The following is a 71,247-nucleotide window of genomic DNA, read 5'->3' on the forward strand; positions in this document are numbered from 1 at the left end:
TTAAATTTATAGATTGGTTTCTTGGGTTTCCCTTAAGGATTTTCTATTACTTACTTTTGCATGCCGTATACTTCGTGTAGTTTACTGGTTAAACTAATGTTTTGCTTGCACTGGTTGCACTTTTTATACCCTTAGTAACGAATTTATTCGATTATTTATTTTGTGGCCACCGCTACTCGTACAGTGTTCAGTTATAGACGGTCTGGTAGGTCAAAATATGCATTATTTTAATTCAGAAGTGAAATGGTATTGAATAGTTGTTGAAAAAATAGATGAAATTAAAACAAGAACTGGAATGAAAAAGTAATAACAATAAAAATGTTGAATACTAATTCTGTACATACCCATTAGGGTGTCCCAGGCTACAAGGGGGAATTTTTTTTTTTCGGAATTTCAATACGCATACCCTTTATTTTTTCCATTTGACTCTAAAAACTTAAATATAAAATATTATTGAGATCGGATGTCATTAACCCGTGCCGACTTGATGTCAAACTTTAAGTTTAAAAGTTAGTATGAAAGCTATAGGCTCACAATAGAGAAAAGTTTAATTGAATTTTTAGATAAATTAAATAAATAAAAATAAATAAAATATTTCGTATTTATTTTCTTTTTATTATAAAAGGGACATCAATCATCAAATTTTCTTTTCAAAGTTTGCTTTTTACAGACGGGATACCTGTCTGTGTTCTTGTACGGAACGTAATAAAAATTGTTTTTGCTCCTCTTGAACAGTGATCAAACCATGGAAGTCTTGCATTAAGGGGTTATATACCTTGTGGTCCGGTGAAATTAGCGAAAGTTGGGTTTTTTTTAAAGATATGTAGCAATAATTTTATTGTATAAACGTTTTTATTATTGGATATTACAATGTTTAAAGAAAAAAAAAGGCTTTGTTTGTGTAAAAATATTTAAAAATGGCGGAGTTATGGCGTTTTCCCCCAAGACCCTTTTTTTGGAAGAGGCTTGCGGTGGACGCGATTCAAGTCCACCAAGTCAACTGAAATCAAAAAATCGAAAAGATTTCATTAGTATAGGGTTATATCTTCTTAGTGAACGATCAATATATTAAATATTTTGATTTTTGTGAAAATAGGAACATGTTTTTAAAAAACTCCACTTCTACAGTCCTAAAATTGGCATTAAAAAATTCATATCTGCAAAATAAAAATTTATACATAAAAAGTTGATCGTTCACTAAGAGGCGACATCAATTACGAACAATTTAAAAAAAAAATTATAAAAATCGGTTGAATACTTTTTTTGCAATCGCGTCCACCGCAAAAGCATTTTTGGAAAAACACGTTTTTGAGATAATCGCGTTTAAAGTTTCAAGCGCCGCATGAGGCCGTACGCTCAGGACGTGACGACGCACAATTTAAAACGCTGTAACTTTCGATCTATTGCTCAGATCTCTATGAAATTTTTGGAAAATGTTCTCAAGGGATTGTACTTTACGATAAAGAAATAAAATTTATTTTGATTTTTTTGAAAAACACAAGGTATATAACCCCTTAACTTAACCACTCTTTCTGCCGTATCATTTAACTGATTTCAGTCCTAGAAGCTTATTTTTAGCTTGTAGAAACGAATCATTATTTGACAACGAAGAGGGGCACTTGTTCAGAAAACTGTCGTCAATCTGGAGTCGATTAAACAGGAACTTGCTTTTGACAAAGACGAAGTCATCAATGTTTTTCTCTGAAATTAAAACAGATAGATCAGTTATCAATTATACCTATTAGCAAACTTAGTAAAAGAACAAAATCAAGGCTTAATTAACGTACCAAAAAGTGGGCCCCAGAGTTCTTCTTTGGATGCAATGTAACGTTTATTGTGAGCTGTTGGGTTTTCTCTAGTTAAGTTAGCAATCATTTTTACTTTAGTTTCTAGATTGACATCATCATCAAATAAAGCCAGAATAGATACTTCATCTGTCAAATACCAAAAATGCTGGCAAAACTTCTGCAAAGCTGCTTTTGAAATACTTTTGCCTATTGTTTCGTAATTTTTCATGGCCTTCAAAAAACACAAATCCTGATACGGCGCCTTTACTGCTAAAATACATTGGAGCCAGGGTTATACGTAGGATGTCACGATGAACAGACATACGTCCAACAGAGCTGCCTTATCCTTGTTTGAAATCTGAATTGAGAGCTAAGTAACGATATTTTTAACGAATAAATGGCTCTCGCCATGCATCGAGCCTGGTGCATAGCACCTGGTGCCGAATCTTAAATTTCTTCTCTGAATCTCCGCCAAGAAATATAATTGAAAGCTCAATTAATTCGCGATAGTCATAGATAGATTTTCTCGGGATCGATATTTTTCCAGTTTTCTCGGAATTTCTTCAATAATGGGATAACTGGGCTTGTAGTTACTTGACTGATTTTCGCTTCAAACACGCCTTTAAGTACTAATTCGTAAACGTGATGACGGCAAGCAAAAATAAGCACTTCTCTACCCAGTTTTTGTTCGAGAAGCACACATGCTCCATTTATGCGGCCTGTGTTAGAAGCAGTAGTATCACAACAGAGAATCTGCACTTTGTCTTCAAGGTTCCAATTCGTAATAGCATCCCTAACTGCGTCTGCCTGTTCCCTTCCTGTCGAGCTATCCAATTTAGGAACAGCAATAATTTGTTCTTTATTATCGTATGTAATAATTACCGGTAGGTGTTCTTCTTTACTTTTACGTGAATCTAGAGCTGGCAACAGTTTTCCGTCCCAGTGGACAGTTATCGTGTCCGGGACCTTGTTTTGAAAATAAATTTTTATAGCTTCATTTCCGTACGAACTCTATGGATGGAGGACCTGCTTATAGGGAATTCATCCGTATTGTGCCCCAGAGCCTCAATAGTAGCTTCAATTATAAAGACAGAATCCCTCACACTTAACTGACACCTGTGTAATGCGGCAAATAACTTGGGAGTTATGATATTTTTCCGCATAGAAGTTTTATCGAGCTGAGAGGAGGCTTCTCTTGCGCTGGGCCTATTTTCTTCTAATTCTATTATTTCACAATCAGAAGAGGACTTTTCTAGTGGTGGTTCGCAAGATGATGTTGATGGGGCTAAGGATGAAAAATTTTTAGCACGTCGCTTTTCCTCCTCGATGATTCTAAGGCACGTCCTTTCCTCTTTGTTTGTCAGTTTTTTGTCCACTCCGGCTAAGTGACCGGGCCGACCTGGTTTTCTTTGGCGCTGCAAGATGATCTTATCTTCATTTATTGTAATCGATTGAAGAGCATCGGCATGTGCAATGTCAAACAAATTCTTTAAGTTTGAAACAAACTCCTTTCGACGCTTCAAACACTTCTTGAGTTTTTTTCGCATTTTTTTGCAATTCACTCCAAACTTGGTATAGTTAACTAGTTTCTTAACACATTTAGATATTGATCTGGTCGGTATACGTGCCTTTTCCCAATAAATAATACACTCACAAATTGTGAGATTTGCACTTTCATTGACACTTAAGTTCACTTCACGAATATTAAAGAACAAAACTGCCAGTACTTTCCCGTTAGAGGGAAGTTTAGAACCGGTGATTTGATGTTTTACGTCCCCTATTACAAATATCTCCTTTTAGGAACTTCGTAACTCCACTGACATGTTGACTACACGAAAAAAAACGCGATTACTAATAAAATAAACAAGTAATTACATGCAATCAATCCGACAGTTCGCGCGCGCCGTACTATACAAGTACCGACAGGTTTCCACGCAACTCGGCACGGGTTGCCGTGATTCTAAATAGACGAAACTTTATTTTTGGATGTTTTGAGACCATTCAAACAAAATAAGAGGGTATGCGTTAAAAAAAAAAACACTTTAATTTTTTTGGGACACTCTAATACCCATATATCTATTTTATTTTTTAGTCTTATTCCACTGTTGTTCTTCCTCCCTTTCTAATTTTGGTGCGATACACATAATGTACTTATTATTATTTGCATAATAATTTATTAAATAATTTTCTAAAATATATTTAAAGTATTAGCCGGATAACTATCATTTTATTAATATAATAAAAACTTTAATATAATTAAGTTTCCGCAAGTGTTACACTGTGCAATGCTACCTAATCTATTTTATTCTTTACGAGTGCACGAAGTCATTTGTAAGGTCACGATTTGTCGTGGTTTAATTTTGTTCGCCTAATTGTGAGATTTTTTGCACATCGTGTGTTGTAACGAAATAAAATTCAGGATAGTGCAGAAATTTGTAAATTGAAAAAGTTCTTTATTTGGTGAACAAATTTATAAGTCTCAAATCTGGAGGTTTCCTAATTGGGATTTGCACTTTTGCTATTTGCTATACTGTTCTCACTGTTATTTTTCAGGAATAATTTTTAGTTTTTCGGATCCTCTTTTATCAAACCGGATATACTCCCATTTAGGATGGTAGATATCTTTACACTAAAATCAACAATCAATAGGCTGTGCTCTGCCGAAGTTGGTCGGCCTTCTTCTATCAAAAAGACATCGTAGACTTCATGACCTAAAGGCCTAAGAGCTTGGTTTACTCGGTGGAAGGTTAAAGAGAAGTATACATTGTTATACTTCTATAGAGCAGTAAAAATATGTATGAGAAAGGAAATTGTTAAATCTTTGAGCTAAGTGACATTTTGACATGACATGAATGGGCGGAACTCAAATTGTTTTGCGTATAGATAAGTCTAGTATGGATTTTAAGGTGGAGCGATAGTATTATGTGGACACTTTTCTATATTTTTTGTAAATACTGGACCATAAATTTATATAAATGTTCTTTGTAAAATACTTCTGAAATGTAGTCGATTGCTAATATTGAGTAATTTCGATAAAATCTTATCCACTGCTAAAATATGCGTCATCGCCGAATTGTAGAATCTGACTAACAGCATTGACTCAATTGTTCAACGAGAATATCATAGATCTGATCTGTAGTCCACTTCTATCTGTCATTACCAATTTTGAGAAGAGACTATAAACAATTCATCGAGGTAAGTCCTTATATTATTTGCCGATGCTGCAGAGTCCTGACCGTGACGGAGTATTGAAGATGGGGGGAAGTATTTTTCTAGAAACATCTCTTAGTTGAACAAAGTGTCACCAGGAACCTACTGGTGATACCACAGAGACATGTATAAAAAAAGTTAAAAGCTCAATCGCACTTTATACATTGCACTACATGAGTGACGGAATCGTCAATATTGTGCTCAAAGTAGACTCTATGTATCAAGGCCTTTCTGTCTCTACCTCGTACATCGAACTGCCCGTCAAAAAGTTATATTACATAGATCTCAAGAGAGCCACTTTTGAAAATATTTTGGTATATCAGAATTTTTGTATATCAGTAAATATGATAAGTTAGTGGCATTTGCCCGTTACACTCATAAAATAAGAAGATGCAATGTTGTTATTGGCTAAAGAATAAAAATTCACCCTATAAATTTCCACACAGTCGAGGTGTTTTTATAAATTCAGAATATTGCAAAATTGCGTCAACTGCCGCGCGCTCAAAATAAAGAAAACTGCCGTAAAAACTTGAACATTTTGGTTCAGAAGAGATTATTTATTTGATCCTATATTTAACAAGAAGTTATATTTACCAATTCCAGTTGCTCATAATGTCATGCTCATGTGTCGAAAATTGAAAATATTAATTTCCAATTAGATATACATTCCAGCAAAAACAATTTAGACATACATATGTATGTGTAACGCGCGCTTTTTAAACGAACAATTCCCGATCTTTTTTTTGGCAGAATGCAACAGTGCATTTTTACTTACTTTAGTTATTTGGAAATTACTCTGAACTGGCGGATTTGGGCAGGCACCATTAAATTTCATTTCTGCGTTGGCTATACCAAACAGAGCCAAAGGCAAGAATTGTCATATATTGGTGCAAGTTAATAGTTTAAATGTATAGATTAGCATTTTAGGTTTTCCTTAAGGATTTTCTATTACTTACTTTTGCATGTTCTCTCTAGTTGAAACTAATGTTTTGCTTGCAGTGCTTACTATTTTTTTAATCGTGGTAAGGAATTTATTTGAGTTTCGTACTCATGGCTACTCGTACAGTGGTCAGTCAAGGCGATCTGATAAGACAAAATATACATACATTAGTTTCATTGAGAATTGAAAAAAATTAATTTTAATAAAAATTTAATATTAATACTTCTTTGCATACACATGTATTTATTCAATTTGTTAATCTTATGTATTACGGGGATTTCCTTCTATTTTTTAATTTTGTCTGTTTCACATAATGTAGTCTATTATTTCTACCTTTTGTGGAATTTATTAAGTAATTTTCTAAAAAATATTTAAAATATTAGCAGGATGTCTATAATTTTAATACAAACTTTAATATACATAATTCATTTTCCTCAAGTGTTACACTGTGCAATTCTATCTTATCTTATTTTACTGCTTGAAAATACTCGAAACCATTTGTAACATCACGATTTGTTGTAGTTTAGTTTCGTTCGCCTAATTGTGCGAGTTTTTTAACATCGTTTGTTATAAAGGAATAAAATTCTGGAAAATATATAACTTAGGATTGTACAAAAGTTTATCAACATTGTAAATTAAAGAAGTCCTTTATTAGGTGACCTATTTTATAAATCTCAAATCGGGATGCTTTCCAATTGGTTTTAGTACTTCTATTATCCTTTCCTCGCTGTTAATTTTTTATATCTTTTTTCTATTGATTTATTTATTTAAGTCTATGAATTACAATCGTTACAGGCTACTGATATATTATATATATTTAAAAAATAACATAAAATTCAAGAGATTAAAAACAAAATAACTTTTGAAAGCGAGAAATAGGGAACAACATCATTATTAATGGAATTTATGTCACATAAAACACGAGTAATGGGAGTATTACTGGCAAAATTAGTTTTAAAGTTTTCCCAATAAAAAGAGTAGGGGTAAAGGTAAATCGAATCCTTTCTAACAAGTTGGGACAATCAATGATTCTGTAATAATATTATGAGTCAAGGCCAGACACAGTGTAGACCTATGAATTTCTAAGGACTTGAGACTTATAAGCATCAGACGAACAGAATATGAAGACATGGGATCAATAAAATTCAGAGACCGAAGGGCATATTTGGGAAAGATTTTTTTGCACACGCTCGATTCTACTAATAGCTTGCTGACTACATGGTATCGAAATAAAAACAGCATGTTCTAAATGGGGCCTAATAAATGATGTATAGAAAAACTTGATGGTATAGGTTTCAGACAACTTCCATTTGGCATTCCATCTGACAAAACCCAACATGGAGAAATGTTTTGAAGTGATATAATTTATACGGTTATTAAAGGAAAATTTGTTATCAAAGTCAACGACAAGGCCTTAAACGCACTAACAGACTGCAGGACACAAGTCGAGATACTGCGGTTAGTATACACAATGTTAGACGTTCTCGAGTAAGACACTTGAAAGCACTTGGACAAGTTCAGCGAAGACGATGGCACCACAAGTAAAGCCTATCCATATCGGATTGAACAGTAAAAGTACGTTCACATATACATTAATTACCAATAAATCCTCAAAATTAATCAACCCGTTCACATATGGCAGATTACCTGCAAAGTTGACAATCAGCTGTCTATACTGTTGTGAAAGGTGTTTCTTCATAGAAATTATTTTGGTGGAATAGTTTGGTGTTTTTAATTTTTTAATTATTATTAACGTTATGAAGAAAAGACAAGGAGAAGCAATAGCTAATTTAATTGCACAATTGGCTGCTAATAATAAACTGTTGGAGGAAATCCGTAAACGGCGTTTACTGCGATTTCAAAAAATTATGGCAGCAATACGCATTCGATATTCGATATTAAATTTTATAATAAGTAATAAGAGGACACACGCATTTATTCTGTTATATGAATGCATAGTTAATAATACCTAACAAACATTTTATTAGAATTATGTCTACAAACCTGTTTTCTTTACCGGCATCCATTTTATTTAGTTTTTACTTTAACGTTTTTCTTTACCCGCGTAAAAATAATGATCTATTGCACAGAAAACACAGAGTTGTATGTCAAAACGTATGGTTATTATCTAGGATTATTTTATAATCTCAGATTTCGGGAGAGAAATTTTGTATGGGAAATCACGCTTTTTAATTGCGGATTGGGAGTTAAGCACGAAAAAGTAGGTCATCTACTTATATGTGAACGTATTATAATGACATCCTCTGGAGCCTTGATCGCTGAGGAGATCTTAAGGTCATCAGCATAAAGAAGACATTTAGCAAATGAGAAACAATTTTTGATATCATTAATGAAAAACACAAATAAGAGCGGTCTCAAGATACTTCCTGACGGAACACCAGAGATGGCAGCAAAGGGAGTAAATGTGTTTAACACAAGTAAGAGTTTATCCATCGCAGAAAAGCAGAATAACAAGCTAATTTTTTAACAAAAATTCTATAAGAAACTTTGTCAAATGATTTCGAAAAATCAGTGTTATTTATTTATTCGACCAGGAAACGAGCCGAGAAAGAATCAATGCAGTACTCTCTAAAAACAGCCATGTTAGATACTGCAGATCTGCTGGCCAAAAGCCCATGCTGATTTGTACAAATTAAAGATTTAACGGCAAAACTGAGTTTTGCATTGACATCCTTCTTCTTCTTAATTGGCGCGATAACCGCTTACGCGATTGTGGCTGAGTTTAACAAAGCGCGCCAGTCGTTTCTTTCTCGTGCTAACCGGCACCAGTTGGACACACCAAGTGAAACCAAGTCCTTCTCCACTTGATATTTCCAACGTAGAGGAGGCCTTCCTCTTCCTTTTCCTCTACTACCACCAGCTGGTACCGCATCGAATACTTTCAGAGCCGGAGCGTTTGTATCCATTTGACGAACGTTTGTATCCACATGACCCAGCCAATGTAGCCGCTAGATCTTTATTCGCTGCGCTATGTCTTTGTGGTCGCAAAGCTCATACAGCTCATCGTTCCATCGCCTGCGATATTCGCCGTTGCCAACGTGCAAAGGTCCAAAAATCTTACGCAGAATCTTTCTCTCAAACACTCCAAGCGTCGCTTCATCGGATGTTGTCATCGTCCACGCTTCTGCGCCATACGTTAGGACGGGTATGACGAGAGCCTGGTAGAGCGTTAGTTTTGTTCGCTGAGAGAGGACTTTAGTACTCAATTGCCTCCTTAGTCCAAAGTAGCCCTTGAGAGGAAGATTTGAGTTTAAATAAGTCATTACTAATATTCTCAGGGAAAAAACCAAAAGCTCCAAAGTTTAAGGCATAATCTATGTCAGAAGAGAAGTAGCGCGAAAGAATAAGTTCTTCATCAACTAAATTATTAATCACTGTCAACTGTCATTTAAGCGGATGCCTGTCTCCACTCATGAATGGTGACTCTCTGTTAGACCAGATCTGTGTCTGTATAAGTTGTTCCACTTCCACAAGTTGTACAAGGCGTCGGTTGACAACATAGTACATCTAGTTTGAAATACTTTAAATGACAATCATTTATGTGTCTTAGCTGATCCAACATGCCTCTAACTAGTATCTCTAACTCTACTCTCACAACAAATAATTTTTCTGAAAATGCCGAATTTTATTTAATAGATTATGTTCTTGGTTGGTTGGTTGGTTGGTTTAAGGGTGACCCCGCATCGGAGTGCCACATAGGTCACAAGTTGGGTCCGTTGTGTTGCCCTAGAGCTCATTATTTTAAATGATTTCCCCACCTAACCGAGATTTTTATTGTAGATCTTTGTCAAAGATATTAATTCGTTTCGAGAATTTGATGAGAGATTCGATTCTCAGGTCCGAGAGTACTGAAAGATTGTCAATTGTTGGAGAGCCTAGAAGAGCGAGTCGACTTCTGGCTAGACCGGGACAACTGCACAGCAAATGTCTGCGCGATACTTCTTCATCTTCGTCCTCGCAGTATCTGCACAGGTCGTTTTGAGGAACCCCGAGCCGACGTGCGTGAGTGCCCAAAAGGCAGTGGCCGGTGATAAGAGATATTATATGTCTTAGTTCGTGTTTCGAAAGACTTATAAGGGTTTTTGTCTGTTTCAGATTGTAGGATGGCCAGATTTGTCTGGTCGTAACGCAAATAGTTTCTACTCGCCACCTCCGATCAGCAATGCTGTGAAATTCTCGATCAATGAGCAATTTACATGTTGAGAGCGGAATGTGGATTGTGGGTAAGTTACTAACATTTGATTGCGCAGCTCCAGCTCTTGCGAGCTCATCAGCTTTGCAGTTACCTTCGAATCCACTGTGACCCGGTATCCAGATAACTTGGACAGAATTCTGAACACTTATCTCGTTAAGAGATAAGAGAAAGGATCGAACCACATCTGAGTGGGTATAAGAGGAGCTAAGTGCTCGAACGGCCGCTTGACTGTCGGTGAAAAAGCGGATATCCTCTAGTGATATTCTATTTTCTAAGAGAGTTTTCGCAGCATACCAGATAGCGCATACTTCCGCTTGGAATACGCTACAGTAGTCGGGTAATCTAAATGATAGATTGATGTGAGGAGAATTGGAAAAGATTCCAAATCCCACTTTGCCGTCTTGTTTTGAACCATCTGTATATATAATCAGTGGGCCATCGATTTCGGTTAGATTTGTCTTCCATTCTTCCCTAGTTGGGAGTGAACAGGAGAATAGCAAGGGTGGTGATGGAAGACTTACATGATAGTCTACGTCGGAAGAGATAACAGTGTTCCTGTGCAGTATGGCAGAACGGCCAAGATACTTTTTCCATTTTGATATGGCATTCATGCGTGTCGCTGCTTTCACTGCAATCGCCTTGCCAGCCAGATCGATAGGGAACAAGTGAAGCAACGTATTTAGAGCCTTAGTAGGTGTTGTACTTAAGCATCCTGTTATCAGGAGGCAGGCTGTTCTTTGAACTCGATCAATTGTGGCTACTCTACACCGTTTTTCGAGTGCTGTCCACCATACAACCACACCGTAGAAGAGTATCGGTTTGATGATCGAGGTATATATCCAATAAATGATCCGAGGTGAATAACCCCAGGTTTTGCTTATAGCTTTCTTACAAGTATAAAGAGCTATGAAAGCTTTTTTACATCTGTTTTCGATGTTCAATTTCCAACTCAACTTCCTATCTAGAATAACTCCTAGATATTTAGCTGAATCAGATAGGAGTAATGATTCCCCTTTTAAGGTTATTGTTTGCAGTGGAGGAGATTGTTGTTTCCTATTGAAGAGAACAAGATCTGTCTTTGCTGGATTCGCTTTTAGTCCGCATTCGGTGCACCATTTTGACAGAATATTGATTGAGCGTTGCATGAGCTCAGTGAGGGTATTCAGGTGTTTGCCTGACACGCAGAGAGCAATATCATCTGCATAGGCTACAACCTTGCAGCCTGCTTTTTCGAGATTTCGAAGCAAACTGTTTACAGCGAGATTCCAGAGAAGGGGTGAAAGTACTCCGCCTTGAGGAGTGCCTTTGACGGCGTACATTCTCATGCGGTTTAACCCAAGCTCTGAAGTGATTATTCTATTTTGGAGCATTTGTTCGATCATCGATTATGTTCTTAGTCTGAATTTATTTCAAATTAACAATTTTGTTAATTCTCTGAATAGAATTATGGGCCCTATATTTGTAAGTGATAACTTAAGCTAAGATATCAATGAATGTTTGAATCACATAAACCCTAAAGATATGCATCATTTACTCTTAGTTGTCAAACTCGATTTCTACTGTTTTGCTACTTTGTTTTGCTGTTCCTTCGGATGCCAGGTTATCGCTTAATTATCCATTATGCAATTTTGCCAACTCCAGTTTTTATTGTTATTCTGCTTGGATAACATTCCACTTAGAAAGAAAAAGAATTACATTATAATTTACCTTGGTATCCTAAGGATTTTAAAAGGCTTAAATATCTTAAAAATAAGTTTAAATATACTAAAAATCATTTGTATTTCGTTAAAGGATTTCAACTATTAACATAAATGTGTCTATGATACTTAAATTAATAACATGGAGTTGAACATTAAAGCAAATCCTAAAACCTTCTGGAAATACATAAAATCTAGAAAGAGTATTGCCAGTGTTTCCACCGCCATCTTTTTAGATAGTAGTCAAGGGCGAAGCTGAAGTGAAGCGGTAAATTTATTTGCTGAGTTTTTTGAATCTAATTTTTTTGATGAAGAACTTGTTCTTCCGTGCGACTTTTCTTCTGACATAGATTACGTCTTGAGCTTTGGAGCTCTTTGTCTTTCTACTAAGGGTATTAGTAGTGTTTTATTTAAACTGAACAGGCTTATTTCCAGAAAAATTAAGGCGCGATTATCATAAAAAACATCCATTATATATGCGAAATTCATATGGAACATTTTAATTTTCAAGAATTTATTTATTTGATACTACATATATTTAGTAAGAAGTTATTTTTATCAATTCCAGTTGTTAAGAATTCATATTTATTTAGCTTTTTGCTTAACTGAATAGCCAGCTTATTCATAATTCCAAGCCAGTCCATTCAATTGGGGTTTTCCAGCATTTGGGAGAAATCATCAGAAGCTGCTGCTTAGCATTTGCTTTGATCCGTAACAGTCAATAGCGAGGGATCAAATCCACTTGAGCTCACAACATTTTTAGCCTTCGCCACAGTGGCAGCAGATGGTACTCGTTGGCGGGTAAGGATCCAAATCCACGCTAAGGAAAATCAGAAATATAAAACACTGAATTTAATCAATTCTTGGAATTTAATTTTCCATTCTACTTACTTTTATGTGTGTTGCCACTAGCGGGTTCGCAGGTGTAAACAACAGCGTAGCTAATGTAATCGGTGAACAAAACCCAAAAGTTGTTGGGAGTTACTTGACCAGAGTAGTGAATTGTGAACTTACCATTTGAAATTTGCGTGGCAGTAGCGACATAATCGCTGCTTTTGCCGGTACTGCAGAGCACAAAAAAAATGGAAAAGATAATATCAAAAGCTGAACTAATATCCCAAAGAGGACATGTTTTATGAAAAAGGTGCATATACGGTATATGCAGGTATATATTTCAATTGAATTACTTACGTTGGATCAACCAATGTATCCACCTTGTGCATCACATTTTTACTTTTTTGGGTGTGTACTGTTCTCACACACTTGGAGTTACCCTCCAAAGCAGAAGGATACTTGGCATATTCGTAAAAGGTGCCCATATACTGTATCGCAAACAGAAAACATTAATTTAGTATTTGACAAATGTACGCAACTGTTCACTTTTACTTACTGCATATAAGTTGAAGTAACTCTGTACTGCCGGACTTGGGCAGGCACCTTTAGATCGGATTTGTGCATTGGCAAGACCGAACAGGGCCAAGGCGATGATTGGAAGGATTGTCCTATATTGGTGCAAGTTACAAGCATTAGTTTAAATTTATAGATTGGTTTCTTGGGTTTCCCTTAAGGATTTTCTATTACTTACTTTTGCATGCCGTATACTTCGTGTAGTTTACTGGTTAAACTAATGTTTTGCTTGCACTGGTTGCACTTTTTATACCCTTAGTAACGAATTTATTCGAGTTTTGTGGCCACCGCTACTCGTACAGTGTTCAGTTATAGACGGTCTGGTAGGTCAAAATATGCATTATTTTAATTCAGAAGTGAAATGGTATTGAATAGTTGTTGAAAAAATAGATGAAATTAAAACAAGAACTGGAATGAAAAAGTAATAACAATAAAAATGTTGAATACTAATTCTGTACATACCCATTAGGGTGTCCCAGGCTACAAGGGGGAATTTTTTTTTTTCGGAATTTCAATACGCATACCCTTTATTTTTTTCCATTTGACTCTAAAAACTTAAATATAAAATATTATTGAGATCGGATGTCATTAACCCGTGCCGACTTGATGTCAAACTTTAAGTTTAAAAGTTAGTATGAAAGCTATAGGCTCACAATAGAGAAAAGTTTAATTGAATTTTTAGATAAATTAAATAAATAAAAATAAATAAAATATTTCGTATTTATTTTCTTTTTATTATAAAAGGGACATCAATCATCAAATTTTCTTTTCAAAGTTTGCTTTTTACAGACGGGATACCTGTCTGTGTTCTTGTACGGAACGTAATAAAAATTGTTTTTGCTCCTCTTGAACAGTGATCAAACCATGGAAGTCTTGCATTAAGGGGTTATATACCTTGTGGTCCGGTGAAATTAGCGAAAGTTGGGTTTTTTTTAAAGATATGTAGCAATAATTTTATTGTATAAACGTTTTTATTATTGGATATTACAATGTTTAAAGAAAAAAAAAGGCTTTGTTTGTGTAAAAATATTTAAAAATGGCGGAGTTATGGCGTTTTCCCCCAAGACCCTTTTTTTGGAAGAGGCTTGCGGTGGACGCGATTCAAGTCCACCAAGTCAACTGAAATCAAAAAATCGAAAAGATTTCATTAGTATAGGGTTATATCTTCTTAGTGAACGATCAATATATTAAATATTTTGATTTTTGTGAAAATAGGAACATGTTTTTAAAAAACTCCACTTCTACAGTCCTAACATTGGCATTAAAAAATTCATATCTGCAAAATAAAAATTTATACATAAAAAGTTGATCGTTCACTAAGAGGCGACATCAATTACGAACAATTTAAAAAAAAATTATAAAAATCGGTTGAATACTTTTTTTGCAATCGCGTCCACCGCAAAAGCATTTTTGGAAAAACACGTTTTTGAGATAATCGCGTTTAAAGTTTCAAGCGCCGCATGAGGCCGTACGCTCAGGACGTGACGACGCACAATTTAAAACGCTGTAACTTTCGATCTATTGCTCAGATCTCTATGAAATTTTTGGAAAATGTTCTCAAGGGATTGTACTTTACGATAAAGAAATAAAATTTCTTTTGATTTTTTTGAAAAACACAAGGTATATAACCCCTTAACTTAACCACTCTTTCTGCCGTATCATTTAACTGATTTCAGTCCTAGAAGCTTATTTTTAGCTTGTAGAAACGAATCATCATTTGACAACGAAGAGGGGCACTTGTTCAGAAAACTGTCGTCAATCTGGAGTCGATTAAACAGGAACTTGCTTTTGACAAAGACGAAGTCATCAATGTTTTTCTCTGAAATTAAAACAGATAGATCAGTTATCAATTATACCTATTAGCAAACTTAGTAAAAGAACAAAATCAAGGCTTAATTAACGTACCAAAAAGTGGGCCCCAGAGTTCTTCTTTGGATGCAATGTAACGTTTATTGTGAGCTGTTGGGTTTTCTCTAGTTAAGTTAGCAATCATTTTTACTTTAGTTTCTAGATTGACATCATCATCAAATAAAGCCAGAATAGATACTTCATCTGTCAAATACCAAAAATGCTGGCAAAACTTCTGCAAAGCTGCTTTTGAAATACTTTTGCCTATTGTTTCGTAATTTTTCATGGCCTTCAAAAAACACAAATCCTGATACGGCGCCTTTACTGCTAAAATACATTGGAGCCAGGGTTATACGTAGGATGTCACGATGAACAGACATACGTCCAACAGAGCTGCCTTATCCTTGTTTGAAATCTGAATTGAGAGCTAAGTAACGATATTTTTAACGAATAAATGGCTCTCGCCATGCATCGAGCCTGGTGCATAGCACCTGGTGCCGAATCTTAAATTTCTTCTCTGAATCTCCGCCAAGAAATATAATTGAAAGCTCAATTAATTCGCGATAGTCATAGATAGATTTTCTCGGGATCGATATTTTTCCAGTTTTCTCGGAATTTCTTCAATAATGGGATAACTGGGCTTGTAGTTACTTGACTGATTTTCGCTTCAAACACGCCTTTAAGTACTAATTCGTAAACGTGATGACGGCAAGCAAAAATAAGCACTTCTCTACCCAGTTTTTGTTCGAGAAGCACACATGCTCCATTTATGCGGCCTGTGTTAGAAGCAGTAGTATCACAACAGAGAATCTGCACTTTGTCTTCAAGGTTCCAATTCGTAATAGCATCCCTAACTGCGTCTGCCTGTTCCCTTCCTGTCGAGCTATCCAATTTAGGAACAGCAATAATTTGTTCTTTATTATCGTATGTAATAATTACCGGTAGGTGTTCTTCTTTACTTTTACGTGAATCTAGAGCTGGCAACAGTTTTCCGTCCCAGTGGACAGTTATCGTGTCCGGGACCTTGTTTTGAAAATAAATTTTTATAGCTTCATTTCCGTACGAACTCTATGGATGGAGGACCTGCTTATAGGGAATTCATCCGTATTGTGCCCCAGAGCCTCAATAGTAGCTTCAATTATAAAGACAGAATCCCTCACACTTAACTGACACCTGTGTAATGCGGCAAATAACTTGGGAGTTATGATATTTTTCCGCATAGAAGTTTTATCGAGCTGAGAGGAGGCTTCTCTTGCGCTGGGCCTATTTTCTTCTAATTCTATTATTTCACAATCAGAAGAGGACTTTTCTAGTGGTGGTTCGCAAGATGATGTTGATGGGGCTAAGGATGAAAAATTTTTAGCACGTCGCTTTTCCTCCTCGATGATTCTAAGGCACGTCCTTTCCTCTTTGTTTGTCAGTTTTTTGTCCACTCCGGCTAAGTGACCGGGCCGACCTGGTTTTCTTTGGCGCTGCAAGAAGATCTTATCTTCATTTATTGTAATCGATTGAAGAGCATCGGCATGTGCAATGTCAAACAAATTCTTTAAGTTTGAAACAAACTCCTTTCGACGCTTCAAACACTTCTTGAGTTTTTTCGCATTTTTTTGCAATTCACTCCAAACTTGGTATAGTTAACTAGTTTCTTAACACATTTAGATATTGATCTGGTCGGTATACGTGCCTTTTCCCAATAAATAATACACTCACAAATTGTGAGATTTGCACTTTCATTGACACTTAAGTTCACTTCACGAATATTAAAGAACAAAACTGCCAGTACTTTCCCGTTAGAGGGAAGTTTAGAACCGGTGATTTGATGTTTTACGTCCCCTATTACAAATATCTCCTTTTAGGAACTTCGTAACTCCACTGACATGTTGACTACACGAAAAAAAACGCGATTACTAATAAAATAAACAAGTAATTACATGCAATCAATCCGACAGTTCGCGCGCGCCGTACTATACAAGTACCGACAGGTTTCCACGCAACTCGGCACGGGTTGCCGTGATTCTAAATAGACGAAACTTTATTTTTGGATGTTTTGAGACCATTCAAACAAAATAAGAGGGTATGCGTTAAAAAAAAAAAACACTTTAATTTTTTTGGGACACTCTAATACCCATATATCTATTTTATTTTTTAGTCTTATTCCACTGTTGTTCTTCCTCCCTTTCTAATTTTGGTGCGATACACATAATGTACTTATTATTATTTGCATAATAATTTATTAAATAATTTTCTAAAATATATTTAAAGTATTAGCCGGATAACTATCATTTTATTAGATAAAAACTTTAATATAATTAAGTTTCCGCAAGTGTTACACTGTGCAATGCTACCTAATCTATTTTATTCTTTACGAGTGCACGAAGTCATTTGTAAGGTCACGATTTGTCGTGGTTTAATTTTGTTCGCCTAATTGTGAGATTTTTTGCACATCGTGTGTTGTAACGAAATAAAATTCAGGATAGTGCAGAAATTTGTAAATTGAAAAAGTTCTTTATTTGGTGAACAAATTTATAAGTCTCAAATCTGGAGGTTTCCTAATTGGGATTTGCACTTTTGCTATTTGCTATACTGTTCTCACTGTTATTTTTCAGGAATAATTTTTAGTTTTTCGGATCCTCTTTTATCAAACCGGATATACTCCCATTTAGGATGGTAGATATCTTTACACTAAAATCAACAATCAATAGGCTGTGCTCTGCCGAAGTTGGTCGGCCTTCTTCTATCAAAAAGACATCGTAGACTTCATGACCTAAAGGCCTAAGAGCTTGGTTTACTCGGTGGAAGGTTAAAGAGAAGTATACATTGTTATACTTGTATAGAGCAGTAAAAATATGTATGAGAAAGGAAATTGTTAAATCTGTGAGCTAAGTGACATTTTGACATGACATGAATGGGCGGAACTCAAATTGTTTTGCGTATAGATAAGTCTAGTATGGATTTTAAGGTGGAGCGATAGTATTATGTGGACACTTTTCTATATTTTTTGTAAATACTGGACCATAAATTTATATAAATGTTCTTTGTAAAATACTTCTGAAATGTAGTCGATTGCTAATATTGAGTAATTTCGATAAAATCTTATCCACTGCTAAAATATGCGTCATCGCCGAATTGTAGAATCTGACTAACAGCATTGACTCAATTGTTCAACGAGAATATCATAGATCTGATCTGTAGTCCACTTCTATCTGTCATTACCAATTTTGAGAAGAGACTATAAACAATTCATCGAGGTAAGTCCTTATATTATTTGCCGATGCTGCAGAGTCCTGACCGTGACGGAGTATTGAAGATGGGGGGAAGTATTTTTCTAGAAACATCTCTTAGTTGAACAAAGTGTCACCAGGAACCTACTGGTGATACCACAGAGACATGTATAAAAAAAGTTAAAAGCTCAATCGCACTTTATACATTGCACTACATGAGTGACGGAATCGTCAATATTGTGCTCAAAGTAGACTCTATGTATCAAGGCCTTTCTGTCTCTACCTCGTACATCGAACTGCCCGTCAAAAAGTTATATTACATAGATCTCAAGAGAGTCACTTTTGAAAATATTTTGGTATATCAGAATTTTTGTATATCAGTAAATATGATAAGTTAGTGGCATTTGCCCGTTACACTCATAAAATAAGAAGATGCAATGTTGTTATTGGCTAAAGAATAAAAATTCACCCTATAAATTTCCACACAGTCGAGGTGTTTTTATAAATTCGGAATATTGCAAAATTGCGTCAACTGCCGCGCGCTCAAAATAAAGAAAACTGCCGTAAAAACTTGAACATTTTGGTTCAGAAGAGATTATTTATTTGATCCTATATTTAACAAGAAGTTATATTTACCAATTCCAGTTGCTCATAATGTCATGCTCATGTGTCGAAAATTGAAAATATTAATTTCCAATTAGATATACATTCCAGCAAAAACAATTTAGACATACATATGTATGTGTAACGCGCGCTTTTTAAACGAACAATTCCCGATCTTTTTTTTGGCAGAATGCAACAGTGCATTTTTACTTACTTTAGTTATTTGGAAATTACTCTGAACTGGCGGATTTGGGCAGGCACCATTAAATTTCATTTCTGCGTTGGCTATACCAAACAGAGCCAAAGGCAAGAATTGTCATATATTGGTGCAAGTTAATAGTTTAAATGTATAGATTAGCATTTTAGGTTTTCCTTAAGGATTTTCTATTACTTACTTTTGCATGTTCTCTCTAGTTGAAACTAATGTTTTGCTTGCAGTGCTTACTATTTTTTTAATCGTGGTAAGGAATTTATTTGAGTTTCGTACTCATGGCTACTCGTACAGTGGTCAGTCAAGGCGATCTGATAAGACAAAATATACATACATTAGTTTCATTGAGAATTGAAAAAAATTAATTTTAATAAAAATTTAATATTAATACTTCTTTGCATACACATGTATTTATTCAATTTGTTAATCTTATGTATTACGGGGATTTCCTTCTATTTTTTAATTTTGTCTGTTTCACATAATGTAGTCTATTATTTCTACCTTTTGTGGAATTTATTAAATAATTTTCTAAAAAATATTTAAAATATTAGCAGGATGTCTATAATTTTAATACAAACTTTAATATACATAATTCATTTTCCTCAAGTGTTACACTGTGCAATTCTATCTTATCTTATTTTACTGCTTGAAAATACTCGAAACCATTTGTAACATCACGATTTGTTGTAGTTTAGTTTCGTTCGCCTAATTGTGCGAGTTTTTGAACATCGTTTGTTATAAAGGAATAAAATTCTGGAAAATATATAACTTAGGATTTTACAAAAGTTTATCAACAATGTAAATTAAAGAAGTCCTTTATTAGGTGACCTATTTTATAAATCTCAAATCGGGATGCTTTCCAATTGGTTTTAGTACTTCTATTATCCTTTCCTCGCTGTTAATTTTTTATATCTTTTTTCTATTGATTTATTTATTTAAGTCTATGAATTACAATCATTACAGGCTACTGATATATTATATATATTTAAAAAATAACATAAAATTCAAGAGATTAAAAACAAAATAACTTTTGAAAGCGAGAAATAGGGAACAACATCATTATTAATGGAATTTATGTCACATAAAACACGAGTAATGGGAGTATTACTGGCAAAATTAGTTTTAAAGTTTTCCCAATAAAAAGAGTAGGGGTAAAGGTAAATCGAATCCTTTCTAACAAGTTGGGACAATCAATGATTCTGTAATAATATTATGAGTCAAGGCCAGACACAGTGTAGACCTATGAATTTCTAAGGACTTGAGACTAATAAGCATCAGACGAACAGAATATGAAGACATGGGTTCAATAAAATTCAGAGACCGAAGGGCATATTTGGGAAAGATTTTTTTTGCACACGCTCGATTCTACTAATAGCTTGCTGACTACATGGTATCGAAATAAAAACAGCATGTTCTAAATGGGGCCTAATAAATGATGTATAGAAAAACTTGATGGTATAGGTTTCAGACAACTTCCATTTGGCATTCCATCTGACAAAACCCAACATGGAGAAATGTTCTGAAGTGATATAATTTATACGGTTATTAAAGGAAAATTTGTTATCAAAGTCAACGACAAGGCCTTAAACGCACTAACAGACTGCAGGACACAAGTCGAGATACTGCGGTTAGTATACACAATGTTAGACGTTCTCGAGTAAGACACTTGAAAGCACTTGGACAAGTTCAGCGAAGACGATGGCACCACAAGTAAAGCCTATCCATATCGGATTGAACAGTAAAAGTACGTTCACATATACATTAATTACCAATAAATCCTCAAAATTAATCAACCCGTTCACATATGGCATTTTACCTGCAAAGTTGACAATCAGCTGTCAATACTGTTGTGAAAGGTTTTTCTTCATAGAAATTATTTTGGTGGAATAGTTTGGTGTTTTTAATTTTTTAATTATTATTAACGTTATGAAGAAAAGACAAGGAGAAGCAATAGCTAATTTAATTGCACAATTGGCTGCTAATAATAAACTGTTGGAGGAAATCCGTAAACGGCGTTTACTGCGATTTCAAAAAATTATGGCAGCAGTACGCATTCGATATTCGATATTAAATTTTATAATAAGTAATAAGAGGACACACGCATTTATTCTGTTATATGAATGCATAGTTAATAATACCTAACAAACATTTTATTAGAATTATGTCTACAAACCTGTTTTCTTTACCGGCATCCATTTTATTTAGTTTTTACTTTAACGTTTTTCTTTACCCGCGTAAAAATAATGATCTATTGCACAGAAAACACAGAGTTGTATGTCAAAACGTATGGTTATTATCTAGGATTATTTTATAATCTCAGATTTCGGGAGAGAAATTTTGTATGGGAAATCACGCTTTTTAATTGCGGATTGGGAGTTAAGCACGAAAAAGTAGGTCATCTACTTATATGTGAACGTATTATAATGACATCCTCTGGAGCCTTGATCGCTGAGGAGATCTTAAGGTCATCAGCATAAAGAAGACATTTAGCAAATGAGAAACAATTTTTGATATCATTAATGAAAAACACAAATAAGAGCGGTCTCAAGATACTTCCTGACGGAACACCAGAGATGGCAGCAAAGGGAGTAAATGTGTTTAACACAAGTAAGAGTTTATCCATCGCAGAAAAGCAGAATAACAAGCTAATTTTTTAACAAAAATTCTATAAGAAACTTTGTCAAATGATTTCGAAAAATCAGTGTTATTTATTTATTCGACCAGGAAACGAGCCGAGAAAGAATCAATGCAGTACTCTCTAAAAACAGCCATGTTAGATACTGCAGATCTGCTGGCCAAAAGCCCATGCTGATTTGTACAAATTAAAGATTTAACGGCAAAACTGAGTTTTGCATTGACATCCTTCTTCTTCTTAATTGGCGCGATAACCGCTTACGCGATTGTGGCTGAGTTTAACAAAGCGCGCCAGTCGTTTCTTTCTCGTGCTAACCGGCACCAGTTGGACACACCAAGTGAAACCAAGTCCTTCTCCACTTGATATTTCCAACGTAGAGGAGGCCTTCCTCTTCCTTTTCCTCTACTACCACCAGCTGGTACCGCATCGAATACTTTCAGAGCCGGAGCGTTTGTATCCATTTGACGAACGTTTGTATCCACATGACCCAGCCAATGTAGCCGCTAGATCTTTATTCGCTGCGCTATGTCTTTGTGGTCGTAAAGCTCATACAGCTCATCATTCCATCGCCTGCGATATTCGCCGTTGCCAACGTGCAAAGGTCCAAAAATCTTACGCAGAATCTTTCTCTCAAACACTCCAAGCGTCGCTTCATCGGATGTTGTCATCGTCCACGCTTCTGCGCCATACGTTAGGACGGGTATGACGAGAGCCTGGTAGAGCGTTAGTTTTGTTCGCTGAGAGAGGACTTTAGTACTCAATTGCCTCCTTAGTCCAAAGTAGCCCTTGAGAGGAAGATTTGAGTTTAAATAAGTCATTACTAATATTCTCAGGGAAAAAACAAAAAGCTCCAAAGTTTAAGGCATAATCTATGTCAGAAGAGAAGTAGCGCGAAAGAATAAGTTCTTCATCAACTAAATTATTAATTACTGTCAACTGTCATTTAAGCGGATGCCTGTCTCCACTCATGAATGGTGACTCTCTGTTAGACCAGATCTGTGTCTGTATAAGTTGTTCCACTTCCACAAGTTGTACAAGGCGTCGGTTGACAACATAGTACATCTAGTTTGAAATACTTTAAATGACAATCATTTATGTGTCTTAGCTGATCCAACATGCCTCTAACTAGTATCTCTAACTCTACTCTCACAACAAATAATTTTTCTGAAAATGCCGAATTTTATTTAATAGATTATGTTCTTGGTTGGTTGGTTGGTTGGTTTAAGGGTGACCCCGCATCGGAGTGCCACATAGGTCACAAGTTGGGTCCGTTGTGTTGCCCTAGAGCTCATTATTTTAAATGATTTCCCCACCTAACCGAGATTTTTATTGTAGATCTTTGTCAAAGATATTAATTCGTTTCGAGAATTTGATGAGAGATTCGATTCTCAGGTCCGAGAGTACTGAAAGATTGTCAATTGTTGGAGAGCCTAGAAGAGCGAGTCGACTTCTGGCTAGACCGGGACAACTGCACAGCAAATGTCTGCGCGATACTTCTTCATCTTCGTCCTCGCAGTATCTGCACAGGTCGTTTTGGGGAACCCCGAGCCGACGTGCGTGAGTGCCCAAAAGGCAGTGGCCGGTGATAAGAGATATTATATGCCTTAGTTCGTGTTTCGAAAGACTTATAAGGGTTTTTGTCTGTTTCAGATTGTAGGATGGCCAGATTTGTCTGGTCGTAACGCAAATAGTTTCCACTCGCCACCTCCGATCAGCAATGCTGTGAAATTCTCGATCAATGAGCAATTTACATGTTGAGAGCGGAATGTGGATTGTGGGTAAGTTACTAACATTTGATTGCGCAGCTCCAGCTCTTGCGAGCTCATCAGCTTTGCAGTTACCTTCGAATCCACTGTGACCCGGTATCCAGATAACTTGGACAGAATTCTGAACACTTATCTCGTTAAGAGATAAGAGAAAGGATCGAACCACATCTGAGTGGGTATAAGAGGAGCTAAGTGCTCGAACGGCCGCTTGACTGTCGGTGAAAAAGCGGATATCCTCTAGTGATATTCTATTTTCTAAGAGAGTTTTCGCAGCATACCAGATAGCGCATACTTCCGCTTGGAATACGCTACAGTAGTCGGGTAATCTAAATGATAGATTGATGTGAGGAGAATTGGAAAAGATTCCAAATCCCACTTTGCCGTCTTGTTTTGAACCATCTGTATATATAATCAGTGGGCCATCGATTTCGGTTAGATTTGTCTTCCATTCTTCCCTAGTTGGGAGTGAACAGGAGAATAGCAAGGGTGGTGATGGAAGACTTACATGATAGTCTACGTCGGAAGAGATAACAGTGTTCCTGTGCAGTATGGCAGAACGGCCAAGATACTTTTTCCATTTTGATATGGCATTCATGCGTGTCGCTGCTTTCACTGCAATCGCCTTGCCAGCCAGATCGATAGGGAACAAGTGAAGCAACGTATTTAGAGCCTTAGTAGGTGTTGTACTTAAGCATCCTGTTATCAGGAGGCAGGCTGTTCTTTGAACTCGATCAATTATGGCTACTCTACACCGTTTTTCGAGTGCTGTCCACCATACAACCACACCGTAGAAGAGTATCGGTTTGATGATCGAGGTATATATCCAATAAATGATCCGAGGTGAATAACCCCAGGTTTTGCTTATAGCTTTCTTACAAGTATAAAGAGCTATGAAAGCTTTTTTACATCTGTTTTCGATGTTCAATTTCCAACTCAACTTCCTATCTAGAATAACTCCTAGATATTTAGCTGAATCAGATAGGAGTAATGATTCCCCTTTTAAGGTTATTGTTTGCAGTGGAGGAGATTGTTGTTTCCTATTGAAGAGAACAAGATCTGTCTTTGCTGGATTCGCTTTTAGTCCGCATTCGGTGCACCATTTTGACAGAATATTGATTGAGCGTTGCATGAGCTCAGTGAGGGTATTCAGGTGTTTGCCTGACACGCAGAGAGCAATATCATCTGCATAGGCTACAACCTTGCAGCCTGCTTTTTCGAGATTTCGAAGCAAACTGTTTACAGCGAGATTCCAGAGAAGGGGTGAAAGTACTCCGCCTTGAGGAGTGCCTTTGACGGCGTACATTCTCATGCGGTTTAACCCAAGCTCTGAAGTGATTATTCTATTTTGGAGCATTTGTTCGATCATCGATTATGTTCTTAGTCTGAATTTATTTCAAATTAACAATTTTGTTAATTCTCTGAATAGAATTATGGGCCCTATATTTGTAAGTGATAACTTAAGCTAAGATATCAATGAATGTTTGAATCACATAAACCCTAAAGATATGCATCATTTACTCTTAGTTGTCAAACTCGATTTCTACTGTTTTGCTACTTTGTTTTGCTGTTCCTTCGGATGCCAGGTTATCGCTTAATTATCCATTATGCAATTTTGCCAACTCCAGTTTTTATTGTTATTCTGCTTGGATAACATTCCACTTAGAAAGAAAAAGAATTACATTATAATTTACCTTGGTATCCTAAGGATTTTAAAAGGCTTAAATATCTTAAAAATAAGTTTAAATATACTAAAAATCATTTGTATTTCGTTAAAGGATTTCAACTATTAACATAAATGTGTCTATGATACTTAAATTAATAACATGGAGTTGAACATTAAAGCAAATCCTAAAACCTTCTGGAAATACATAAAATCTAGAAAGAGTATTGCCAGTGTTTCCACCGCCATCTTTTTAGATAGTAGTCAAGGGCGAAGCTGAAGTGAAGCGGTAAATTTATTTGCTGAGTTTTTTGAATCTAATTTTTTTGATGAAGAACTTGTTCTTCCGTGCGACTTTTCTTCTGACATAGATTACGTCTTGAGCTTTGGAGCTCTTTGTCTTTCTGCTAAGGGTATTAGTAGTGTTTTATTTAAACTGAACAGGCTTATTTCCAGAAAAATTAAGGCGCGATTATCATAAAAAACATCCATTATATATGCGAAATTCATATGGAACATTTTAATTTTCAAGAATTTATTTATTTGATACTACATATATTTAGTAAGAAGTTATTTTTATCAATTCCAGTTGTTAAGAATTCATATTTATTTAGCTTTTTGCTTAACTGAATAGCCAGCTTATTCATAATTCCAAGCCAGTCCATTCAATTGGGGTTTTCCAGCATTTGGGAGAAATCATCAGAAGCTGCTGCTTAGCATTTGCTTTGATCCGTAACAGTCAATAGCGAGGGATCAAATCCACTTGAGCTCACAACATTTTTAGCCTTCGCCACAGTGGCAGCAGATGGTACTCGTTGGCGGGTAAGGATCCAAATCCACGCTAAGGAAAATCAGAAATATAAAACACTGAATTTAATCAATTCTTGGAATTTAATTTTCCATTCTACTTACTTTTATGTGTGTTGCCACTAGCGGGTTCGCAGGTGTAAACAACAGCGTAGCTAATGTAATCGGTGAACAAAACCCAAAAGTTGTTGGGAGTTACTTGACCAGAGTAGTGAATTGTGAACTTACCATTTGAAATTTGCGTGGCAGTAGCGACATAATCGCTGCTTTTGCCGGTACTGCAGAGCACAAAAAAAATGGAAAAGATAATATCAAAAGCTGAACTAATATCCCAAAGAGGACATGTTTTATGAAAAAGGTGCATATACGGTATATGCAGGTATATATTTCAATTGAATTACTTACGTTGGATCAACCAATGTATCCACCTTGTGCATCACATTTTTACTTTTTTGGGTGTGTACTGTTCTCACACACTTGGAGTTACCCTCCAAAGCAGAAGGATACTTGGCATATTCGTAAAAGGTGCCCATATACTGTATCGCAAACAGAAAACATTAATTTAGTATTTGACAAATGTACGCAACTGTTCACTTTTACTTACTGCATATAAGTTGAAGTAACTCTGTACTGCCGGACTTGGGCAGGCACCTTTAGATCGGATTTGTGCATTGGCAAGACCGAACAGGGCCAAGGCGATGATTGGAAGGATTGTCCTATATTGGTGCAAGTTACAAGCATTAGTTTAAATTTATAGATTGGTTTCTTGGGTTTCCCTTAAGGATTTTCTATTACTTACTTTTGCATGCCGTATACTTCGTGTAGTTTACTGGTTAAACTAATGTTTTGCTTGCACTGGTTGCACTTTTTATACCCTTAGTAACGAATTTATTCGAGTTTTGTGGCCACCGCTACTCGTACAGTGTTCAGTTATAGACGGTCTTGTAGGTCAAAATATGCATTATTTTAATTCAGAAGTGAAATGGTATTGAATAATTGTTGAAAAAATAGATGAAATTAAAACAAGAACTGGAATGAAAAAGTAATAACAATAAAAATGTTGAATACTAATTCTGTACATACCCATTAGGGTGTCCCAGGCTACAAAGGGGAATTTTTTTTTTCGGAATTTCAATACGCATACCCTTTATTTTTTTCCATTTGACTCTAAAAACTTAAATATAAAATATTATTGAGATCGGATGTCATTAACCCGTGCCGACTTGATGTCAAACTTTAAGTTTAAAAGTTAGTATGAAAGCTATAGGCTCACAATAGAGAAAAGTTTAATTGAATTTTTAGATTAATTAAATAAATAAAAATAAAAAAAATATTTCGTATTTATTTTCTTTTTATTATAAAAGGGACATCAATCATCAAATTTTCTTTTCAAAGTTTGCTTTTTACAGACGGGATATACCTGTCTGTGTTCTTGTACGGAACGTAATAAAAATTGTTTTTGCTCCTCTTGAACAGTGATCAAACCATGGAAGTCTTGCATTAACTTAACCGCTCTTTCTGCCGTATCATTTAACTGATTTCAGTCCTAGAAGCTTATTTTTAGCCTGTAGAAACGAATCATCATTTGACAACGAAAAGGGGCACTTGTTCAGAAAACTGTCGTCAATCTGGAGTCGATTAAACAGGAACTTGCTTTTGACAAAGACGAAGTCATCAATGTTTTTCTCTGAAATTAAAACAGATAGATCAGTTATCAATTATACCTATTAGCAAACTTAGTAAAAGAACAAAATCAAGGCTTAATTAACGTACCAAAAAGTGGGCCCCAGAGTTCTTCTTTGGATGCAATGTAACGTTTATTGTGAGCTGTTGGGTTTTCTCTAGTTAAGTTAGCAATCATTTTTACTTTAGTTTCTAGATTGACATCATCATCAAATAAAGCCAGAATAGATACTTCATCTGTCAAATACCAAAAATGCTGGCAAAACTTCTGCAAAGCTGCTTTTGAAATGCTTTTGCCTATTGTTTCGTAATTTTTCATGGCCTTCAAAAAACACAAATCCTGATACGGCGCCTTTACTGCTAAAATACATTGGAGCCAGGGTTATACGTAGGATGTCACGATGAACAGACATACGTCCAACAGAGCTGCCTTATCCTTGTTTGAAATCTGAATTGAGAGCTAAGTAACGATATTTTTAACGAATAAATGGCTCTCGCCATGCATCGAGCCTGGTGCATAGCACCTGGTGCCGAATCTTAAATTTCTTCTCTGAATCTCCGCCAAGAAATATAATTGAAAGCTCAATTAATTCGCGATAGTCATAGATAGATTTTCTCGGGATCGATATTTTTCCAGTTTTCTCGGAATTTCTTCAATAATGGGATAACTGGGCTTGTAGTTACTTGACTGATTTTCGCTTCAAACACGCCTTTAAGTACTAATTCGTAAACGTGATGACGGCAAGCAAAAATAAGCACTTCTCTACCCAGTTTTTGTTCGAGAAGCACACATGCTCCATTTATGCGGCCTGTGTTAGAAGCAGTAGTATCACAACAGAGAATCTGCACTTTGTCTTCAAGGTTCCAATTCGTAATAGCATCCCTAACTGCGTCTGCCTGTTCCCTTCCTGTCGAGCTATCCAATTTAGGAACAGCAATAATTTGTTCTTTATTATCGTATGTAATAATTACCGGTAGGTGTTCTTCTTTACTTTTACGTGAATCTAGAGCTGGCAACAGTTTTCCGTCCCAGTGGACAGTTATCGTGTCCGGGACCTTGTTTTGAAAATAAATTTTTATAGCTTCATTTCCGTACGAACTCTATGGATGGAGGACCTGCTTATAGGGAATTCATCCGTATTGTGCCCCAGAGCCTCAATAGTAGCTTCAATTATAAAGACAGAATCCCTCACACTTAACTGACACCTGTGTAATGCGGCAAATAACTTGGGAGTTATGATATTTTTCCGCATAGAAGTTTTATCGAGCTGAGAGGAGGCTTCTCTTGCGCTGGGCCTATTTTCTTCTAATTCTATTATTTCACAATCAGAAGAGGACTTTTCTAGTGGTGGTTCGCAAGATGATGTTGATGGGGCTAAGGATGAAAAATTTTTAGCACGTCGCTTTTCCTCCTCGATGATTCTAAGGCACGTCCTTTCCTCTTTGTTTGTCAGTTTTTTGTCCACTCCGGCTAAGTGACCGGGCCGACCTGGTTTTCTTTGGCGCTGCAAGAAGATCTTGTCTTCATTTATTGTAATCGATTGAAGAGCATCGGCATGTGCAATGTCAAACAAATTCTTTAAGTTTGAAACAAACTCCTTTCGACGCTTCAAACACTTCTTGAGTTTTTTTCGCATTTTTTTGCAATTCACTCCAAACTTGGTATAGTTAACTAGTCTCTTAACACATTTAGATATTGATCTGGTCGGTATACGTGCCTTTTCCCAATAAATAATACACTCACAAATTGTGAGATTAGCACTTTCATTGACACTTAAGTTCACTTCACGAATATTAAAGAACAAAACTGCCAGTACTTTCCCGTTAGAGGGAAGTTTAGAACCGGTGATTTGATGTTTTACGTCCCCTATTACAAATATCTCCTTTTAGGAACTTCGTAACTCCACTGACATGTTGACTACACGAAAAAAAACGCGATTACTAATAAAATAAACAAGTAATTACATGCAATCAATCCGACAGTTCGCGCGCGCCGTACTATACAAGTACCGACAGGTTTCCACGCAACTCGGCACGGGTTGCCGTGATTCTAAATAGACGAAACTTTATTTTTGGATGTTTTGAGACCATTCAAACAAAATAAGAGGGTATGCGTTAAAAAAAAAAACACTTTAATTTTTTTGGGACACTCTAATACCCATATATCTATTTTATTTTTTAGTCTTATTCCACTGTTGTTCTTCCTCCCTTTCTAATTTTGGTGCGATACACATAATGTACTTATTATTATTTGCATAATAATTTATTAAATAATTTTCTAAAATATATTTAAAGTATTAGCCGGATAACTACCATTTTATTAGATAAAAACTTTAATATAATTAAGTTTCCGCAAGTGTTACACTGTGCAATGCTACCTAATCTATTTTATTCTTTACGAGTGCACGAAGTCATTTGTAAGGTCACGATTTGTCGTGGTTTAATTTCGTTCGCCTAATTGTGAGATTTTTTGCACATCGTGTGTTGTAACGAAATAAAATTCAGGATAGTGCAGAAATTTGTAAATTGAAAAAGTTCTTTATTTGGTGAACAAATTTATAAGTCTCAAATCTGGAGGTTTCCTAATTGGGATTTGCACTTTTGCTATTTGCTATACTGTTCTCACTGTTATTTTTCAGGGATAATTTTTAGTTTTTTGGATCCCCTTTTATCAAACCGGATATACTCCCATTTAGGATGGTAGATATCTTTACACTAAAATCAACAATCAATAGGCTGTGCTCTGCCGAAGTTGGTCGGCCTTCTTCTATCAAACAGACATCGTAGACTTCATGACCTAAAGGCCTAAGAGCTTGGTTTACTCGGTGGAAGGTTAAAGAGAAGTATACATTGTTATACTTCTATAGAGCAGTAAAATATGTATGAGAAAGGAAATTGTTAAATCTTTGAGCTAAGTGACATTTTGACATGACATGAATGGGCGGAACTCAAATTGTTTTGCGTATAGATAAGTCTAGTATGGATTTTAAGGTGGAGCGATAGTATTATGTGGACACTTTTCTATATTTTTTGTAAATACTGGACCATAAATTTATATAAATGTTCTTTGTAAAATACTTCTGAAATGTAGTCGATTGCTAATATTGAGTAATTTCGATAAAATCTTATCCACTGCTAAAATATGCGTCATCGCCGAATTGTAGAATCTGACTAACAGCATTGACTCAATTGTTCAACGAGAATATCATAGATCTGATCTGTAGTCCACTTCTATCTGTCATTACCAATTTTGAGAAGAGACTATAAACAATTCATCGAGGTAAGTCCTTATATTATTTGCCGATGCTGCAGAGTCCTGACCGTGACGGAGTATTGAAGATGGGGGGAAGTATTTTTCTATATTAGAAACATCTCTTAGTTGAACAAAGTGTCACCAGGAACCTACTGGTGATACCACAGAGACATGTATAAAAAAAGTTAAAAGCTCAATCGCACTTTATACATTGCACTACATGAGTGACGGAATCGTCAATATTGTGCTCAAAGTAGACTCTATGTATCAAGGCCTTTCTGTCTCTACCTCGTACATCGAACTGCCCGTCAAAAAGTTATATTACATAGATCTCAAGAGAGTCACTTTTGAAAATATTTTGGTATATCAGAATTTTTGTATATCAGTAAATATGATAAGTTAGTGGCATTTGCCCGTTACACTCATAAAATAAGAAGATGCAATGTTGTTATTGGCTAAAGAATAAAAATTCACCCTATAAATTTCCACACAGTCGAGGTGTTTTTATAAATTCGGAATATTGCAAAATTGCGTCAACTGCCGCGCGCTCAAAATAAAGAAAACTGCCGTAAAAACTTGAACATTTTGGTTCAGAAGAGATTATTTATTTGATCCTATATTTAACAAGAAGTTATATTTACCAATTCCAGTTGCTCATAATGTCATGCTCATGTGTCGAAAATTGAAAATATTAATTTCCAATTAGATATACATTCCAGCAAAAACAATTTAGACATACATATGTATGTGTAACGCGCGCTTTTTAAACGAACAATTCCCGATCTTTTTTTTGGCAGAATGCAACAGTGCATTTTTACTTACTTTAGTTATTTGGAAATTACTCTGAACTGGCGGATTTGGGCAGGCACCATTAAATTTCATTTCTGCGTTGGCTATACCAAACAGAGCCAAAGGCAAGAATTGTCATATATTGGTGCAAGTTAATAGTTTAAATGTATAGATTAGCATTTTAGGTTTTCCTTAAGGATTTTCTATTACTTACTTTTGCATGTTCTCTCTAGTTGAAACTAATGTTTTGCTTGCAGTGCTTACTATTTTTTTAATCGTGGTAAGGAATTTATTTGAGTTTCGTACTCATGGCTACTCGTACAGTGGTCAGTCAAGGCGATCTGATAAGACAAAATATACATACATTAGTTTCATTGAGATTCTATTTTGGAGCATTTGTTCGATCATCGATTATGTTCTTAGTCTGAATTTATTTCAAATTAACAATTTTGTTAATTCTCTGAATAGAATTATGGGCCCTATATTTGTAAGTGATAACTTAAGCTAAGATATCAATGAATGTTTGAATCACATAAACCCTAAAGATATGCATCATTTACTCTTAGTTGTCAAACTCGATTTCTACTGTTTTGCTACTTTGTTTTGCTGTTCCTTCGGATGCCAGGTTATCGCTTAATTATCCATTATGCAATTTTGCCAACTCCAGTTTTTATTGTTATTCTGCTTGGATAACATTCTACTTAGAAAGAAAAAGAATTACATTATAATTTACCTTGGTATCCTAAGGATTTTAAAAGGCTTAAATATCTTAAAAATAAGTTTAAATATACTAAAAATCATTTGTATTTCGTTAAAGGATTTCAACTATTAACATAAATGTGTCTATGATACTTAAATTAATAACATGGAGTTGAACATTAAAGCAAATCCTAAAACCTTCTGGAAATACATAAAATCTAGAAAGAGTATTGCCAGTGTTTCCACCGCCATCTTTTTAGATAGTAGTCAAGGGCGAAGCTGAAGTGAAGCGGTAAATTTATTTGCTGAGTTTTTTGAATCTAATTTTTTTGATGAAGAACTTGTTCTTCCGTGCGACTTTTCTTCTGACATAGATTACGTCTTGAGCTTTGGAGCTCTTTGTCTTTCTGCTAAGGGTATTAGTAGTGTTTTATTTAAACTGAACAGGCTTATTTCCAGAAAAATTAAGGCGCGATTATCATAAAAAACATCCATTATATATGCGAAATTCATATGGAACATTTTAATTTTCAAGAATTTATTTATTTGATACTACATATATTTAGTAAGAAGTTATTTTTATCAATTCCAGTTGTTAAGAATTCATATTTATTTAGCTTTTTGCTTAACTGAATAGCCAGCTTATTCATAATTCCAAGCCAGTCCATTCAATTGGGGGTTTCCAGCATTTGGGAGAAATCATCAGAAGCTGCTGCTTAGCATTTGCTTTGATCCGTAACAGTCAATAGCGAGGGATCAAATCCACTTGAGCTCACAACATTTTTAGCCTTCGCCACAGTGGCAGCAGATGGTACTCGTTGGCGGGTAAGGATCCAAATCCACGCTAAGGAAAATCAGAAATATAAAACACTGAATTTAATCAATTCTTGGAATTTAATTTTCCATTCTACTTACTTTTATGTGTGTTGCCACTAGCGGGTTCGCAGGTGTAAACAACAGCGTAGCTAATGTAATCGGTGAACAAAACCCAAAAGTTGTTGGGAGTTACTTGACCAGAGTAGTGAATTGTGAACTTACCATTTGAAATTTGCGTGGCAGTAGCGACATAATCGCTGCTTTTGCCGGTACTGCAGAGCACAAAAAAAATGGAAAAGATAATATCAAAAGCTGAACTAATATCCCAAAGAGGACATGTTTTATGAAAAAGGTGCATATACGGTATATGCAGGTATATATTTCAATTGAATTACTTACGTTGGATCAACCAATGTATCCACCTTGTGCATCACATTTTTACTTTTTTGGGTGTGTACTGTTCTCACACACTTGGAGTTACCCTCCAAAGCAGAAGGATACTTGGCATATTCGTAAAAGGTGCCCATATACTGTATCGCAAACAGAAAACATTAATTTAGTATTTGACAAATGTACGCAACTGTTCACTTTTACTTACTGCATATAAGTTGAAGTAACTCTGTACTGCCGGACTTGGGCAGGCACCTTTAGATCGGATTTGTGCATTGGCAAGACCGAACAGGGCCAAGGCGATGATTGGAAGGATTGTCCTATATTGGTGCAAGTTACAAGCATTAGTTTAAATTTATAGATTGGTTTCTTGGGTTTCCCTTAAGGATTTTCTATTACTTACTTTTGCATGCCGTATACTTCGTGTAGTTTACTGGTTAAACTAATGTTTTGCTTGCACTGGTTGCACTTTTTATACCCTTAGTAACGAATTTATTCGAGTTTTGTGGCCACCGCTACTCGTACAGTGTTCAGTTATAGACGGTCTTGTAGGTCAAAATATGCATTATTTTAATTCAGAAGTGAAATGGTATTGAATAATTGTTGAAAAAATAGATGAAATTAAAACAAGAACTGGAATGAAAAAGTAATAACAATAAAAATGTTGAATACTAATTCTGTACATACCCATTAGGGTGTCCCAGGCTACAAAGGGGAATTTTTTTTTTCGGAATTTCAATACGCATACCCTTTATTTTTTTCCATTTGACTCTAAAAACTTAAATATAAAATATTATTGAGATCGGATGTCATTAACCCGTGCCGACTTGATGTCAAACTTTAAGTTTAAAAGTTAGTATGAAAGCTATAGGCTCACAATAGAGAAAAGTTTAATTGAATTTTTAGATTAATTAAATAAATAAAAATAAAAAAAATATTTCGTATTTATTTTCTTTTTATTATAAAAGGGACATCAATCATCAAATTTTCTTTTCAAAGTTTGCTTTTTACAGACGGGATATACCTGTCTGTGTTCTTGTACGGAACGTAATAAAAATTGTTTTTGCTCCTCTTGAACAGTGATCAAACCATGGAAGTCTTGCATTAACTTAACCGCTCTTTCTGCCGTATCATTTAACTGATTTCAGTCCTAGAAGCTTATTTTTAGCCTGTAGAAACGAATCATCATTTGACAACGAAGAGGGGCACTTGTTCAGAAAACTGTCGTCAATCTGGAGTCGATTAAACAGGAACTTGCTTTTGACAAAGACGAAGTCATCAATGTTTTTCTCTGAAATTAAAACAGATAGATCAGTTATCAATTATACCTATTAGCAAACTTAGTAAAAGAACAAAATCAAGGCTTAATTAACGTACCAAAAAGTGGGCCCCAGAGTTCTTCTTTGGATGCAATGTAACGTTTATTGTGAGCTGTTGGGTTTTCTCTAGTTAAGTTAGCAATCATTTTTACTTTAGTTTCTAGATTGACATCATCATCAAATAAAGCCAGAATAGATACTTCATCTGTCAAATACCAAAAATGCTGGCAAAACTTCTGCAAAGCTGCTTTTGAAATGCTTTTGCCTATTGTTTCGTAATTTTTCATGGCCTTCAAAAAACACAAATCCTGATACGGCGCCTTTACTGCTAAAATACATTGGAGCCAGGGTTATACGTAGGATGTCACGATGAACAGACATACGTCCAACAGAGCTGCCTTATCCTTGTTTGAAATCTGAATTGAGAGCTAAGTAACGATATTTTTAACGAATAAATGGCTCTCGCCATGCATCGAGCCTGGTGCATAGCACCTGGTGCCGAATCTTAAATTTCTTCTCTGAATCTCCGCCAAGAAATATAATTGAAAGCTCAATTAATTCGCGATAGTCATAGATAGATTTTCTCGGGATCGATATTTTTCCAGTTTTCTCGGAATTTCTTCAATAATGGGATAACTGGGCTTGTAGTTACTTGACTGATTTTCGCTTCAAACACGCCTTTAAGTACTAATTCGTAAACGTGATGACGGCAAGCAAAAATAAGCACTTCTCTACCCAGTTTTTGTTCGAGAAGCACACATGCTCCATTTATGCGGCCTGTGTTAGAAGCAGTAGTATCACAACAGAGAATCTGCACTTTGTCTTCAAGGTTCCAATTCGTAATAGCATCCCTAACTGCGTCTGCCTGTTCCCTTCCTGTCGAGCTATCCAATTTAGGAACAGCAATAATTTGTTCTTTATTATCGTATGTAATAATTACCGGTAGGTGTTCTTCTTTACTTTTACGTGAATCTAGAGCTGGCAACAGTTTTCCGTCCCAGTGGACAGTTATCGTGTCCGGGACCTTGTTTTGAAAATAAATTTTTATAGCTTCATTTCCGTACGAACTCTATGGATGGAGGACCTGCTTATAGGGAATTCATCCGTATTGTGCCCCAGAGCCTCAATAGTAGCTTCAATTATAAAGACAGAATCCCTCACACTTAACTGACACCTGTGTAATGCGGCAAATAACTTGGGAGTTATGATATTTTTCCGCATAGAAGTTTTATCGAGCTGAGAGGAGGCTTCTCTTGCGCTGGGCCTATTTTCTTCTAATTCTATTATTTCACAATCAGAAGAGGACTTTTCTAGTGGTGGTTCGCAAGATGATGTTGATGGGGCTAAGGATGAAAAATTTTTAGCACGTCGCTTTTCCTCCTCGATGATTCTAAGGCACGTCCTTTCCTCTTTGTTTGTCAGTTTTTTGTCCACTCCGGCTAAGTGACCGGGCCGACCTGGTTTTCTTTGGCGCTGCAAGAAGATCTTGTCTTCATTTATTGTAATCGATTGAAGAGCATCGGCATGTGCAGTGTCAAACAAATTCTTTAAGTTTGAAACAAACTCCTTTCGACGCTTCAAACACTTCTTGAGTTTTTTTCGCATTTTTTTGCAATTCACTCCAAACTTGGTATAGTTAACTAGTCTCTTAACACATTTAGATATTGATCTGGTCGGTATACGTGCCTTTTCCCAATAAATAATACACTCACAAATTGTGAGATTAGCACTTTCATTGACACTTAAGTTCACTTCACGAATATTAAAGAACAAAACTGCCAGTACTTTCCCGTTAGAGGGAAGTTTAGAACCGGTAATTTGATGTTTTACGTCCCCTATTACAAATATCTCCTTTTAGGAACTTCGTAACTCCACTGACATGTTGACTACACGAAAAAAAACGCGATTACTAATAAAATAAACAAGTAATTACATGCAATCAATCCGACAGTTCGCGCGCGCCGTACTATACAAGTACCGACAGGTTTCCACGCAACTCGGCACGGGTTGCCGTGATTCTAAATAGACGAAACTTTATTTTTGGATGTTTTGAGACCATTCAAACAAAATAAGAGGGTATGCGTTAAAAAAAAAAACACTTTAATTTTTTTGGGACACTCTAATACCCATATATCTATTTTATTTTTTAGTCTTATTCCACTGTTGTTCTTCCTCCCTTTCTAATTTTGGTGCGATACACATAATGTACTTATTATTATTTGCATAATAATTTATTAAATAATTTTCTAAAATATATTTAAAGTATTAGCCGGATAACTATCATTTTATTAGATAAAAACTTTAATATAATTAAGTTTCCGCAAGTGTTACACTGTGCAATGCTACCTAATCTATTTTATTCTTTACGAGTGCACGAAGTCATTTGTAAGGTCACGATTTGTCGTGGTTTAATTTCGTTCGCCTAATTGTGAGATTTTTTGCACATCGTGTGTTGTAACGAAATAAAATTCAGGATAGTGCAGAAATTTGTAAATTGAAAAAGTTCTTTATTTGGTGAACAAATTTATAAGTCTCAAATCTGGAGGTTTCCTAATTGGGATTTGCACTTTTGCTATTTGCTATACTGTTCTCACTGTTATTTTTCAGGGATAATTTTTAGTTTTTTGGATCCCCTTTTATCAAACCGGATATACTCCCATTTAGGATGGTAGATATCTTTACACTAAAATCAACAATCAATAGGCTGTGCTCTGCCGAAGTTGGTCGGCCTTCTTCTATCAAACAGACATCGTAGACTTCATGACCTAAAGGCCTAAGAGCTTGGTTTACTCGGTGGAAGGTTAAAGAGAAGTATACATTGTTATACTTCTATAGAGCAGTAAAAATATGTATGAGAAAGGAAATTGTTAAATCTTTGAGCTAAGTGACATTTTGACATGACATGAATGGGCGGAACTCAAATTGTTTTGCGTATAGATAAGTCTAGTATGGATTTTAAGGTGGAGCGATAGTATTATGTGGACACTTTTCTATATTTTTTGTAAATACTGGACCATAAATTTATATAAATGTTCTTTGTAAAATACTTCTGAAATGTAGTCGATTGCTAATATTGAGTAATTTCGATAAAATCTTATCCACTGCTAAAATATGCGTCATCGCCGAATTGTAGAATCTGACTAACAGCATTGACTCAATTGTTCAACGAGAATATCATAGATCTGATCTGTAGTCCACTTCTATCTGTCATTACCAATTTTGAGAAGAGACTATAAACAATTCATCGAGGTAAGTCCTTATATTATTTGCCGATGCTGCAGAGTCCTGACCGTGACGGAGTATTGAAGATGGGGGGAAGTATTTTTCTATATTAGAAACATCTCTTAGTTGAACAAAGTGTCACCAGGAACCTACTGGTGATACCACAGAGACATGTATAAAAAAAGTTAAAAGCTCAATCGCACTTTATACATTGCACTACATGAGTGACGGAATCGTCAATATTGTGCTCAAAGTAGACTCTATGTATCAAGGCCTTTCTGTCTCTACCTCGTACATCGAACTGCCCGTCAAAAAGTTATATTACATAGATCTCAAGAGAGTCACTTTTGAAAATATTTTGGTATATCAGAATTTTTGTATATCAGTAAATATGATAAGTTAGTGGCATTTGCCCGTTACACTCATAAAATAAGAAGATGCAATGTTGTTATTGGCTAAAGAATAAAAATTCACCCTATAAATTTCCACACAGTCGAGGTGTTTTTATAAATTCGGAATATTGCAAAATTGCGTCAACTGCCGCGCGCTCAAAATAAAGAAAACTGCCGTAAAAACTTGAACATTTTGGTTCAGAAGAGATTATTTATTTGATCCTATATTTAACAAGAAGTTATATTTACCAATTCCAGTTGCTCATAATGTCATGCTCATGTGTCGAAAATTGAAAATATTAATTTCCAATTAGATATACATTCCAGCAAAAACAATTTAGACATACATATGTATGTGTAACGCGCGCTTTTTAAACGAACAATTCCCGATCTTTTTTTTGGCAGAATGCAACAGTGCATTTTTACTTACTTTAGTTATTTGGAAATTACTCTGAACTGGCGGATTTGGGCAGGCACCATTAAATTTCATTTCTGCGTTGGCTATACCAAACAGAGCCAAAGGCAAGAATTGTCATATATTGGTGCAAGTTAATAGTTTAAATGTATAGATTAGCATTTTAGGTTTTCCTTAAGGATTTTCTATTACTTACTTTTGCATGTTCTCTCTAGTTGAAACTAATGTTTTGCTTGCAGTGCTTACTATTTTTTTAATCGTGGTAAGGAATTTATTTGAGTTTCGTACTCATGGCTACTCGTACAGTGGTCAGTCAAGGCGATCTGATAAGACAAAATATACATACATTAGTTTCATTGAGAATTGAAAAAAATTAATTTTAATAAAAATTTAATATTAATACTTCTTTGCATACACATGTATTTATTCAATTTGTTAATCTTATGTATTACGGGGATTTCCTTCTATTTTTTAATTTTGTCTGTTTCACATAATGTAGTCTATTATTTCTACCTTTTGTGGAATTTATTAAATAATTTTCTAAAAAATATTTAAAATATTAGCAGGATGTCTATAATTTTAATACAAACTTTAATATACATAATTCATTTTCCTCAAGTGTTACACTGTGCAATTCTATCTTATCTTATTTTACTGCTTGAAAATACTCGAAACCATTTGTAACATCACGATTTGTTGTAGTTTAGTTTCGTTCGCCTAATTGTGCGAGTTTTTGAACATCGTTTGTTATAAAGGAATAAAATTCTGGAAAATATATAACTTAGGATTTTACAAAAGTTTATCAACAATGTAAATTAAAGAAGTCCTTTATTAGGTGACCTATTTTATAAATCTCAAATCGGGATGCTTTCCAATTGGTTTTAGTACTTCTATTATCCTTTCCTCGCTGTTAATTTTTTATATCTTTTTTCTATTGATTTATTTATTTAAGTCTATGAATTACAATCATTACAGGCTACTGATATATTATATATATTTAAAAAATAACATAAAATTCAAGAGATTAAAAACAAAATAACTTTTGAAAGCGAGAAATAGGGAACAACACCATTATTAATGGAATTTATGTCACATAAAACACGAGTAATGGGAGTATTACTGGCAAAATTAGTTTTAAAGTTTTCCCAATAAAAAGAGTAGGGGTAAAGGTAAATCGAATCCTTTCTAACAAGTTGGGACAATCAATGATTCTGTAATAATATTATGAGTCAAGGCCAGACACAGTGTAGACCTATGAATTTCTAAGGACTTGAGACTTATAAGCATCAGACGAACAGAATATGAAGACATGGGTTCAATAAAATTCAGAGACCGAAGGGCATATTTGGGAAAGATTTTTTTTGCACACGCTCGATTCTACTAATAGCTTGCTGACTACATGGTATCGAAATAAAAACAGCATGTTCTAAATGGGGCCTAATAAATGATGTATAGAAAAACTTGATGGTATAGGTTTCAGACAACTTCCATTTGGCATTCCATCTGACAAAACCCAACATGGAGAAATGTTTTGAAGTGATATAATTTATACGGTTATTAAAGGAAAATTTGTTATCAAAGTCAACGACAAGACCTTAAACGCACTAACAGACTGCAGGACACAAGTCGAGATACTGCGGTTAGTATACACAATGTTAGACGTTCTCGAGTAAGACACTTGAAAGCACTTGGACAAGTTCAGCGAAGACGATGGCACCACAAGTAAAGCCTATCCATATCGGATTGAACAGTAAAAGTACGTTCACATATACATTAATTACCAATAAATCCTCAAAATTAATCAACCCGTTCACATATGGCAGATTACCTGCAAAGTTGACAATCAGCTGTCAATACTGTTGTGAAAGGTTTTTCTTCATAGAAATTATTTTGGTGGAATAGTTTGGTGTTTTTAATTTTTTAATTATTATTAACGTTATGAAGAAAAGACAAGGAGAAGCAATAGCTAATTTAATTGCACAATTGGCTGCTAATAATAAACTGTTGGAGGAAATCCGTAAACGGCGTTTACTGCGATTTCAAAAAATTATGGCAGCAATACGCATTCGATATTCGATATTAAATTTTATAATAAGTAATAAGAGGACACACGCATTTATTCTGTTATATGAATGCATAGTTAATAATACCTAACAAACATTTTATTAGAATTATGTCTACAAACCTGTTTTCTTTACCGGCATCCATTTTATTTAGTTTTTACTTTAACGTTTTTCTTTACCCGCGTAAAAATAATGATCTATTGCACAGAAAACACAGAGTTGTATGTCAAAACGTATGGTTATTATCTAGGATTATTTTATAATCTCAGATTTCGGGAGAGAAATTTTGTATGGGAAATCACGCTTTTTAATTGCGGATTGGGAGTTAAGCACGAAAAAGTAGGTCATCTACTTATATGTGAACGTATTATAATGACATCCTCTGGAGCCTTGATCGCTGAGGAGATCTTAAGGTCATCAGCATAAAGAAGACATTTAGCAAATGAGAAACAATTTTTGATATCATTAATGAAAAACACAAATAAGAGCGGTCTCAAGATACTTCCTGACGGAACACCAGAGATGGCAGCAAAGGGAGTAAATGTGTTTAACACAAGTAAGAGTTTATCCATCGCAGAAAAGCAGAATAACAAGCTAATTTTTTAACAAAAATTCTATAAGAAACTTTGTCAAATGATTTCGAAAAATCAGTGTTATTTATTTATTCGACCAGGAAACGAGCCGAGAAAGAATCAATGCAGTACTCTCTAAAAACAGCCATGTTAGATACTGCAGATCTGCTGGCCAAAAGCCCATGCTGATTTGTACAAATTAAAGATTTAACGGCAAAACTGAGTTTTGCATTGACATCCTTCTTCTTCTTAATTGGCGCGATAACCGCTTACGCGATTGTGGCTGAGTTTAACAAAGCGCGCCAGTCGTTTCTTTCTCGTGCTAACCGGCACCAGTTGGACACACCAAGTGAAACCAAGTCCTTCTCCACTTGATATTTCCAACGTAGAGGAGGCCTTCCTCTTCCTTTTCCTCTACTACCACCAGCTGGTACCGCATCGAATACTTTCAGAGCCGGAGCGTTTGTATCCATTTGACGAACGTTTGTATCCACATGACCCAGCCAATGTAGCCGCTAGATCTTTATTCGCTGCGCTATGTCTTTGTGGTCGTAAAGCTCATACAGCTCATCGTTCCATCGCCTGCGATATTCGCCGTTGCCAACGTGCAAAGGTCCAAAAATCTTACGCAGAATCTTTCTCTCAAACACTCCAAGCGTCGCTTCATCGGATGTTGTCATCGTCCACGCTTCTGCGCCATACGTTAGGACGGGTATGACGAGAGCCTGGTAGAGCGTTAGCTTTGTTCGCTGAGAGAGGACTTTAGTACTCAATTGCCTCCTTAGTCCAAAGTAGCCCTTGAGAGGAAGATTTGAGTTTAAATAAGTCATTACTAATATTCTCAGGGAAAAAACAAAAAGCTCCAAAGTTTAAGGCATAATCTATGTCAGAAGAGAAGTAGCGCGAAAGAATAAGTTCTTCATCAACTAAATTATTAATTACTGTCAACTGTCATTTAAGCGGATGCCTGTCTCCACTCATGAATGGTGACTCTCTGTTAGACCAGATCTGTGTCTGTATAAGTTGTTCCACTTCCACAAGTTGTACAAGGCGTCGGTTGACAACATAGTACATCTAGTTTGAAATACTTTAAATGACAATCATTTATGTGTCTTAGCTGATCCAACATGCCTCTAACTAGTATCTCTAACTCTACCCTCACAACAAATAATTTTTCTGAAAATGCCGAATTTTATTTAATAGATTATGTTCTTGGTTGGTTGGTTGGTTGGTTTAAGGGTGACCCCGCATCGGAGTGCCACATAGGTCACAAGTTGGGTCCGTTGTGTTGCCCTAGAGCTCATTATTTTAAATGATTTCCCCACCTAACCGAGATTTTTATTGTAGATCTTTGTCAAAGATATTAATTCGTTTCGAGAATTTGATGAGAGATTCGATTCTCAGGTCCGAGAGTACTGAAAGATTGTCAATTGTTGGAGAGCCTAGAAGAGCGAGTCGACTTCTGGCTAGACCGGGACAACTGCACAGCAAATGTCTGCGCGATACTTCTTCATCTTCGTCCTCGCAGTATCTGCACAGGTCGTTTTGAGGAACCCCGAGCCGACGTGCGTGAGTGCCCAAAAGGCAGTGGCCGGTGATAAGAGATATTATATGCCTTAGTTCGTGTTTCGAAAGACTTATAAGGGTTTTTGTCTGTTTCAGATTGTAGGATGGCCAGATTTGTCTGGTCGTAACGCAAATAGTTTCCACTCGCCACCTCCGATCAGCAATGCTGTGAAATTCTCGATCAATGAGCAATTTACATGTTGAGAGCGGAATGTGGATTGTGGGTAAGTTACTAACATTTGATTGCGCAGCTCCAGCTCTTGCGAGCTCATCAGCTTTGCAGTTACCTTCGAATCCACTGTGACCCGGTATCCAGATAACTTGGACAGAATTCTGAACACTTATCTCGTTAAGAGATAAGAGAAAGGATCGAACCACATCTGAGTGGGTATAAGAGGAGCTAAGTGCTCGAACGGCCGCTTGACTGTCGGTGAAAAAGCGGATATCCTCTAGTGATATTCTATTTTCTAAGAGAGTTTTCGCAGCATACCAGATAGCGCATACTTCCGCTTGGAATACGCTACAGTAGTCGGGTAATCTAAATGATAGATTGATGTGAGGAGAATTGGAAAAGATTCCAAATCCCACTTTGCCGTCTTGTTTTGAACCATCTGTATATATAATCAGTGGGCCATCGATTTCGGTTAGATTTGTCTTCCATTCTTCCCTAGTTGGGAGTGAACAGGAGAATAGCAAGGGTGGTGATGGAAGACTTACATGATAGTCTACGTCGGAAGAGATAACAGTGTTCCTGTGCAGTATGGCAGAACGGCCAAGATACTTTTTCCATTTTGATATGGCATTCATGCGTGTCGCTGCTTTCACTGCAATCGCCTTGCCAGCCAGATCGATAGGGAACAAGTGAAGCAACGTATTTAGAGCCTTAGTAGGTGTTGTACTTAAGCATCCTGTTATCAGGAGGCAGGCTGTTCTTTGAACTCGATCAATTGTGGCTACTCTACACCGTTTTTCGAGTGCTGTCCACCATACAACCACACCGTAGAAGAGTATCGGTTTGATGATCGAGGTATATATCCAATAAATGATCCGAGGTGAATAACCCCAGGTTTTGCTTATAGCTTTCTTACAAGTATAAAGAGCTATGAAAGCTTTTTTACATCTGTTTTCGATGTTCAATTTCCAACTCAACTTCCTATCTAGAATAACTCCTAGATATTTAGCTGAATCAGATAGGAGTAATGATTCCCCTTTTAAGGTCATTGTTTGCAGTGGAGGAGATTGTTGTTTCCTATTGAAGAGAACAAGATCTGTCTTTGCTGGATTCGCATTTAGTCCGCATTCGGTGCACCATTTTGACAGAATATTGATTGAGCGTTGCATGAGCTCAGTGAGGGTATTCAGGTGTTTGCCTGACACGCAGAGAGCAATATCATCTGCATAGGCTACAACCTTGCAGCCTGCTTTTTCGAGATTTCGAAGCAAACTGTTTACAGCGAGATTCCAGAGAAGGGGTGAAAGTACTCCGCCTTGAGGAGTGCCTTTGACGGCGTACATTCTCATGCGGTTTAACCCAAGCTCTGAAGTGATTATTCTATTTTGGAGCATTTGTTCGATCATCGATTATGTTCTTAGTCTGAATTTATTTCAAATTAACAATTTTGTTAATTCTCTGAATAGAATTATGGGCCCTATATTTGTAAGTGATAACTTAAGCTAAGATATCAATGAATGTTTGAATCACATAAACCCTAAAGATATGCATCATTTACTCTTAGTTGTCAAACTCGATTTCTACTGTTTTGCTACTTTGTTTTGCTGTTCCTTCGGATGCCAGGTTATCGCTTAATTATCCATTATGCAATTTTGCCAACTCCAGTTTTTATTGTTATTCTGCTTGGATAACATTCCCCTTAGAAAGAAAAAGAATTACATTATAATTTACCTTGGTATCCTAAGGATTTTAAAAGGCTTAAATATCTTAAAAATAAGTTTAAATATACTAAAAATCATTTGTATTTCGTTAAAGGATTTCAACTATTAACATAAATGTGTCTATGATACTTAAATTAATAACATGGAGTTGAACATTAAAGCAAATCCTAAAACCTTCTGGAAATACATAAAATCTAGAAAGAGTATTGCCAGTGTTTCCACCGCCATCTTTTTAGATAGTAGTCAAGGGCGAAGCTGAAGTGAAGCGGTAAATTTATTTGCTGAGTTTTTTGAATCTAATTTTTTTGATGAAGAACTTGTTCTTCCGTGCGACTTTTCTTCTGACATAGATTACGTCTTGAGCTTTGGAGCTCTTTGTCTTTCTGCTAAGGGTATTAGTAGTGTTTTATTTAAACTGAACAGGCTTATTTCCAGAAAAATTAAGGCGCGATTATCATAAAAAACATCCATTATATATGCGAAATTCATATGGAACATTTTAATTTTCAAGAATTTATTTATTTGATACTACATATATTTAGTAAGAAGTTATTTTTATCAATTCCAGTTGTTAAGAATTCATATTTATTTAGCTTTTTGCTTAACTGAATAGCCAGCTTATTCATAATTCCAAGCCAGTCCATTCAATTGGGGTTTTCCAGCATTTGGGAGAAATCATCAGAAGCTGCTGCTTAGCATTTGCTTTGATCCGTAACAGTCAATAGCGAGGGATCAAATCCACTTGAGCTCACAACATTTTTAGCCTTCGCCACAGTGGCAGCAGATGGTACTCGTTGGCGGGTAAGGATCCAAATCCACGCTAAGGAAAATCAGAAATATAAAACACTGAATTTAATCAATTCTTGGAATTTAATTTTCCATTCTACTTACTTTTATGTGTGTTGCCACTAGCGGGTTCGCAGGTGTAAACAACAGCGTAGCTAATGTAATCGGTGAACAAAACCCAAAAGTTGTTGGGAGTTACTTGACCAGAGTAGTGAATTGTGAACTTACCATTTGAAATTTGCGTGGCAGTAGCGACATAATCGCTGCTTTTGCCGGTACTGCAGAGCACAAAAAAAATGGAAAAGATAATATCAAAAGCTGAACTAATATCCCAAAGAGGACATGTTTTATGAAAAAGGTGCATATACGGTATATGCAGGTATATATTTCAATTGAATTACTTACGTTGGATCAACCAATGTATCCACCTTGTGCATCACATTTTTACTTTTTTGGGTGTGTACTGTTCTCACACACTTGGAGTTACCCTCCAAAGCAGAAGGATACTTGGCATATTCGTAAAAGGTGCCCATATACTGTATCGCAAACAGAAAACATTAATTTAGTATTTGACAAATGTACGCAACTGTTCACTTTTACTTACTGCATATAAGTTGAAGTAACTCTGTACTGCCGGACTTGGGCAGGCACCTTTAGATCGGATTTGTGCATTGGCAAGACCGAACAGGGCCAAGGCGATGATTGGAAGGATTGTCCTATATTGGTGCAAGTTACAAGCATTAGTTTAAATTTATAGATTGGTTTCTTGGGTTTCCCTTAAGGATTTTCTATTACTTACTTTTGCATGCCGTATACTTCGTGTAGTTTACTGGTTAAACTAATGTTTTGCTTGCACTGGTTGCACTTTTTATACCCTTAGTAACGAATTTATTCGATTATTTATTTTGTGGCCACCGCTACTCGTACAGTGTTCAGTTATAGACGGTCTGGTAGGTCAAAATATGCATTATTTTAATTCAGAAGTGAAATGGTATTGAATAGTTGTTGAAAAAATAGATGAAATTAAAACAAGAACTGGAATGAAAAAGTAATAACAATAAAAATGTTGAATACTAATTCTGTACATACCCATTAGGGTGTCCCAGGCTACAAGGGGGAATTTTTTTTTTCGGAATTTCAATACGCATACCCTTTATTTTTTTCCATTTGACTCTAAAAACTTAAATATAAAATATTATTGAGATCGGATGTCATTAACCCGTGCCGACTTGATGTCAAACTTTAAGTTTAAAAGTTAGTATGAAAGCTATAGGCTCACAATAGAGAAAAGTTTAATTGAATTTTTAGATAAATTAAATAAATAAAAATAAATAAAATATTTCGTATTTATTTTCTTTTTATTATAAAAGGGACATCAATCATCAAATTTTCTTTTCAAAGTTTGCTTTTTACAGACGGGATATACCTGTCTGTGTTCTTGTACGGAACGTAATAAAAATTGTTTTTGCTCCTCTTGAACAGTGATCAAACCATGGAAGTCTTGCATTAACTTAACCACTCTTTCTGCCGTATCATTTAACTGATTTCAGTCCTAGAAGCTTATTTTTAGCTTGTAGAAACGAATCATCATTTGACAACGAAGAGGGGCACTTGTTCAGAAAACTGTCGTCAATCTGGAGTCGATTAAACAGGAACTTGCTTTTGACAAAGACGAAGTCATCAATGTTTTTCTCTGAAATTAAAACAGATAGATCAGTTATCAATTATACCTATTAGCAAACTTAGTAAAAGAACAAAATCAAGGCTTAATTAACGTACCAAAAAGTGGGCCCCAGAGGTCTTCTTTGGATGCAATGTAACGTTTATTGTGAGCTGTTGGGTTTTCTCTAGTTAAGTTAGCAATCATTTTTACTTTAGTTTCTAGATTGACATCATCATCAAATAAAGCCAGAATAGATACTTCATCTGTCAAATACCAAAAATGCTGGCAAAACTTCTGCAAAGCTGCTTTTGAAATACTTTTGCCTATTGTTTCGTAATTTTTCATGGCCTTCAAAAAACACAAATCCTGATACGGCGCCTTTACTGCTAAAATACATTGGAGCCAGGGTTATACGTAGGATGTCACGATGAACAGACATACGTCCAACAGAGCTGCCTTATCCTTGATTGAAATCTGAATTGAGAGCTAAGTAACGATATTTTAACGAATAAATGGCTCTCGCCATGCATCGAGCCTGGTGCATAGCACCTGGTGCCGAATCTTAAATTTCTTCTCTGAATCTCCGCCAAGAAATATAATTGAAAGCTCAATTAATTCGCGATAGTCATAGATAGATTTTCTCGGGATCGATATTTTTCCAGTTTTCTCGGAATTTCTTCAATAATGGGATAACTGGGCTTGTAGTTACTTGACTGATTTTCGCTTCAAACACGCCTTTAAGTACTAATTCGTAAACGTGATGACGGCAAGCAAAAATAAGCACTTCTCTACCCAGTTTTTGTTCGAGAAGCACACATGCTCCATTTATGCGGCCTGTGTTAGAAGCAGTAGTATCACAACAGAGAATCTGCACTTTGTCTTCAAGGTTCCAATTCGTAATAGCATCCCTAACTGCGTCTGCCTGTTCCCTTCCTGTCGAGCTATCCAATTTAGGAACAGCAATAATTTGTTCTTTATTATCGTATGTAATAATTACCGGTAGGTGTTCTTCTTTACTTTTACGTGAATCTAGAGCTGGCAACAGTTTTCCGTCCCAGTGGACAGTTATCGTGTCCGGGACCTTGTTTTGAAAATAAATTTTTATAGCTTCATTTCCGTACGAACTCTATGGATGGAGGACCTGCTTATAGGGAATTCATCCGTATTGTGCCCCAGAGCCTCAATAGTAGCTTCAATTATAAAGACAGAATCCCTCACACTTAACTGACACCTGTGTAATGCGGCAAATAACTTGGGAGTTATGATATTTTTCCGCATAGAAGTTTTATCGAGCTGAGAGGAGGCTTCTCTTGCGCTGGGCCTATTTTCTTCTAATTCTATTATTTCACAATCAGAAGAGGACTTTTCTAGTGGTGGTTCGCAAGATGATGTTGATGGGGCTAAGGATGAAAAATTTTTAGCACGTCGCTTTTCCTCCTCGATGATTCTAAGGCACGTCCTTTCCTCTTTGTTTGTCAGTTTTTTGTCCACTCCGGCTAAGTGACCGGGCCGACCTGGTTTTCTTTGGCGCTGCAAGAAGATCTTATCTTCATTTATTGTAATCGATTGAAGAGCATCGGCATGTGCAATGTCAAACAAATTCTTTAAGTTTGAAACAAACTCCTTTCGACGCTTCAAACACTTCTTGAGTTTTTTTCGCATTTTTTTGCAATTCACTCCAAACTTGGTATAGTTAACTAGTTTCTTAACACATTTAGATATTGATCTGGTCGGTATACGTGCCTTTTCCCAATAAATAATACACTCACAAATTGTGAGATTTGCACTTTCATTGACACTTAAGTTCACTTCACGAATATTAAAGAACAAAACTGCCAGTACTTTCCCGTTAGAGGGAAGTTTAGAACCGGTGATTTGATGTTTTACGTCCCCTATTACAAATATCTCCTTTTAGGAACTTCGTAACTCCACTGACATGTTGACTACACGAAGAAAAACGCGATTACTAATAAAATAAACAAGTAATTACATGCAATCAATCCGACAGTTCGCGCGCGCCGTACTATACAAGTACCGACAGGTTTCCACGCAACTCGGCACGGGTTGCCGTGATTCTAAATAGACGAAACTTTATTTTTGGATGTTTTGAGACCATTCAAACAAAATAAGAGGGTATGCGTTAAAAAAAAAAAACACTTTAATTTTTTTGGGACACTCTAATACCCATATATCTATTTTATTTTTTAGTCTTATTCCACTGTTGTTCTTCCTCCCTTTCTAATTTTGGTGCGATACACATAATGTACTTATTATTATTTGCATAATAATTTATTAAATAATTTTCTAAAATATATTTAAAGTATTAGCCGGATAACTATCATTTTATTAGATAAAAACTTTAATATAATTAAGTTTCCGCAAGTGTTACACTGTGCAATGCTACCTAATCTATTTTATTCTTTACGAGTGCACGAAGTCATTTGTAAGGTCACGATTTGTCGTGGTTTAATTTTGTTCGCCTAATTGTGAGATTTTTTGCACATCGTGTGTTGTAACGAAATAAAATTCAGGATAGTGCAGAAATTTGTAAATTGAAAAAGTTCTTTATTTGGTGAACAAATTTATAAGTCTCAAATCTGGAGGTTTCCTAATTGGGATTTGCACTTTTGCTATTTGCTATACTGTTCTCACTGTTATTTTTCAGGAATAATTTTTAGTTTTTCGGATCCTCTTTTATCAAACCGGATATACTCCCATTTAGGATGGTAGATATCTTTACACTAAAATCAACAATCAATAGGCTGTGCTCTGCCGAAGTTGGTCGGCCTTCTTCTATCAAAAAGACATCGTAGACTTCATGACCTAAAGGCCTAAGAGCTTGGTTTACTCGGTGGAAGGTTAAAGAGAAGTATACATTGTTATACTTGTATAGAGCAGTAAAAATATGTATGAGAAAGGAAATTGTTAAATCTTTGAGCTAAGTGACATTTTGACATGGCATGAATGGGCGGAACTCAAATTGTTTTGCGTATAGATAAGTCTAGTATGGATTTTAAGGTGGAGCGATAGTATTATGTGGACACTTTTCTATATTTTTTGTAAATACTGGACCATAAATTTATATAAATGTTCTTTGTAAAATACTTCTGAAATGTAGTCGATTGCTAATATTGAGTAATTTCGATAAAATCTTATCCACTGCTAAAATATGCGTCATCGCCGAATTGTAGAATCTGACTAACAGCATTGACTCAATTGTTCAACGAGAATATCATAGATCTGATCTGTAGTCCACTTCTATCTGTCATTACCAATTTTGAGAAGAGACTATAAACAATTCATCGAGGTAAGTCCTTATATTATTTGCCGATGCTGCAGAGTCCTGACCGTGACGGAGTATTGAAGATGGGGGGAAGTATTTTTCTAGAAACATCTCTTAGTTGAACAAAGTGTCACCAGGAACCTACTGGTGATACCACAGAGACATGTATAAAAAAAGTTAAAAGCTCAATCGCACTTTATACATTGCACTACATGAGTGACGGAATCGTCAATATTGTGCTCAAAGTAGACTCTATGTATCAAGGCCTTTCTGTCTCTACCTCGTACATCGAACTGCCCGTCAAAAAGTTATATTACATAGATCTCAAGAGAGTCACTTTTGAAAATATTTTGGTATATCAGAATTTTTGTATATCAGTAAATATGATAAGTTAGTGGCATTTGCCCGTTACACTCATAAAATAAGAAGATGCAATGTTGTTATTGGCTAAAGAATAAAAATTCACCCTATAAATTTCCACACAGTCGAGGTGTTTTTATAAATTCGGAATATTGCAAAATTGCGTCAACTGCCGCGCGCTCAAAATAAAGAAAACTGCCGTAAAAACTTGAACATTTTGGTTCAGAAGAGATTATTTATTTGATCCTATATTTAACAAGAAGTTATATTTACCAATTCCAGTTGCTCATAATGTCATGCTCATGTGTCGAAAATTGAAAATATTAATTTCCAATTAGATATACATTCCAGCAAAAACAATTTAGACATACATATGTATGTGTAACGCGCGCTTTTTAAACGAACAATTCCCGATCTTTTTTTTGGCAGAATGCAACAGTGCATTTTTACTTACTTTAGTTATTTGGAAATTACTCTGAACTGGCTTATTTGGGCAGGCACCATTAAATTTCATTTCTGCGTTGGCTATACCAAACAGAGCCAAAGCAAGAATTGTCATATATTGGTGCAAGTTAATAGTTTAAATGTATAGATTAGCATTTTAGGTTTTCCTTAAGGATTTTCTATTACTTACTTTTGCATGTTCTCTCTAGTTGAAACTAATGTTTTGCTTGCAGTGCTTACTATTTTTTTAATCGTGGTAAGGAATTTATTTGAGTTTCGTACTCATGGCTACTCGTACAGTGGTCAGTCAAGGCGATCTGATAAGACAAAATATACATACATTAGTTTCATTGAGAATTGAAAAAAATTAATTTTAATAAAAATTTAATATTAATACTTCTTTGCATACACATGTATTTATTCAATTTGTTAATCTTATGTATTACGGGGATTTCCTTCTATTTTTTAATTTTGTCTGTTTCACATAATGTAGTCTATTATTTCTACCTTTTGTGGAATTTATTAAGTAATTTTCTAAAAAATATTTAAAATATTAGCAGGATGTCTATAATTTTAATACAAACTTTAATATACATAATTCATTTTCCTCAAGTGTTACACTGTGCAATTCTATCTTATCTTATTTTACTGCTTGAAAATACTCGAAACCATTTGTAACATCACGATTTGTTGTAGTTTAGTTTCGTTCGCCTAATTGTGCGAGTTTTTGAACATCGTTTGTTATAAAGGAATAAAATTCTGAAAAATATATAACTTAGGATTGTACAAAAGTTTATCAACAATGTAAATTAAAGAAGTCCTTTATTAGGTGACCTATTTTATAAATCTCAAATCGGGATGCTTTCCAATTGGTTTTAGTACTTCTATTATCCTTTCCTCGCTGTTAATTTTTTATATCTTTTTTCTATTGAAAGGCTACTGATATATTATATATATTTAAAAAATAACATAAAATTCAAGAGATTAAAAACAAAATAACTTTTGAAAGCGAGAAATAGGGAACAACATCATTATTAATGGAATTTATGTCACATAAAACACGAGTAATGGGAGTATTACTGGCAAAATTAGTTTTAAAGTTTCTTTCTCGTGCTAACCGGCACCAGTTGGACACACCAAGTGAAACCAAGTCCTTCTCCACTTGATATTTCCAACGTAGAGGAGGCCTTCCTCTTCCTTTTCCTCTACTACCACCAGCTGGTACCGCATCGAATACTTTCAGAGCCGGAGCGTTTGTATCCATTTGACGAACGTTTGTATCCACATGACCCAGCCAATGTAGCCGCTAGATCTTTATTCGCTGCGCTATGTCTATGTCGTCGTAAAGCTCATACAGCTCATCGTTCCATCGCCTGCGATATTCGCCGTTGCCAACGTGCAAAGGTCCAAAAATCTTACGCAGAATCTTTCTCTCAAACACTCCAAGCGTCGCTTCATCGGATGTTGTCATCGTCCACGCTTCTGCGCCATACGTTAGGACGGGTATGACGAGAGCCTGGTAGAGCGTTAGTTTTGTTCGCTGAGAGAGGACTTTAGTACTCAATTGCCTCCTTAGTCCAAAGTAGCCCTTGAGAGGAAGATTTGAGTTTAAATAAGTCATTACTAATATTCTCAGGGAAAAAACAAAAAGCTCCAAAGTTTAAGGCATAATCTATGTCAGAAGAGAAGTAGCGCGAAAGAACAAGTTCTTCATCAACTAAATTATTAATTACTGTCAACTGTCATTTAAGCGGATGCCTGTCTCCACTCATGAATGGTGACTCTCTGTTAGACCAGATCTGTGTCTGTATAAGTTGTTCCACTTCCACAAGTTGTACAAGGCGTCGGTTGACAACATAGTACATCTAGTTTGAAATACTTTAAATGACAATCATTTATGTGTCTTAGCTGATTCAACATGCCTCTAACTAGTATCTCTAACTCTACTCTCACAACAAATAATTTTTCTGAAAATGCCGAATTTTATTTAATAGATTATGTTCTTGGTTGGTTGTTTGGTTGGTTTAAGGGTGACCCCGCATCGGAGTGCCACATAGACCACAAGTTGGGTCCGTTGTGTTGCCCTAGAGCTCATTATTTTAAATGATTTCCCCACCTAACCGAGATTTTTATTGTAGATCTTTGTCAAAGATATTAATTCGTTTCGAGAATTTGATGAGAGATTCGATTCTCAGGTCCGAGAGTACTGAAAGATTGTCAATTGTTGGAGAGCCTAGAAGAGCGAGTCGACTTCTGGCTACACCGGGACAACTGCACAGCAAATGTCTGCGCGATACTTCTTCATCTTCGTCCTCGCAGTATCTGCACAGGTCGTTTTGAGGAACCCCGAGCCGACGTGCGTGAGTGCCCAAAAGGTAGTGGCCGGTGATAAGAGATATTATATGCCTTAGTTCGTGTTTCGAAAGACTTATAAGGGTTTTTGTCTGTTTCAGATTGTAGGATGGCCAGATTTGTCTGGTCGTAACGCAAATAGTTTCCACTCGCCACCTCCGATCAGCAATGCTGTGAAATTCTCGATCAATGAGCAATTTACATGTTGAGAGCGGAATGTGGATTGTGGGTAAGTTACTAACATTTGATTGCGCAGCTCCAGCTCTTGCGAGCTCATCAGCTTTGCAGTTACCTTCGAATCCACTGTGACCCGGTATCCAGATAACTTGGACAGAATTCTGAACACTTATCTCGTTAAGAGATAAGAGACAGGATCGAACCACATCTGAGTGGGTACAAGAGGAGCTGAGTGCTCGAACGGCCGCTTGACTGTCGGTGAAAAAGCGGATATCCTCTAGTGATATTCTATTTTCTAAGAGAGTTTTCGCAGCATACCAGATAGCGCATACTTCCGCTTGGAATACGCTACAGTAGTCGGGTAATCTAAATGATAGATTGATGTGAGGAGAATTGGAAAAGATTCCAAATCCCACTTTGCCGTCTTGTTTTGAACCATCTGTATATATAATCAGAGGGCCATCGATTTCGGTTAGATTTGTCTTCCATTCTTCCCTAGTTGGGAGTGAACAGGAGAATAGCAAGGGTGGTGATGGAAGACTTACATGATAGTCTATGTCGGAAGAGATAACAGTGTTCCTGTGCAGTATGGCAGAACGGCCAAGATACTTTTTCCATTTTGATATGGCATTCATGCGTGTCGCTGCTTTCACTGCAATCGCCTTGCCAGCCAGATCGATAGGGAACAAGTGAAGCAACGTATTTAGAGCCTTAGTAGGTGTTGTACTTAAGCATCCTGTTATCAGGAGGCAGGCTGTTCTTTGAACTCGATCAATTGTGGCTACTCTACACCGTTTTTCGAGTGCTGTCCACCATACAACCACACCGTAGAAGAGTATCGGTTTGATAATCGAGGTATATATCCAATAAATGATCCGAGGTGAATAACCTCAGGTTTTGCCTATAGCTTTCTTACAAGTATAAAGAGCTATGAAAGCTTTTTTACATCTGTTTTCGATGTTCAATTTCCAACTCAACTTCCTATCTAGAATAACTCCTAGATATTTAGCTGAATCAGATAGGAGTAATGATTCCCCTTTTAAGGTCATTGTTTGCAGTGGAGGAGATTGTTGTTTCCTATTGAAGAGAACAAGATCTGTCTTTGCTGGATTCGCATTTAGTCCGCATTCGGTGCACCATTTTGACAGAATATTGATTGAGCGTTGCATGAGCTCAGTGAGGGTATTCAGGTGTTTGCCTGACACGCAGAGAGCAATATCATCTGCATAGGCTACAACCTTGCAGCCTGCTTTTTCGAGATTTCGAAGCAAACTGTTTACAGCGAGATTCCAGAGAAGGGGTGAAAGTACTCCGCCTCGAGGAGTGCCTTTGACGGCGTACATTCTCATGCGGTTTAACCCAAGCTCTGAAGTGATTATTCTATTTTGGAACATTTGTTCGATCATCGATTATGTTCTTAGTCTGAATTTATTTCAAATTAACAATTTTGTTAATTCTCTGAATAGAATTATGGGCCCTATATTTGTAAGTGATAACTTAAGCTACGATATCAATGAATGTTTGAATCACATAAACCCTAAAGATATGCATCATTTACTCTTAGTTGTCAAACTCGATTTCTACTGTTTTGCTACTTTGTTTTGCTGTTCCTTCGGATGCCAGGTTATCGCTTAATTATCCATTATGCAATTTTGCCAACTCCAGTTTTTATTGTTATTCTGCTTGGATAACATTCCACTTAGAAAGAAAAAGAATTACATTATAATTTACCTTGGTATCCTAAGGATTTTAAAAGGCTTAAATATCTTAAAAATAAGTTTAAATATACTAAAAATCATTTGTATTTCGTTAAAGGATTTCAACTATTAACATAAATGTGTCTATGATACTTAAATTAATATCATGGAGTTGAACATTAAAGCACATCCTAAAACCTTCTGGAAATACATAAAATCTAGAAAGAGTATTGCCAGTGTTTCCACCGCCATCTTTTTAGATAGTAGTCAAGGGCGAAGCTGAAGTGAAGCGGTACATTTATTTGCTGAGTTTTTTGAATCTAATTTTTTTGATGAAGAACTTGTTCTTCCGTGCGACTTTTCTTCTGACATAGATTACGTCTTGAGCTTTGGAGCTCTTTGTCTTTCTACTAAGGGTATTAGTAGTGTTTTATTTAAACTGAACAGGCTTATTTCCAGAAAAATTAAGGCGCGATTATCATAAAAAACATCCATTATATATGCGAAATTCATATGGAACATTTTAATTTTCAAGAATTTATTTATTTGATACTACATATATTTAGTAAGAAGTTATTTTTATCAATTCCAGTTGTTAAGAATTCATATTTATTTAGCTTTTTGCTTAACTGAATAGCCAGCTTATTCATAATTCCAAGCCAGTCCATTCAATTGGGGTTTTCCAGCATTTGGGAGAAATCATCAGAAGCTGCTGCTTAGCAATTGCTTTGATCCGTAACAGTCAATAGCGAGAGATCAAATCCACTTGAGCTCACAACATTTTTAGCCTTCGCCACAGTGGCAGCAGAGGGTACTCGTTCGCGGGTAAAGATCCAAATCCCCGCTAAGGAAAATCAGAAATATAAAACACTGAATTTAATCAATTCTTGGAATTTAATTTTCCATTCTACTTACTTTTATGTGTGTTGCCACTAGCGGGTTCGCAGCTGTAAACAACAGCGTAGCTAATGTAATCGGTGAACAAAACCCAAAAGTTGGTGGGAGTTATTTGACCAGAGTAGTAAATTGTGAACTTACCATTTGAAATTTGCGTGGCAGTAGCGTAATAATTGTTGCTTTTGCCGGTACTGCAGAGCACAAAAAAAATGGAAAAGATAATATCAAAAGCTGAACTAATATCCGAAAAAGGACATGTTTTATGAAAAAGGTGCATATACGGTATATATTTCAATTGAATTACTTACGTTGGATCAACCAATGTATCCACCGTGCGCATCACATTTTTACTTTTTTGGGTGTGTACTGCTCTCACACACTTGGAGTTACCCTCCATAGCAGAAGGATACTTGGCATATTCGTAAAAGGTGCCCATATACTGTATCGCAAACAGAAAACATTAATTTAGTATTTGACAAATGTACGCAACTGTTCACTTTTACTTACCGCATATAAGTTGAAGTTACTCTGTACTGCCGGACTTGGGCAGGCACCATAGGATCGGATTTGTGCATTGGCAAGACCGAACAGGGCCAAGGCGATGATTGGAAGGATTGTCCTATATTGGTGCAAGTTACAAGCATTAGTTTAAATTTATAGATTGGTTTCTTGGGTTTCCCTTAAGGATTTTCTATTACTTACTTTTGCATGCCGTATACTTCGTGTAGTTTACTGGTTAAACTAATGTTTTGCTTGCACTGGTTGCACTTTTTATACCCTTAGTAACGAATTTATTCGATTATTTATTTTGTGGCCACCGCTACTCGTACAGTGTTCAGTTATAGACGGTCTGGTAGGTCAAAATATGCATTATTTTAATTCAGAAGTGAAATGGTATTGAATAATTGTTGAAAAAATAGATGAAATTAAAACAAGAACTGGAATGAAAAAGTAATAACAATAAAAATGTTGAATACTAATTCTGTACATACCCATTAGGGTGTCCCAGGCTACAAAGGGGAATTTTTTTTTTCGGAATTTCAATACGCATACCCTTTATTTTTTTCCATTTGACTCTAAAAACTTAAATATAAAATATTATTGAGATCGGATGTCATTAACCCGTGCCGACTTGATGTCAAACTTTAAGTTTAAAAGTTAGTATGAAAGCTATAGGCTCACAATAGAGAAAAGTTTAATTGAATTTTTAGATAAATTAAATAAATAAAAATAAATAAAATATTTCGTATTTATTTTCTTTTTATTATAAAAGGGACATCAATCATCAAATTTTCTTTTCAAAGTTTGCTTTTTACAGACGGGATATACCTGTCTGTGTTCTTGTACGGAACGTAATAAAAATTGTTTTTGCTCCTCTTGAACAGTGATCAAACCATGGAAGTCTTGCATTAACTTAACCGCTCTTTCTGCCGTATCATTTAACTGATTTCAGTCCTAGAAGCTTATTTTTAGCCTGTAGAAACGAATCATCATTTGACAACGAAGAGGGGCACTTGTTCAGAAAACTGTCGTCAATCTGGAGTCGATTAAACAGGAACTTGCTTTTGACAAAGACGAAGTCATCAATGTTTTTCTCTGAAATTAAAACAGATAGATCAGTTATCAATTATACCTATTAGCAAACTTAGTAAAAGAACAAAATCAAGGCTTAATTAACGTACCAAAAAGTGGGCCCCAGAGTTCTTCTTTGGATGCAATGTAACGTTTATTGTGAGCTGTTGGGTTTTCTCTAGTTAAGTTAGCAATCATTTTTACTTTAGTTTCTAGATTGACATCATCATCAAATAAAGCCAGAATAGATACTTCATCTGTCAAATACCAAAAATGCTGGCAAAACTTCTGCAAAGCTGCTTTTGAAATGCTTTTGCCTATTGTTTCGTAATTTTTCATGGCCTTCAAAAAACACAAATCCTGATACGGCGCCTTTACTGCTAAAATACATTGGAGCCAGGGTTATACGTAGGATGTCACGATGAACAGACATACGTCCAACAGAGCTGCCTTATCCTTGTTTGAAATCTGAATTGAGAGCTAAGTAACGATATTTTTAACGAATAAATGGCTCTCGCCATGCATCGAGCCTGGTGCATAGCACCTGGTGCCGAATCTTAAATTTCTTCTCTGAATCTCCGCCAAGAAATATAATTGAAAGCTCAATTAATTCGCGATAGTCATAGATAGATTTTCTCGGGATCGATATTTTTCCAGTTTTCTCGGAATTTCTTCAATAATGGGATAACTGGGCTTGTAGTTACTTGACTGATTTTCGCTTCAAACACGCCTTTAAGTACTAATTCGTAAACGTGATGACGGCAAGCAAAAATAAGCACTTCTCTACCCAGTTTTTGTTCGAGAAGCACACATGCTCCATTTATGCGGCCTGTGTTAGAAGCAGTAGTATCACAACAGAGAATCTGCACTTTGTCTTCAAGGTTCCAATTCGTAATAGCATCCCTAACTGCGTCTGCCTGTTCCCTTCCTGTCGAGCTATCCAATTTAGGAACAGCAATAATTTGTTCTTTATTATCGTATGTAATAATTACCGGTAGGTGTTCTTCTTTACTTTTACGTGAATCTAGAGCTGGCAACAGTTTTCCGTCCCAGTGGACAGTTATCGTGTCCGGGACCTTGTTTTGAAAATAAATTTTTATAGCTTCATTTCCGTACGAACTCTATGGATGGAGGACCTGCTTATAGGGAATTCATCCGTATTGTGCCCCAGAGCCTCAATAGTAGCTTCAATTATAAAGACAGAATCCCTCACACTTAACTGACACCTGTGTAATGCGGCAACTAACTTGGGAGTTATGATATTTTTCCGCATAGAAGTTTTATCGAGATGAGAGGAGGCTTCTCTTGCGCTGGGCCTATTTTCTTCTAATTCTATTATTTCACAATCAGAAGAGGACTTTTCTAGTGGTGGTTCGCAAGATGATGTTGATGGGGCTAAGGATGAAAAATTTTTAGCACGTCGCTTTTCCTCCTCGATGATTCTAAGGCACGTCCTTTCCTCTTTGTTTGTCAGTTTTTTGTCCACTCCGGCTAAGTGACCGGGCCGACCTGGTTTTCTTTGGCGCTGCAAGAAGATCTTATCTTCATTTATTGTAATCGATTGAAGAGCATCGGCATGTGCAATGTCAAACAAATTCTTTAAGTTTGAAACAAACTCCTTTCGACGCTTCAAACACTTCTTGAGTTTTTTTCGCATTTTTTTGCAATTCACTCCAAACTTGGTATAGTTAACTAGTTTCTTAACACATTTAGATATTGATCTGGTCGGTATACGTGCCTTTTCCCAATAAATAATACACTCACAAATTGTGAGATTTGCACTTTCATTGACACTTAAGTTCACTTCACGAATATTAAAGAACAAAACTGCCAGTACTTGCCCGTTAGAGGGAAGTTTAGAACCGGTGATTTGATGTTTTACGTCCCCTATTACAAATATCTCCTTTTAGGAACTTCGTAACTCCACTGACATGTTGACTACACGAAAAAAAACGCGATTACTAATAAAATAAACAAGTAATTACATGCAATCAATCCGACAGTTCGCGCGCGCCGTACTATACAAGTACCGACAGGTTTCCACGCAACTCGGCACGGGTTGCCGTGATTCTAAATAGACGAAACTTTATTTTTGGATGTTTTGAGACCATTCAAACAAAATAAGAGGGTATGCGTTAAAAAAAAAAACACTTTAATTTTTTTGGGACACTCTAATACCCATATATCTATTTTATTTTTTAGTCTTATTCCACTGTTGTTCTTCCTCCCTTTCTAATTTTGGTGCGATACACATAATGTACTTATTATTATTTGCATAATAATTTATTAAATAATTTTCTAAAATATATTTAAAGTATTAGCCGGATAACTATCATTTTATTAGATAAAAACTTTAATATAATTAAGTTTCCGCAAGTGTTACACTGTGCAATGCTACCTAATCTATTTTATTCTTTACGAGTGCACGAAGTCATTTGTAAGGTCACGATTTGTCGTGGTTTAATTTTGTTCGCCTAATTGTGAGATTTTTTGCACATCGTGTGTTGTAACGAAATAAAATTCAGGATAGTGCAGAAATTTGTAAATTGAAAAAGTTCTTTATTTGGTGAACAAATTTATAAGTCTCAAATCTGGAGGTTTCCTAATTGGGATTTGCACTTTTGCTATTTGCTATACTGTTCTCACTGTTATTTTTCAGGAATAATTTTTAGTTTTTCGGATCCTCTTTTATCAAACCGGATATACTCCCATTTAGGATGGTAGATATCTTTACACTAAAATCAACAATCAATAGGCTGTGCTCTGCCGAAGTTCGTCGGCCTTCTTCTATCAAAAAGACATCGTAGACTTCATGACCTAAAGGCCTAAGAGCTTGGTTTACTCGGTGGAAGGTTAAAGAGAAGTATACATTGTTATACTTGTATAGAGCAGTAAAAATATGTATGAGAAAGGAAATTGTTAAATCTTTGAGCTAAGTGACATTTTGACATGACATGAATGGGCGGAACTCAAATTGTTTTGCGTATAGATAAGTCTAGTATGGATTTTAAGGTGGAGCGATAGTATTATGTGGACACTTTTCTATATTTTTTGTAAATACTGGACCATAAATTTTTATAAATGTTCTTTGTAAAATACTTCTGAAATGTAGTCGATTGCTAATATTGAGTAATTTCGATAAAATCTTATCCACTGCTAAAATATGCGTCATCGCCGAATTGTAGAATCTGACTAACAGCATTGACTCAATTGTTCAACGAGAATATCATAGATCTGATCTGTAGTCCACTTCTATCTGTCATTACCAATTTTGAGAAGAGACTATAAACAATTCATCGAGGTAAGTCCTTATATTATTTGCCGATGCTGCAGAGTCCTGACCGTGACGGAGTATTGAAGATGGGGGGAAGTATTTTTCTAGAAACATCTCTTAGTTGAACAAAGTGTCACCAGGAACCTACTGGTGATACCACAGAGACATGTATAAAAAAAGTTAAAAGCTCAATCGCACTTTATACATTGCACTACATGAGTGACGGAATCGTCAATATTGTGCTCAAAGTAGACTCTATGTATCAAGGCCTTTCTGTCTCTACCTCGTACATCGAACTGCCCGTCAAAAAGTTATATTACATAGATCTCAAGAGAGTCACTTTTGAAAATATTTTGGTATATCAGAATTTTTGTATATCAGTAAATATGATAAGTTAGTGGCATTTGCCCGTTACACTCATAAAATAAGAAGATGCAATGTTGTTATTGGCTAAAGAATACAAATTCACCCTATAAATTTCCACACAGTCGCGGTGTTTTTATAAATTCGGAATATTGCAAAATTGCGTCAACTGCCGCGCGCTCAAAATAAAGAAAACTGCCGTAAAAACTTGAACATTTTGGTTCAGAAGAGATTATTTATTTGATCCTATATTTAACAAGAAGTTATATTTACCAATTCCAGTTGCTCATAATGTCATGCTCATGTGTCGAAAATTGAAAATATTAATTTCCAATTAGATATACATTCCAGCAAAAACAATTTAGACATACATATGTATGTGTAACGCGCGCTTTTTAAACGAACAATTCCCGATCTTTTTTTTTGGCAGAATGCAACAGTGCATTTTTACTTACTTTAGTTATTTGGAAATTACTCTGAACTGGCGGATTTGGGCAGGCACCATTAAATTTCATTTCTGCGTTGGCTATACCAAACAGAGTCAAAGGCAAGAATTGTTATATATTGGTGCAAGTTAATAGTTTAAATGTATAGATTAGCATCTTAGGTTTTCCTTAAGGATTTTCTATTACTTACTTTTGCATGTTCTCTCTAGTTGAAACTAATGTTTTGCTTGCAGTGCTTACTATTTTTTTAATCGTGGTAAGGAATTTATTTGAGTTTCGTACTCATGGCTACTCGTACAGTGGTCAGTCAAGGCGATCTGATAAGACAAAATATACATACATTAGTTTCATTGAGAATTGAAAAAAATTAATTTTAATAAAAATTTAATATTAATACTTCTTTGCATACACATGTATTTATTCAATTTGTTAATCTTATGTATTACGGGGATTTCCTTCTATTTTTTAATTTTGTCTGTTTCACATAATGTAGTCTATTATTTCTACCTTTTGTGGAATTTATTAAGTAATTTTCTAAAAAATATTTAAAATATTAGCAGGATGTCTATAATTTTAATACAAACTTTAATATACATAATTCATTTTCCTCAAGTGTTACACTGTGCAATTCTATCTTATCTTATTTTACTGCTTGAAAATACTCGAAACCATTTGTAACATCACGATTTGTTGTAGTTTAGTTTCGTTCGCCTAATTGTGCGAGTTTTTGAACATCGTTTGTTATAAAGGAATAAAATTCTGGAAAATATATAACTTAGGATTTTACAAAAGTTTATCAACATTGTAAATTAAAGAGGTCCTTTATTAGGTGACCTATTTTATAAATCTCAAATCGGGATGCTTTCCAATTGGTTTTAGTACTTCTATTATCCTTTCCTCGCTGTTAATTTTTTATATCTTTTTTCTATTGATTTATTTATTTAAGTCTATGAATTACAATCATTACAGGCTACTGATATATTATAATAGGTCTATTTATAAGTTCGTGCGGTTTTACAACAGATGGCGTAACTTGATTATTATTCCATCGATCCACATTTCCAAACATTCATTGGAGAGCTACTGTCGTAAGGCACAAACGTCAGTATAAGTTTTTTATTTGAAGCGTAAACAACAATATTTTTACCACACTTGAAAATGTCGAATTTCGTGCCAAATAATGTGTTTTTGCGGGGAATTCTTCTTCATTATTTTAATATGAAGAAAAAAGCAGCCGAAAGTCATCGTATCTTGGTGGAAGTTTATGGTGAGCATGCTCTATCTGAGCGAACGTGCCAGAAGTGGTTTGCACGCTTTAAAAGTGGTGATTTTGGCTTGGAAGACGAAGAACGCGAGGGTGCGCCGCCAAAGTTCATGGATACCGAATTGGAGGAATTGCTCGATCAAGATCCGGCTCAAACGCAAGAAGAGGTTGCAAAAACTTTGGGAGTTGATCAATCAACCATTTCCAAACGTTTAAAAGCCATGGGAATGATCCGAAAGGTAGGCCATTGGGTGCCGTATGAATTGAAGCCAAGAGACGTTGAACGCCGTTTTATGGCATGCGAACAACTGCTTCAACGGCACAAAAGAAAGGGTTTTTTGCATCGAATTGTGACTGGCGATGAAAAGTGGGTCCATTACGACAATCCAAAACGTCGGGCAACGTATGGATACCCTGGCCATGCTTCAACATCGACGTCGGCGCAGAATATTCATGGCCTGAAGGTTATGCTGTGTATCTGGTGGGACCAGCTGGGTGTTGTGTATTATGAGCTACTGAAACCGAATGAAACGATTACGGGGGATGTCTACCGACGACAATTGATGCGTTTGAGCCGAGCACTGCGAGAAAAACGGCCGCAATACGCCGATAGACACGACAAAGTTATTTTGCAACATGACAATGCTCGGCCACATGTTGCACAAGTGGTCAAAACATACTTAGAAACGCTCAAATGGGATGTCCTACCCCACCCGCCGTATAGTCCAGACCTTGCGCCATCCGATTACTATCTCTTCCGATCGATGCAACATGGCCTGGCTGACCAGCACTTCCGTAATTACGATGAAGTCAAAAAATGGATCGATTCGTGGATTGCGGCAAAACCGACCGAATTTTTCACAAAGGGAATCCGTGAATTGCCAGAAAGATGGGAAAAAGTAGTAGTAAGCGATGGACAATATTTTGAATATTAAATTTGTAACCATTTTACGTCAATAAAGTTTCAAATTTCGAAAAAAAACCGCACGAACTTATTCATAGTCCTATTATATATTTAAAAAATAACATAAAATTCAAGAGATTAAAAACAAAATAACTTTTGAAAGCGAGAAATAGGGAACAACATCATTATTAATGGAATTTATGTCACATAAAACACGAGTAATGGGAGTATTACTGGCAAAATTAGTTTTAAAGTTTTCCCAATAAAAAGAGTAGGGGTAAAGGTAAATCGAATCCTTTCTAACAAGTTGGGACAATCAATGATTCTGTAATAATATTATGAGTCAAGGCCAGACACAGTGTAGACCTATGAATTTCTAAGGACTTGAGACTTATAAGCATCAGACGAACAGAATATGAAGACATGGGATCAATAAAATTCAGAGACCGAAGGGCATATTTGGGAAAGATTTCTTTTGCACACGCTCGATTCTACTAATAGCTTGCTGACTACATGGTATCGAAATAAAAACAGCATGTTCTAAATGGGGCCTAATAAATGATGTATAGAAAAACTTGATGGTATAGGTTTCAGACAACTTCCATTTGGCATTCCATCTGACAAAACCCAACATGGAGAAATGTTTTGAAGTGATATAATTTATACGGTTATTAAAGGAAAATTTGTTATCAAAGTCAACGACAAGGCCTTAAACGCACTAACAGACTGCAGGACACAAGTCGAGATACTGCGGTTAGTATACACAATGTTAGACGTTCTCGAGTAAGACACTTGAAAGCACTTGGACAAGTTCAGCGAAGACGATGGCACCACAAGTAAAGCCTATCCATATCGGATTGAACAGTAAAAGTACGTTCACATATACATTAATTACCAATAAATCCTCAAAATTAATCAACCCGTTCACATATGGCAGATTACCTGCAAAGTTGACAATCAGCTGTCAATACTGTTGTGAAAGGTTTTTCTTCATAGAAATTATTTTGGTGGAATAGTTTGGTGTTTTTAATTTTTTAATTATTATTAACGTTATGAAGAAAAGACAAGGAGAAGCAATAGCTAATTTAATTGCACAATTGGCTGCTAATAATAAACTGTTGGAGGAAATCCGTAAACGGCGTTTACTGCGATTTCAAAAAATTATGGCAGCAATACGCATTCGATATTCGATATTAAATTTTATAATAAGTAATAAGAGGACACACGCATTTATTCTGTTATATGAATGCATAGTTAATAATACCTAACAAACATTTTATTAGAATTATGTCTACAAACCTGTTTTCTTTACCGGCATCCATTTTATTTAGTTTTTACTTTAACGTTTTTCTTTACCCGCGTAAAAATAATGATCTATTGCACAGAAAACACAGAGTTGTATGTCAAAACGTATGGTTATTATCTAGGATTATTTTATAATCTCAGATTTCGGGAGAGAAATTTTGTATGGGAAATCACGCTTTTTAATTGCGGATTGGGAGTTAAGCACGAAAAAGTAGGTCATCTACTTATATGTGAACGTATTATAATGACATCCTCTGGAGCCTTGATCGCTGAGGAGATCTTAAGGTCATCAGCATAAAGAAGACATTTAGCAAATGAGAAACAATTTTTGATATCATTAATGAAAAACACAAATAAGAGCGGTCTCAAGATACTTCCTGACGGAACACCAGAGATGGCAGCAAAGGGAGTAAATGTGTTTAACACAAGTAAGAGTTTATCCATCGCAGAAAAGCAGAATAACAAGCTAATTTTTTAACAAAAATTCTATAAGAAACTTTGTCAAATGATTTCGAAAAATCAGTGTTATTTATTTATTCGACCAGGAAACGAGCCGAGAAAGAATCAATGCAGTACTCTCTAAAAACAGCCATGTTAGATACTGCAGATCTGCTGGCCAAAAGCCCATGCTGATTTGTACAAATTAAAGATTTAACGGCAAAACTGAGTTGGCTGAGTTTAACAAAGCGCGCCAGTCGTTTCTTTCTCGTGCTAACCGGCACCAGTTGGACACACCAAGTGAAACCAAGTCCTTCTCCACTTGATATTTCCAACGTAGAGGAGGCCTTCCTCTTCCTTTTCCTCTACTACCACCAGCTGGTACCGCATCGAATACTTTCAGAGCCGGAGCGTTTGTATCCATTTGACGAACGTTTGTATCCACATGACCCAGCCAATGTAGCCGCTAGATCTTTATTCGCTGCGCTATGTCTATGTCGTCGTAAAGCTCATACAGCTCATCGTTCCATCGCCTGCGATATTCGCCGTTGCCAACGTGCAAAGGTCCAAAAATCTTACGCAGAATCTTTCTCTCAAACACTCCAAGCGTCGCTTCATCGGATGTTGTCATCGTCCACGCTTCTGCGCCATACGTTAGGACGGGTATGACGAGAGCCTGGTAGAGCGTTAGTTTTGTTCGCTGAGAGAGGACTTTAGTACTCAATTGCCTCCTTAGTCCAAAGTAGCCCTTGAGAGGAAGATTTGAGTTTAAATAAGTCATTACTAATATTCTCAAGGAAAAAACAAAAAGCTCCAAAGTTTAAGGCATAATCTATGTCAGAAGAGAAGTAGCGCGAAAGAATAAGTTCTTCATCAACTAAATTATTAATTACTGTCAACTGTCATTTAAGCGGATGCCTGTCTCCACTCATGAATGGTGACTCTCTGTTAGACCAGATCTGTGTCTGTATAAGTTGTTCCACTTCCACAAGTTGTACAAGGCGTCGGTTGACAACATAGTACATCTAGTTTGAAATACTTTAAATGACAATCATTTATGTGTCTTAGCTGATTCAACATGCCTCTAACTAGTATCTCTAACTCTACTCTCACAACAAATAATTTTTCTGAAAATGCCGAATTTTATTTAATAGATTATGTTCTTGGTTGGTTGGTTGGTTCGTTGGTTGGTTTAAGGGTGACTCCGCATCGGAGTGCCACATAGACCACAAGTTGGGTCCGTTGTGTTGCCCTAGAGCTCATTATTTTAAATGATTTCCCCACCTAACCGAGATTTTTATTGTAGATCTTTGTCAAAGATATTAATTCGTTTCGAGAATTTGATGAGAGATTCGATTCTCAGGTCCGAGAGTACTGAAAGATTGTCAATTGTTGGAGAGCCTAGAAGAGCGAGTCGACTTCTGGCTAGACCGGGACAACTGCACAGCAAATGTCTGCGCGATACTTCTTCATCTTCGTCCTCGCAGTATCTGCACAGGTCGTTTTGAGGAACCCCGAGCCGACGTGCGTGAGTGCCCAAAAGGCAGTGGCCGGTGATAAGAGATATTATATGCCTTAGTTCGTGTTTCGAAAGACTTATAAGGGTTTTTGTCTGTTTCAGATTGTAGGATGGCCAGATTTGTCTGGTCGTAACGCAAGTATATTAGTTTCCACTCGCCACCTCCGATCAGCAATGCTGTGAAATTCTCGATCAATGAGCAATTTACATGTTGAGAGCGGAATGTGGATTGTGGGTAAGTTACTAACATTTGATTGCGCAGCTCCAGCTCTTGCGAGCTCATCAGCTTTGCAGTTACCTTCGAATCCACTGTGACCCGGTATCCAGATAACTTGGACAGAATTCTGAACACTTATCTCGTTAAGAGATAAGAGACAGGATCGAACCACATCTGAGTGGGTATAAGAGGAGCTGAGTGCTCGAACGGCCGCTTGACTGTCGGTGAAAAAGCGGATATCCTCTAGTGATATTCTATTTTCTAAGAGAGTTTTCGCAGCATACCAGATAGCGCATACTTCCGCTTGGAATACGCTACAGTAGTCGGGTAATCTAAATGATAGATTGATGTGAGGAGAATTGGAAAAGATTCCAAATCCCACTTTGCCGTCTTGTTTTGAACCATCTGTATATATAATCAGAGGGCCATCGATTTCGGTTAGATTTGTCTTCCATTCTTCCCTAGTTGGGAGTGAACAGGAGAATAGCAAGGGTGGTGATGGAAGACTTACATGATAGTCTATGTCGGAAGAGATAACAGTGTTCCTGTGCAGTATGGCAGAACGGCCAAGATACTTTTTCCATTTTGATATGGCATTCATGCGTGTCGCTGCTTTCACTGCAATCGCCTTGCCAGCCAGATCGATAGGGAACAAGTGAAGCAACGTATTTAGAGCCTTAGTAGGTGTTGTACTTAAGCATCCTGTTATCAGGAGGCAGGCTGTTCTTTGAACTCGATCAATTGTGGCTACTCTACACCGTTTTTCGAGTGCTGTCCACCATACAACCACACCGTAGAAGAGTATCGGTTTGATGATCGAGGTATATATCCAATAAATGATCCGAGGTGAATAACCCCAGGTTTTCCCTATAGCTTTCTTACAAGTATAAAGAGCTATGAAAGCTTTTTTACATCTGTTTCCATGTTCAATTTCCAACTCAACTTCCTATCTAGAATAACTCCTAGATATTTAGCTGAATCAGATAGGAGTAATGATTCCCCTTTTAAGGTTATTGTTTGCAGTGGAGGAGATTGTTGTTTCCTATTGAAGAGAACAAGATCTGTCTTTGCTGGATTCGCATTTAGTCCGCATTCGGTGCACCATTTTGACAGAATATTGATTGAGCGTTGCATGAGCTCAGTGAGGGTATTCAGGTGTTTGCCTGACACGCAGAGAGCAATATCATCTGCATAGGCTACAACCTTGCAGCCTGCTTTTTCGAGATTTCGAAGCAAACTGTTTACAGCGAGATTCCAGAGAAGGGGTGAAAGTACTCCGCCTTGAGGAGTGCCTTTGACGGCGTACATTCTCATGCGGTTTCACCCAAGCTCTGAAGTGATTATTCTATTTTGGAGCATTTGTTCGATCATCGATTATGTTCTTAGTCTGAATTTATTTCAAATTAACAATTTTGTTAATTCTCTGAATAGAATTATGGGCCCTATATTTGTAAGTGATAACTTAAGCTAAGATATCAATGAATGTTTGAATCACATAAACCCTAAAGATATGCATCATTTACTCTTAGTTGTCAAACTCGATTTCTACTGTTTTGCTACTTTGTTTTGCTGTTCCTTCGGATGCCAGGTTATCGCTTAATTATCCATTATGCAATTTTGCCAACTCCAGTTTTTATTGTTATTCTGCTTGGATAACATTCCACTTAGAAAGAAAAAGAATTACATTATAATTTACCTTGGTATCCTAAGGATTTTAAAAGGCTTAAATATCTTAAAAATAAGTTTAAATATACTAAAAATCATTTGTATTTCGTTAAAGGATTTCAACTATTAACATAAATGTGTCTATGATACTTAAATTAATAACATGGAGTTGAACATTAAAGCAAATCCTAAAACCTTCTGGAAATACATAAAATCTAGAAAGAGTATTGCCAGTGTTTCCACCGCCATCTTTTTAGATAGTAGTCAAGGGCGAAGCTGAAGTGAAGCGGTAAATTTATTTGCTGAGTTTTTTGAATCTAATTTTTTTGATGAAGAACTTGTTCTTCCGTGCGACTTTTCTTCTGACATAGATTACGTCTTGAGCTTTGGAGCTCTTTGTCTTTCTGCTAAGGGTATTAGTAGTGTTTTATTTAAACTGAACAGGCTTATTTCCAGAAAAATTAAGGCGCGATTATCATAAAAAACATCCATTATATATGCGAAATTCATATGGAACATTTTAATTTTCAAGAATTTATTTATTTGATACTACATATATTTAGTAAGAAGTTATTTTTATCAATTCCAGTTGTTAAGAATTCATATTTATTTAGCTTTTTGCTTAACTGAATAGCCAGCTTATTCATAATTCCAAGCCAGTCCATTCAATTGGGGTTTTCCAGCATTTGGGAGAAATCATCAGAAGCTGCTGCTTAGCAATTGCTTTGATCCGTAACAGTCAATAGCGAGGGATCAAATCCACTTGAGCTCACAACATTTTTAGCCTTCGCCACAGTGGCACCAGATGGTACTCGTTCGCGGGTAAGGATCCGAATCAACGCTAAGGAAAATCAGAAATATAAAACACTGAATTTAATCAATTCTTGGAATTTAATTTTCCATTCTACTTACTGTTATGTGTGTTGCCACTAGCGGGTTCGCAGGTGTAAACAACAGCGTAGCTAATGTAATCGGTGAACAAAACCCAAAAGTTGGTGGGAGTTACTTGACCAGAGTAGTGAAATGTGAACTTACCATTTGAAATTTGCGTGGCAGTAGCGACATAATCGCTGCTTTTGCCGGTACTGCAGAGCACAAAAAAAATGGAAAAGATAATATCAAAAGCTGAACTAATATCCCAAAGAGGACATGTTTTATGAAAAAGGTGCATATACGGTATATGCAGGTATATATTTCAATTGAATTACTTACGTTGGATCAACCAATGTATCCACCTTGTGCATCACATTTTTACTTTTTTGGGTGTGTACTGTTCTCACACACTTGGAGTTACCCTCAAAAGCAGAAGGATACTTGGCATATTCGTAAAAGGTGCCCATATACTGTATCGCAAACAGAAAACATTAATTTAGTATTTGACAAATGTACGCAACTGTTCACTTTTACTAACTGCATATAAGTTGAAGTTACTCTGTACTGCCGGTCTTGGGCAGGCACCTTTGGATCGGATTTGTGCATTGGCAAGACCGAGCAGGGCCAAGGCGATGATTGGAAGGATTGTCCTATATTGGTGCAAGTTA

General features: G+C 36.0%; 7 protein-coding genes across 7 annotated transcripts in view; all 7 read right to left on the reverse strand.

Moving 5' to 3' along the window:
• Positions 1-157, reverse strand: part of LOC128866095 (apolipoprotein D-like) — a 1,211-nt gene extending 1,054 nt beyond the window's left edge. Inside the window, exon 1 of the mRNA XM_054106594.1 lies at positions 55-157. Coding sequence (XP_053962569.1) covers positions 55-62 — 8 coding nt within the window. The 5' untranslated portion in view covers positions 63-157. The remainder of the gene's footprint in view (positions 1-54) is intronic.
• Positions 158-12,327: 12,170 nt separating this feature from the next.
• LOC128866096 (apolipoprotein D-like) lies at positions 12,328-13,501 on the reverse strand. The gene is made up of 5 exons (XM_054106595.1): positions 13,436-13,501; positions 13,241-13,352; positions 13,042-13,172; positions 12,742-12,914; positions 12,328-12,670 (listed from the first exon to the last, which is right to left on the reverse strand). The coding sequence occupies exons 1-5, from the start codon at positions 13,441-13,443 to the stop codon at positions 12,543-12,545; spliced, it is 552 nt and encodes a 183-aa protein (XP_053962570.1). The 5' UTR covers positions 13,444-13,501; the 3' UTR covers positions 12,328-12,542.
• A 12,198-nt stretch (positions 13,502-25,699) lies between these two features.
• On the reverse strand, positions 25,700-26,873 carry LOC128866097 (apolipoprotein D-like). Its single transcript, XM_054106596.1, has 5 exons — positions 26,808-26,873; positions 26,613-26,724; positions 26,414-26,544; positions 26,114-26,286; positions 25,700-26,042 (listed from the first exon to the last, which is right to left on the reverse strand). Exons 1-5 carry the CDS (start codon positions 26,813-26,815, stop codon positions 25,915-25,917), a joined length of 552 nt encoding a protein of 183 aa, XP_053962571.1. The 5' UTR covers positions 26,816-26,873; the 3' UTR covers positions 25,700-25,914.
• A 6,080-nt stretch (positions 26,874-32,953) lies between these two features.
• Positions 32,954-34,107, reverse strand: LOC128866098 (apolipoprotein D-like). Its single transcript, XM_054106597.1, has 5 exons — positions 34,042-34,107; positions 33,847-33,958; positions 33,648-33,778; positions 33,348-33,520; positions 32,954-33,276 (listed from the first exon to the last, which is right to left on the reverse strand). The coding sequence occupies exons 1-5, from the start codon at positions 34,047-34,049 to the stop codon at positions 33,149-33,151; spliced, it is 552 nt and encodes a 183-aa protein (XP_053962572.1). The 5' UTR covers positions 34,050-34,107; the 3' UTR covers positions 32,954-33,148.
• Positions 34,108-45,557: 11,450 nt separating this feature from the next.
• Positions 45,558-46,768, reverse strand: LOC128866100 (apolipoprotein D-like). The gene is made up of 5 exons (XM_054106598.1): positions 46,666-46,768; positions 46,471-46,582; positions 46,272-46,402; positions 45,972-46,144; positions 45,558-45,900 (listed from the first exon to the last, which is right to left on the reverse strand). Exons 1-5 carry the CDS (start codon positions 46,671-46,673, stop codon positions 45,773-45,775), a joined length of 552 nt encoding a protein of 183 aa, XP_053962573.1. The 5' UTR covers positions 46,674-46,768; the 3' UTR covers positions 45,558-45,772.
• A 9,575-nt stretch (positions 46,769-56,343) lies between these two features.
• On the reverse strand, positions 56,344-57,544 carry LOC128866101 (apolipoprotein D-like). Its single transcript, XM_054106599.1, has 5 exons — positions 57,442-57,544; positions 57,247-57,358; positions 57,048-57,178; positions 56,758-56,930; positions 56,344-56,686 (listed from the first exon to the last, which is right to left on the reverse strand). The coding sequence occupies exons 1-5, from the start codon at positions 57,447-57,449 to the stop codon at positions 56,559-56,561; spliced, it is 552 nt and encodes a 183-aa protein (XP_053962574.1). The 5' UTR covers positions 57,450-57,544; the 3' UTR covers positions 56,344-56,558.
• A 12,660-nt stretch (positions 57,545-70,204) lies between these two features.
• LOC128866102 (apolipoprotein D-like) overlaps positions 70,205-71,247 on the reverse strand; it is a 1,211-nt gene continuing 168 nt past the window's right edge. The window contains exons 2-5 of the mRNA XM_054106600.1: positions 71,118-71,229; positions 70,919-71,049; positions 70,619-70,791; positions 70,205-70,547 (exon numbers count right to left, since the gene is read on the reverse strand). Coding sequence (XP_053962575.1) covers positions 70,420-70,547; positions 70,619-70,791; positions 70,919-71,049; positions 71,118-71,229 — 544 coding nt within the window. The 3' untranslated portion in view covers positions 70,205-70,419. The remainder of the gene's footprint in view (positions 70,548-70,618; positions 70,792-70,918; positions 71,050-71,117; positions 71,230-71,247) is intronic.

The sequence above is a fragment of the Anastrepha ludens genome, chromosome 6 (genome assembly GCF_028408465.1).
Source record: "Anastrepha ludens isolate Willacy chromosome 6, idAnaLude1.1, whole genome shotgun sequence".
In the NCBI taxonomy this organism is placed as follows: Eukaryota; Metazoa; Arthropoda; class Insecta; order Diptera; family Tephritidae; genus Anastrepha; species Anastrepha ludens.

What these genes read in the sequence shown, in the direction of transcription:
- LOC128866098 (XM_054106597.1), bottom strand. An exon ending in GATACATTGGTTGATCCAAC is followed by an intron (nt 33,521 to 33,647) that starts GTAAGTAATTCA and finishes TGTGCTCTGCAG; the next exon opens with TACCGGCAAAAGCAGCGATT. An exon ending in TAGTGGCAACACACATAAAA is followed by an intron (nt 33,277 to 33,347) that starts GTAAGTAGAATG and finishes GATTTTCCTTAG; the next exon opens with CGTGGATTTGGATCCTTACC.
- LOC128866101 (XM_054106599.1), bottom strand. An exon ending in GTAACTTCAACTTATATGCG is followed by an intron (nt 57,179 to 57,246) that starts GTAAGTAAAAGT and finishes TTTGCGATACAG; the next exon opens with TATATGGGCACCTTTTACGA. An exon ending in GATACATTGGTTGATCCAAC is followed by an intron (nt 56,931 to 57,047) that starts GTAAGTAATTCA and finishes TGTGCTCTGCAG; the next exon opens with TACCGGCAAAAGCAACAATT.
- LOC128866100 (XM_054106598.1), bottom strand. An exon ending in GTTACTTCAACTTATATGCA is followed by an intron (nt 46,403 to 46,470) that starts GTAAGTAAAAGT and finishes TTTGCGATACAG; the next exon opens with TATATGGGCACCTTTTACGA. An exon ending in TAGTGGCAACACACATAAAA is followed by an intron (nt 45,901 to 45,971) that starts GTAAGTAGAATG and finishes GATTTTCCTTAG; the next exon opens with CGTGGATTTGGATCCTTACC.
- LOC128866097 (XM_054106596.1), bottom strand. An exon ending in GATACATTGGTTGATCCAAC is followed by an intron (nt 26,287 to 26,413) that starts GTAAGTAATTCA and finishes TGTGCTCTGCAG; the next exon opens with TACCGGCAAAAGCAGCGATT. An exon ending in TAGTGGCAACACACATAAAA is followed by an intron (nt 26,043 to 26,113) that starts GTAAGTAGAATG and finishes GATTTTCCTTAG; the next exon opens with CGTGGATTTGGATCCTTACC.
- LOC128866096 (XM_054106595.1), bottom strand. An exon ending in GTTACTTCAACTTATATGCA is followed by an intron (nt 13,173 to 13,240) that starts GTAAGTAAAAGT and finishes TTTGCGATACAG; the next exon opens with TATATGGGCACCTTTTACGA. An exon ending in TAGTGGCAACACACATAAAA is followed by an intron (nt 12,671 to 12,741) that starts GTAAGTAGAATG and finishes GATTTTCCTTAG; the next exon opens with CGTGGATTTGGATCCTTACC.